The sequence below is a fragment of the Zingiber officinale genome, chromosome 9A, assembly GCF_018446385.1.
Source record: "Zingiber officinale cultivar Zhangliang chromosome 9A, Zo_v1.1, whole genome shotgun sequence".
Classification (NCBI taxonomy): domain Eukaryota; kingdom Viridiplantae; phylum Streptophyta; class Magnoliopsida; order Zingiberales; family Zingiberaceae; genus Zingiber; species Zingiber officinale.
Window position 1 is genome coordinate 56,216,648 of NC_056002.1, and position 72,089 is coordinate 56,288,736.

General features: G+C 40.0%; 1 protein-coding gene and 3 long non-coding RNA genes across 14 annotated transcripts; all 4 read left to right on the forward strand.

The window, feature by feature from the left end:
- Positions 1-23,051: 23,051 nt before the first annotated feature.
- LOC122020694 lies at positions 23,052-25,759 on the forward strand. 2 transcript variants are annotated; one of them, XR_006122287.1, is made up of 4 exons: positions 23,052-23,555; positions 23,642-23,782; positions 23,884-24,048; positions 25,698-25,759. It is a non-coding gene; the product is annotated as an uncharacterized LOC122020694 (long non-coding RNA). The 2 variants fall into 2 exon arrangements; XR_006122286.1 differs by lacking the exon at positions 25,698-25,759 and adding an exon at positions 24,445-24,590.
- Positions 25,760-31,487: 5,728 nt separating this feature from the next.
- Positions 31,488-34,110, forward strand: LOC122020695. Of its 2 annotated transcripts, none has more exons than XR_006122288.1 (4): positions 31,488-31,917; positions 32,004-32,144; positions 32,246-32,410; positions 34,049-34,110. It is a non-coding gene; the product is annotated as an uncharacterized LOC122020695 (long non-coding RNA). The 2 variants fall into 2 exon arrangements; XR_006122289.1 differs by lacking the exon at positions 34,049-34,110 and adding an exon at positions 32,807-32,867.
- A 5,941-nt stretch (positions 34,111-40,051) lies between these two features.
- Positions 40,052-42,512, forward strand: LOC122020696. Its single transcript, XR_006122290.1, has 4 exons — positions 40,052-40,319; positions 40,406-40,546; positions 40,648-40,812; positions 42,451-42,512. It is a non-coding gene; the product is annotated as an uncharacterized LOC122020696 (long non-coding RNA).
- A 9,149-nt stretch (positions 42,513-51,661) lies between these two features.
- On the forward strand, positions 51,662-54,279 carry LOC122018675. Of its 9 annotated transcripts, none has more exons than XR_006121863.1 (5): positions 51,663-51,921; positions 51,986-52,274; positions 52,375-52,463; positions 52,543-52,664; positions 52,929-52,988. XR_006121863.1 is itself a non-coding variant. In XM_042576070.1 (3 exons), exons 1-3 carry the CDS (start codon positions 51,760-51,762, stop codon positions 54,098-54,100), a joined length of 345 nt encoding a protein of 114 aa, XP_042432004.1. In that variant the 5' UTR covers positions 51,662-51,759; the 3' UTR covers positions 54,101-54,279. The 9 variants fall into 9 exon arrangements, 1 of the variants encoding a protein (XP_042432004.1); XR_006121862.1 differs by having other exon boundaries at positions 52,552-52,664; XR_006121865.1 differs by having other exon boundaries at positions 51,664-51,921; positions 51,986-52,122.
- The last annotated feature ends 17,810 nt before the right edge of the window (positions 54,280-72,089 follow it).

A 72,089-nucleotide genomic window follows, 5' to 3' on the forward strand; every position in this document is an offset into this window, starting at 1 on the left:
AATTAAGAGGGTCTAAGCATAGATGTATAGCAAACAACAAATAAGGCATGCTGCAGGTATCAAGTAGTAACATACCAAACAGAAACTAACATAACTATTACTGTAAGTTATAACCTACTAAGCATATCAGATGACAAAGTAAATGGATTGATTAATTGATATAAAGTTTGACTAGTTGCAAAAGGATATACCCAAATGGAGGGTATTATTTTTGAAGATAAGCTGAGTATATCTTAGGAGTGAAGATCATAAAGATCGATCAAAAATACTTTTGGATTTGTCTCCAGAGACTTATATCACTAAGATACTACAACACTTTAATATATCGGATTACAACATTGTATCCCAAGACTCTTGAAGAAATAGCCAAAATGAAGAAAAAAATCATATGCCAGTGTCATTGGTAGTTTAATGTACACTATGTTGTGTACTTGTTCTAATATAAGTTATGTTATTGGCTTAATTAGTCGTTTCCAATTAAACCCAAGATTGAGATACTAGAAAGCGGTGAAAAGGATATTTAAATATCTTAAAGGGACAACAGATTATTGTATCTATTTTCGATGAGAGATCTTGATGACAGAAAACCTACTACTTCTTACTAAATGGTGGCACCTTATGGGAATAGCAAGAAGCAGACTTATGTAGACTTGTCAACAATGAAAGTTGTGTGGCTTAGCTTATGCAGCCTTGTCGACAATAAAAGTTATATGACTAGGCTTGTGTAGCCTTGTCGATAATCGAAGTTGTGTGTCTCACGCAGTGGATGTGCAAGAAACTGTCTAGTTGAGAAGGTTCCTGAAGCATCTAAAGATTACTGATGACAATGGGAATCCTGTTACAGTATATTATGACAGTCAAGCTGCTATAGTTTTTCCAAAGATCTCAAATATCATAGCAAAGGTAAGTATATAGAAACTAAGTATAATTTTATAAGGGATATTGTTGATAAGAAAAATATAGTTTTTGAGTAGATCCCTACATGTAATATGTTTATAAATCCTTTTACTTAGTCATTGACTAAAGAGTAATTTCAAGGATATGGAAAATCTTTGTGACTTCATAAAATATAACATGTAAAATGTCATGATCTTCTATAACAACTCTCTAGGTATAATACAGTAAAAATAATAATTAAGTCTTATCCTACGGTCAATTATATGAATTCTTCTATGTCATTAGACTCTATCTTCTATTTTATTATTATCTATATTTAAATAATTTTTTTTTTGATTATTTATTAATCATCTAAATATATATTTGTACTATCTTAAATAATCAAAAAATTTTGATTATATAAAATTAAATTAAATTAAATTTATTTTATATTATAACAATAATGATTATAAATGTTATAACAATTATTTTATTTTTTATATAAAAAAATAATGGAGTTGGTGTTGTACGCAATAAAAGCACAACAGGCTGTTGCGGATTAATTGACACAAGAAATACGTATGGAACCTTTTTGTTCATACGTTACAACACACAATTAATTAATTAATGATAGAAAGAAAGGAAGAAAAACCTTATAAATGAAATGAAAAAGTGCTTGTTAGGGTTTATGGATCGAAATTGTTTATTGAAGATAATTTATTATAGCGACTGCTCACCTAAAATTTATGTGTATATGGTCCCAACCACGAAACTATAAAGCTCCAAACTGTGTGTATGTGAGATTGATGGCTGACTGAACGCAAGATCCCTCGAGTAACACATGCCAACCAACATTAAAGTTAGGGTTGCTGTATCGGACGAGACACCTCATAATTTACTTCCTTCCAAATTGCAGCATGGGACATTCCCACCTTTCACTATAACGGTGTATTATAAAGGGCGAAAATTTATCTCAGTTTTTTTTTAAAAAAAAAGCAATATTAGAAAAGCACCTCATATTTTAAAAATACTATTGTATAGTATTTGATAACTGTCATAGCTACAACTATTAAAAACAAGTTTGAATATTAACTTTTTTATACCAGATATTCAAATCTTATATCAATAGTTGAAATACAAAATTTATAACCCCTTCCTGATTAGATAAAAAAAGTTTCCGGACTACTGTCTCTTTCTATCCTGATTACCTACTTTTTTTTAGCATATTTTTTTTTCATAAAAAATTTAGTCATTCCTTCTCATCATCGACATCGGGCCCACGACTATATCCCAGGTAGACTATAAGATGACTTCACCCTTGAATCTTACACTCTAATTAATCTTAGTGTACACTATTTAGAGGGTGTTTGGCTGAGCTTATAAACTCTCTAAAACAGCTTATAAGTTGTTTTGGAGCTTATAAGCTCTTCAAATTTGTTTGATAAAATTTTTTTCAAACAGCTTATAAGCTGTCAAAATAAACTGTTTTGGAACTTATAAGCTGTTTTTAAAAAAGTATGGAAGACCCTACTTTTTTAAAAAAGATCTTATTTTAATAATTTTTTTCTCTAAAATATCCTTATATAATTTCATAAATTCCCATCTGATCCTCCATAAATTTTTATAAGCCTAAAATCTTTTTATCTCCGCCGACTTTTCTTCCAACGCTGTGTCATCTTCTCGGCCAATGCCTCTTTCCAATTTTCTCTCCCCGGTGCAAAAATTCGTCCAAACCCCTCTATTAATAAAAATCTCAAAATCCTCTATTAATAGTATTATACCCTTTTTGGTAATTTTATTAATAAAAAGATCTTATAATACCAAACACATCAATACCTTTATGTTGATTGTAATAAGTTCACCCAAACACTTTAACAACTTATTTTTAAAATAAAATCTAACAACTTATAAGTTCCTAAAACAACTTATAAGTTTTACGAACTTATAAGCTATTTTTAATAAGTTTAGCCAAACACCCTCTTAATATCGTATTCTGCTCACCAAACCAATCAAAGAAATGAGACTAGCGGTAGCTTGACTAACTATGGTAGTAAAAGGTGGAATCCGTCACCTCAATGGTTCCACACAATCGGGTCTACGATTATGTGAGGAGGTAAATCGAAAAACTGTAGTTGGTTAGTGTGAAGGAGGGTTTTTTTTCCTCGACTTTGTCGAGATTTGAACCCTTATCCTATGGTAGTAACTTTGCTCCGCACTAGTCAAGTCAACCTTATCCCAGGGGCAACTGTAGCTTGACTACCTAGCCCATTAGGATTTTGAACATTGCAGACAGATTTCGAACATTGCAGACGTCGATGAATAAATTGTTAAGGAATTGAACCATCAGCATTAAGATTCAACTGCCATATATCTAACCATCTTACCGTCCCCTAGGCAGCTTTGATTAATATATTTTTCTTTATAATCTAAGTATCTCATTCCTCGAACCAATTAATCTTGGAGGTAATCAGTTTTGCTCTATAAAAATTTTCTATTGATCATTACGATAAATTAAGAAGCACTCTTGGAGAACTATCCAAGCGACCCCACTAAAAAAAAATCCTTGTAATACATCATAACTATGATTTCATCCTTAAATATATGATTAATCATTTAAACAACTTAACAGCTGAACCATTATCTTCGGGATGATTTTGACTAAAATTGCTTCATGCAATGGGAGCTAAAATTATTTGAAATAGTTTTGGGCATTAATTGAGCAGAGCTGCTCTATAGAAATATTTTAATAGTTGGAATAAGTTTGAGCAAAACTATTTTAATTGAAACAACTTTAACTAAAAATATTCTAATATAGAACAGCTTTGAGCAAATTTGCCAACTGCTCTGCATTATACTAGTTTTGATCAAAATTATTTCATATTATAACAGTTTAAAACACTTTTTAACCATAATTATTCGCAATTTTGAGTACGTTGAAATAATTTTAGTCAAACTTCTCCAAAAACATAGGAACAAGTATATTTTCATAATAGAGGTTATGGTGCACAAGAGAGTACCAAATTATCATCGAGATATTCACAGTTCAATTTTCAATTATGAGATATTTATAGAAATTTTTTCTCTAAATAGAGTACACAACCACTCGATGATGAACTTCTCAGCTATCCATCATGAGCATTTCTCAATTTATCCTAACGACGGATGAGAGATTTTCGTGGGACTGGACTGATCATTCCAAATTCGATATTACCTGATTCAACCATATCTATATATAGAGAGATTAAAATGAGTTTTTGTTTTCATGATAATAGTACAATGATAAGACATCTTTTTAGTTTCTTAGACATCTAAGGAAACTGAGACATCTAAGGATTGAATCCTAATTTAATGAATTAATGGATACATTTTTGTTAATGGATGATTGATCTAAGAACGTTAAATTGATAAGCCATCCGTTATGAGTATTTTTCAATTTATCCTAATAGTCGATGAAAAATTTTTATGGAGCCAGATTAGTCATCTTTGAAATTAATTGATGTAAGATGGATATGTGGTGCCAATTAAATAAAAAATAAAAAAATATTTTTTATGATAATAAAACTAAAGAGGACTTTTAAAATTCTTTTTGCATATTATAAAATAACATATAGGAAAATAGCATTTGAAAAATTGACACTTGTTGAAGTGGGTTGATATTAGCTAATTGTAGATAATTGATTGGATTGAGTTGGAAGAATGTTGGGAGAGTTGTCCAGATCAACAGTTTTCATCCATTTAAATCATTGATGGATGGCTTTGGCTGCATGATCATCTAGTTAGTGTTCAACTAGATAAGACAAATTGAAAATACATGTTCCAAATAATTGAGGCAAAGCAATGGAGAACAAATAAATATTAATTAATTAATTGGTCCACAAGTTAACGATGAGAGTTTTTTTTTTATATATAAATCTAGATATTTGAATTTGGCCTGATTATCATGAAGATAGACGATGTCTTTCTAATTTGTCTATCAGGTGAATCTGAAACATAACTCATGCAAACTTAGAAGTATTTTTTTTTTACCACTGCACCACACCTGTATTTAAAAAAAAACAATCATTAATAGGTCTGAATAAATTTAAGAATAGTTTATTGAAGATTATTGAAGTAACTTTCGCTTAATTTATTTCAATCTAAAAGCTATAAGGTATATCAAGCATAAGCAATGGAGTTAATTAGGAGATTTATTATATCATAAAATACAGACTAGCTACAAATTATTTCAATTTGTGGCCTGATCAATATATATATAGACTTAGGGCGTTTGGAATTAATCACGACCATGAGTGAAATAGTCCATACGCCTGGAATTAATCCAGGTACCTGGACTCCTTTCAATATTTTTTTTTAAAATTTTTTTATTTTATTTTAGAATATATTATATATATCTAGGGTTTAAAATTTTAGGATTTAGTAATTGAGTTATAACGAGTTTGAGTCAATAAGATTTTCTCTCTACAGTTCAGATTTCCCTTTTAGGTTATAATATTCTAGATTAAAAATTTTAGATCCTCACGGTGTATATTATATGTATTTAGGATTAAGAATTTAGGGGTTAAGTTATAACAAATTTAAGCTAATAAAATTTTCCTTTAGAGTTCAGACTCCCTTTTGGATTATAATGTTCAAAATAAATAATTTAAGGTGCTTATGGGGTATTATATGTATATGAGATATTTTAAGGAATTTTCTAGTTTTAAAAATTAAAATGTGGATTGTTCCCTGCGGAAGAGTCCTTGATTCACTTTTTATTTTTTATTTTTTAAATTTTTGGTCGGAGTGCCTGGATTTAATTCACGTGCCTCGACTCTATTTTTTAATTTTTAAAAATAAAAATTCCTTAAAACATCTTAAATACATATATTATACCCGCGGGCACTTAAAATTATTTATCTTAAATACAATAACCCAAAAGGGAAGCCTGAATTCTAGAGGAAAATCTTATTAACTTAAATCCATTATAACTTAACTCCTAAATGTAGGATCGAAAAGAATTTAGATATCTCCACAATGACATGATATTGTCGACTTTGGGCCTAAGCCCTCATGGTTTTGCTCTTGGGCTCTACCCAAAAGGCCTCATGCGAGATATCTTTCTCTTATAAACTCATGATCTTTTCCATGTGTTTTCAATATGGGACTATGTTTGCAACCTTGCAACCCCAACAATCCCCCCCTCAAACAAAGGACCATGGGCTTCCTACGTCCGATCCTTGACCCACCAGGTCTTCCTGCCCCTCGGTCCACCCGACCTACTAGGACTTCCTTGCCTAGCCACAACTAGGACTTCCTGCCCCTCGGTCCACCCGACCTACTAGGACTTCCTGCCTGGTGTCTGGTCCTCTTGATCCGAACATAGGAGCCTCCATTTTCTTTGTTCGAGGTCAATATTGTACTCACATGGTTCAATCAGACCATAGCTCTTGTGCACAGTCGGCGGTTAAACCTTCTGGCAGTCCGGGCTCTGATACCAATTGTAGGATTGAAAAGAATTTAGATATCTCCACAATGACATGATATTGTCCACTTTGGGCCTAAGCCCTCATGGTTTTGCTCTTGGGCTCTACCCAAAAGGCCTCATGCCAATGGAGATATCTTTCTCTTATAAACCCATGATCTTTTCCATGTGTTTTCAATATGGGACTATATTTGCAACCTTGCAACCCCAATACTAAATTCTAAAATCTTAAACCCTAAATATATATAATATACCCTGTGAACATCTAAAATTTTTTAATCTAGAACACTATAATCCAAGAGGAAAGCCTGAATCCTAGAGAAAAAAATCTTATTGACTCAAACCCGTTATAACCCAATTCCTAAATCCTAAAATTTTGAATCCTAAATACATATAATATATCCCAAAATAAAATAAAATAAATTATTGAAGGAGCCTAGACGCCTAGACCAATTCACACACGGGTGCCTGGATTAATTTTAGGCGCCCCGAGTCCAGCCCAGACTATAGTCCACAACATATAAAATTTATTATTATGTTTTTAGGGTGATTTGATTTTTTTTTTTTTTGAGAAAAACTTGGTTAGGGTAAATGAATACTCTGTCTTGTCTTTTTCTTCTTTTTGTTTATTTTCCAAGGAACCTAACCTATTTAGGATCTCATTGTTTAACTGTTGCTCGTGCTTATGAGTAAGACTTTAGGTAAGATACCCTTCTTACTTAGCTCGCACAGATCTTATAGATTTTTTTTAGTCATTCCTAATACAATTACTGTTCACTTGTCGATTACTAAGACAAGGACTGAGAAAAAGAACTACGAAAAGATAGATAGAATAGGGTATAGTCTTCCTGACTAGGTCGGGGAGTGTTCGATTCATCATAAAAAAAAGAATGAATCTTATTAAATGGAGAATTTTTATAGGGAAATATAGACAGAAACTTAGAACTTTACATATTTACAACTCACAAAGAAAACTTACAAAAACACTTGAGCACACTGAAGAACACACTGGGAATTTGGACAATTGTGTTGGCAATAGGAGAAGTGGATGCCTGAAGAAAAGGAGTTTGAGGGATTTTTATTGGAAAGGGTGGAGAGTGTTTGCTTGGACAAGAAGGAAAGTAGCGAGAGAAGAGAAAAGAGGGGTCTGGAAAGAGGAGGCTCAGTGAAGGACAGATGGTTGTCCTTTTGTCTGAGTGGAAATACTATTGTGTAAGTGGAGAAAGACGTCATGGATGACGTTTAGATAAAGTTACTATGGGATATGTTACTGTCATTAGGGAGATGTTGTTATTAAGTCTCCAATAGGTTATCTAAATTATTGTCACTTGTAAGGACTAGAGAGGGAGTTTGTTAGCTTCCTACTCTAGGTCTGGATGCATGCTTCAGTGAAGTGTTGCCTTATATGCTCTGACAGAGAGAACGAAATTGAATAGTTGCTTTTGGCATAATTGTTCAATTTTTTGTTGATAATGTTGGAGCAAAGTTGTGTATTATGTTTTAAAGGAGAAAAAAAAATCTAGTGCCCATATCCTTTGGCCAATAGATTTTTTCGGTATAGGTTTCTCCTACTAGGAGGTAATTGTCGGGCCTGTCAATGTTCCCAAGCCCAATTGGTTCCTTGTGCTGATGCTTTCCAGTGTTTTAGTTGATCCCCCAAAGTAGGAGGAGCTTCCCAATCAAGATCTGGGTCAGAAAGATAGTCTTCAAGTTTGGTTTGAATACCTCCAACTTCATTGATGTCTAGTTTAACTAGATGTTTGGATGATTCAATATTAAGGTCAATCTATTCAGGAGGAGAGTTGTCAAAAGTATAGACTACAAAAATTTCTTCTTCTTCTAAGGCTAAAGAAATAATAGTACCAAGTTTTTTTATAAAAATCTTTGATAGAGTATAGATCATGTATCCAAACTTTATAAAGAAGTCTATAGTCCATCAAAATGAAAGAAGTAATGAGCCTTCCTTTATAAGAGGTTGCTTTATACTTTTCATAGTTCAGATTGACTTTGTGGAAGGAATATAAAAGTTGTCATGGATATCCATATTTAGCAGAGTCTTCACAGGTTGGATCAATCTTCTTATATTTGAGTTTTGTGACAAATTCTACTCTATATACAATAGTTATCCTTGTTGGATCGAGTCACATGTGAGAGGGGGGAGGGGGTGAATCATGTGGATTTGAAAAATTGGTCTTTTTCATTTTTAAGAACTCAGTACACAGTGGAAAACTACAAGAAAAGACGGAAATAGAAAAGCAAGTAAAAGAACACGTGTTTAGTTTTACTTGGTTCAGAGCTTTTGACGACTCCTACTCTAAGACACAGGTTCCGCGGACCTATCGATGGGTAATCCACTAAAATACCTTTTTTGATATCTCTAGAAAAGGGAATCGAGTACACAGAAAGAAGGAACAAGTGCAATACCCTGCATTTGTCATATTGCAAGTAATTTAGTACACAAATTACAGTTCGTGTAAAGCCCACCCTTCTCATATACTACTCTCTAAGGGTGACCGTTACTTAACTACTATAGATCCTTACTTAACTAGTATAGCAAACTGTACATTATTATTTTTTAAAAAGAAAACTTAAATTTCGGCAGAGTATATACAGTACAGCAGGACTAAAATACAATACAATACTGACAGTACATATAACTCATAATAGCAGAAAACATATGAAACTATATCTCAATGCAATCACACAAATATCTACTTACTAAACAGAACTCATCTTAGCATGCAATCTAAAATATGAATAATCTCAAATGACATGGTGTATAAGGTATAATCTCAAATGGTCTAAAATACAGAATATCTTAATCAATCCTTATGCTAAATCCCAAGGCCTCCATAGTCCAGGCATCACACATCCATCCGCACCTCTTTGTCGTCTTCCTTTGCTACAACTTTTCCTTTCCTTTATCTGCAATAAAAGGAAAATGCAACTATAAGCAAAAAATGCTTAGTAAGTGCTATCTATCTCACAAAAGCTCGAGTATGCATGTAAACTGAAAGAAAGCTAGAAACTGAATGCTCAAAAAGAAATACTACCTATGCTCATCTAATAGCAAAAGAAACGTAGCATGCTGAAATACTAAACATGTAAGCAAATCCATATAATCATGCTAGCACAAAGAAAACTAAACTTGCTGAATTTTTAAACCTATGTGAAGCTTATTTCACTTGTTTAAAAACTTATACTTTATTACTTCAAAATAATAATCAACTTTCTTCTTGGGCCCAGGCATAGTACCAAAGCGTGAAACTGGGGTAGCGACCCACCAGTCCTACGAGGGTAAAGACCTCGGTCTTACCAGGGCCAAGACCTCGGAATTGGTCACCTGGATTTGTTTAACGACAATCTCGGAAGTCGGGTACTAGCCTCTTAAAAAAGTAAAATACTTGTTATCTTTTATTACTTCTAACATTTAATGTCTCGGCATTTTAACAAACACCTTTTGTGCCAAAATCCCTAAAGTCTTGACTTTGGGATCTACTTAAGGCCTTGGCCTTTTTCTTTCTTTTCTTTATCTTTCTTATACTTTTATTAATACCTCTAATAAAAGAACGTCTCATACAAATCTGAACTCGAATGCTTTAACAAACTAAAATTGAATACTTAAACAAACTAAAATTGAATGCTTTAACAACTGAAACTGCTGTGCTTGAGAAGTTCTAAAACTGTAGTTTAAACAGAAATAAATCTGCATACTATCTTAACAAAATGATCTGCATACTAGGCTAATCAAAATTCTGCATATTGAGGCAACAAGAAAACTCAAATCTTTATGCTTGAAGTAAATGGTAGCAAGGAAGCATATCTAAACCCAAACCAAGTTAGGCTTACTGTTTTTTTTTCCAAAACCTACAAAAGACTTGTTCACAGCCTATGCTTTAATAGAGCAACAAAATCCCTCACACACTGTGCCACGACAATGAGGCTAAAAGAAAACTAAGGCTGTTCATCTCAAATGCTTAGCACAAACAAGAAACCTAAGACCTGCTGAAGTTAAAAACCCATGTAATCTAGTTCAGAACTTATACCTTACAGAACAATCGAAACCTTGTAGCATACTACAGCAGAAATGCAAACCTTTAGAGCAATAGGAAAACAAGTCTGCAGGTCTAATTACACTACTAAAAGATCTAACCGAGTGCTCCCAAAACACTAAGTCATCTACTATAAGTGAGGACATTTCATCCTTTAGTAAAGACAAGTCAGTTAGCTAAGCAAAATACTATCTGCTAAAAATTTCATTACTAAAAGAAAAGGATGCTGTTGCTATCAAAGAGTGAATACGTGCATATGATGACATACCAGAACATGCACTTAATAGACTTACAGTACCCCTTTGATTCCTTTAAAGAGCTTACACATTCTAAATTACTTCCAACAAAGCAAAGCATGTCTGTACCTATAAAGCAAGTTGTACCACTTCAATTGCCAACTAAAAATGAAGTAGGTTTTCTTGATAGACAAAAATTTGGAATCAGGTAAATCCTAAACCTCCTAAACTAGATAGTAGGTTTATTTCCTTGCTTTGAGATTAACGGCAGCACTTTAAACACAACAGCATGTTCCGAAACCAAAAGAAAAGAGAATCAAATTCGGAACTACTCTTACCGCAGGTGAGTAGCAACTTACAATGTTTTCTTGGACTTACAACCGAAGCAAAGGAGCTGTTAGGGTTCCGGAGATGTGCTTTCTCAACGATCTCCTTGTATCCACTTTCTCTTCTCGATGAGGGGATCACGAAGGTATAAAGACCTCACGGAGAAAGGTGCTCACCGGCCATCGGAGGCGAAACTAGGGCTTCATCTTGTTTTCGCTCGGGCAGAAATGACACACGCAAAAGGGAAGAGGGGAGAAGGAAATTAGGTCTCGGGTTAATACCTAAGTTCTCTTCTTATAACTAGGTATTCTGTTATCTACTCCCATATAAATATATTTCACTCCTTTATTTGATCAGTAGTGCCCGCATGGACACTTGGTCAGCCAGATTTGCTTAAGAGTTGGCTCGGCTGGAGGTCACCGGTTCGAATCTCGGCTTGGACATTATTTTTGTCGAAACTTCTTTCGTTTAGTAAAAATACCAAACGACCTCCAAAAATTACATAAAAATACTCTAAAAATTTCTAAAAATCTTTAGAATATTTCTATAGCATTTCTAAATATTTTTAAATACTATTAAGACTCGAAATGAGGAAATTTGGGTTGTTACAATTCCCCATACCTTATAAAAAGTTCATCCTCGAACTTAGAATAACTCTGGATATTTCTGTCCCATGCAGTCCTCACGCTCCCACGTAACTTCCTCGTGCTTCTGATTATACCAGATGACCTTCACTAGTGGTACTTCTTTGTTCCTTAGTCTCTTAACTTCTCTGTCCACTATCCGTGTAGGTCTGCTCTCATAGCTAAGATCCTCTTGGATCTGCACTGACTGAGGCTGAATCACTTGTCTAGGGTCGTGGAGACACTTCTTTAGCATGGACACATGAAATATGTTGTGTATTGCTGACATGTCTTGCGGTAAGTCCATCTTGTAAGCTACTTTCCCAATCCTCTCTAAGATCAGGTAGGGTCCTACGTAGCGAGGACTTAACTTGCCCTTCTTGCCAAATCTCATTACTCCCTTCATTGGAGCAACTTTGAGAAAGACTGAATCCCCTACTTGGAATTCAAGTGGCCTACGGCATGTATCGACATAACTTTTCTGTCTACTCTGGGTAGTCTCAATCCTCCGTCTGATTTTCTGGATAGCCTGTGTGGTTTCTTCTATCATCTCGGTCTGGATGCCCAGCTTTACTTCCATTTCTTTTCTTTCACATGCTTCTTGCCAGCAAATGGGTGATCTGCACTTCCTGCCATACAACGCCTCATATGGTGCCATTTTGATGGTGCCCTGATAGCTATTGTTGTAGGCAAACTCAGCTAAGCACAGATACTTGCACCAACTTCCCTTGAAATCTAGCGCACAAGCTCTGAGCATATCTTCTAAAATCTGATTTACTCGCTCTGTCTGTCCATCAGTCTGAGGATGGAAGGCTGTGCTGAACTTGAGTTTGGTACCTAGTGCATTCTGAACACATTCCCAAAAGTGAGAGGTGAAGCGCCCATCTCTATCAGACACAATAGATTTTGGAACTCCATGAAATCTGATCACTTCCTTAACATACAGTTGTGCCAACTGCTCTATAGAATGGGACACCTTGATGGCTAGAAAATGGGCAGACTTGGTCAATCTGTCAACTATTACCCATATCGCATCATATCCATTTGTAGTTCTTGGAAGACCTGTTATAAAGTCCATGGATATTTCTTCCCACTTCCACTCTGGTATTGGGAGAGGCTGCAGAACTCCTTCTGGTCTCTGGTGCTCTGCTTTGACCCTCTAACATGTCAGGCAGGTACTGACATATTTTGCAACATCTCTTTTGAGTCCAGACCACTAGAACCTCTGTTTCACATATTGGTACATCTTGGTGGAACCAGGATGCATGGAGTACGGTGTGCTATGAGCTTCCTCTAAAATCTTCCTTCTTAATTCCTCATCATTGGGGACACAAAGGCGGTTCCCCTCATAAAGAACTCCACTGTCTGATACCCGAAACTCTGTATCTTCTTCTTTTTGTATCCCTTGCTTGATCTTCTGGATATCTGGATCTTTACTTTGCTTTCTCTGTATATCCTCAAGCAAGGTAGACTCTAAGGTCAATGCAAAGAGTTACCCATAAATAACTTCAAGTCCGAAATCTAACAACTCCTTCTGTAGTGGCAAGGCTAATGATGACAAAGACATTAGGGATGCACTCGATTTTCTGCTTAGTGCATCTGCCACTTTGTTATCTTTGCCTGGGTGGTAGAGGATTTCACAGTCATAGTCTTTGACCAACTCTAGCCACCTGCGCTGTCTCATGTTTAAATCTTTCTGAGTAAAGAAATACTTTAAACTTTGATGGTATGTGAAGATTCTGCACTGGACTCCATACAAGTAGTGTCGCCAGAGTTTCAGTGCAAAGACCATAGCTGCCAGCTCAAGATCATGAGTGGGATAGTTCTTCTCGTAGTATTTGAGTTGCCTGGAAGCATAAGCTATAACTTTTCCTTCTTGCATGAGTACAACTCTTAGGCCCATCTTGGAAGCATCACTGTAGATGTCAAAACTCTTGTCACTCTCTAGAACTATCAAGATGGGAGCACTGGTCAGTCTCTTCTTTAGCTCTTGGAAGCTTTGCTCACATTTGTCTGACCATTCAAACTTCTTGTTCTTCCTAGTGAGGGCTGTTAGTGGAGAGGCTATCCTGGAAAAGTTCTCCACGAATTTCCTGTAGTACCCAGCTAAACCAAGAAAGCTTCTGATCTCCTTGGTATTCTTGGGTATACTCTAGTTATTGACCGCTTCTATTTTGGCTGGATCCACTTGGATGTCTTCTTTAGAAATGATGTGACCTAGAAACGCCACCTGATTTAACCAGAACTCACACTTCGAGAACTTGGCATAAAGCTGTTTCAGCTGTAGGGTATGCAGGACTATTCTCAAGTGCGTGTCATGCTCCTCTGAGGTTCTAGAATAGACTAGAATGTCATCGATGAACACGATGACAAATTTGTCAAGGTATTCTCTGAACACTCTATTCATCAAGTCCATGAAGACTGCAGGTGCATTAGTCACACCAAAAGGGATGACTACGAACTCATAGTGTCCGTATCTGGTCCTGAAAGCTATTCTAGGTATATCACTTTCCTTCACTTTCAACTGATGGTACCCAGAGCGCAGGTCTATCTTGGAGAAAACTGTTGCCCCTTTTAATTGATCAAATAAGTCGTCGATTCTGGGCAGTGGGTACTTGTTCTTGATTGTCACTTGATTCAGAGCCCTATAATCTATGCACATCCGCATAGATCCATCCTTCTTCTTGACAAACAACACAGGAGCTCCCCATGGTGAATGACTAGGGCAGATGAAGCCTTTGTCAAGCAGCTCCTGAAGTTGTTCTTGTAACTCTTTCAACTCTGCTGGAGACATGCGGTATGAAGCTGTGAGATCTCGGAAAATTTAATTAATAGGGTTATTTGATAAATAGCCTTATAGAATTTTTCCGGAATTTTTAGAAATTTTCTGGGAATTTTACGGAGCTCGTAAGACATGTTTTGAGGGGATCAATTTCGGGTTCGGATTAAACCTGTTTGGGATACCCGTTTAAGTGAGGAAATGTTTTTAATTATAAATTTCCTTTTTCTTTTTCCTCCCCACACGCTGAACCCAACCCGATCCCTCACTTCTTCCCCGACTTCTCCTCCTCCTCCCCGGATCTCCCCTCTGCTCGAAGCCGATCTCGCTTCCTTCTCTGTTCTCTCTCACGGACGATCGGCGCCGACGGGAGCAAGGCTTCAGCTCCGGCGATCACCCTCTGCTGACATCTTCCCGACTCCTCTCTGTTCCTCGCAAACAACTCGACGCCGACGGGGCTTGCAATCGTCTTCACCGCCTGAGGAGGAGGTCGCCGGAACCTTGCTAGAGGTCGAACAAGGAGGCGGATCCTCCTGATCTCATGTTCTCAGGTCTTCCCCGAGCCTTTCCTTCCCCGATCCTTCTGGGTTTTGCCGATCCTTTCTTCCCCGATTCGATCGCTGGCTTGAAGATGACCTAGGGTTTCGAAGGTAATCTATTAAACCTAGCTGTGGATATTAGAGCTTCGGTTTTCTTCTCTGTTTACCGATCCTCATCTTCTTGGCGGTGGAATTAGGTCACGGATTTGGAGAGGTTGGAATCAGGGAGGTGTTGTTGGATTAGGGGAAGGAATCGGATCAGACTCGTGCTAGGTTTTCCCTTGATCGGATCAGTGGACCTCCACCTCCTTGCTGTTGATTGAGGTCTCGAATTGAAGGTGAGTTCTTGTTGGAATTATGTGTTGCTTGATCAGAGATCATCATTTCATGTTGATATGTGATCTTTGTTTTGATTCCTTCTTGATCCTATTGATTCCAGTGAGGGGAGGTGAGGTTCCATTCTTGCTGTGGAATTGTGTTTGGTTCCGGCAGTAACAATCACCTCAATCCAGCATCAACAGTAGGTTCGATCTGCTCTGTTCTATTTGTGAACTTTCTGATTTCGGCAGTAAACCATCCAGCAACAACAACAACTGGATTTGAGGTAAGGAATAGGATAATTGATCTTGTTGTAGATCATGTTTCGGAGTTGAATTCTAGATGATCTTGTTCTAGATTGGAATTAGGGTTTTACTTAGTGGTTTATGTGGAGGGATTTTGATACATGTTGTAACTAGTTGTTAAATTGTGTAGATGTAATTGTGTAGAATAAATCCAATGAAATGGTTAGGGTTAGGGTAATTAACCCTAATCAACCGTTGGATTTCTAATCTAATTGGTGGTTAGGGATTAGGTAACTAACCCTAATCGACCATTAGATTTAAATTGGTAAGTTGTGATTGATGTGATTAGGGTTTTGCCCTAATTTAGTTTTAGAGATTTTATTTAGCTATTCATTTGATTTAGCTAAATAAAATATATACATTGTTTGTTGACACAGGACTCTGATTCGAGACGGGCGTCTCGACTTCGGATTAGGATTGGATTGTACCTTCTCTTTGAGGCGAGTACCCTTTGACTTATCTTTTAATACTGTCTTATGATATGTATAGTTTATATATAGTTGCTAGTGATAGGTGGTAGATTTATTTCTTCCCTGGTCTTAGCTAGTTGATACCTATCACATGCTTCATCTGTTAGTTGCCTTACTTCAGGATTGGATATTTACCTCTTGCCATGTATATATATGTTCATAGAGATGCATGTCTATAGTGCTCTACTCTACCGGATTAGTTGCTTTACATGTGGGATACATGCTCTTGGATTCATGATACTTACATCATTGTTATATGTGATATCTTTGAGTTTATGCTGTTTATATCATGGTTATATATATGCGTTTACCTTTTGGGCACCCGCATATATGGAGGAGGCTATGTTCAGGTATGACATACTGTAGCATCATGCACCATCCTGCATGATTGCATGCTGGGCGATTGACGACTCCATTATTGTTGAGCTCGTCCGCCGGCTACAGGCTTGCACACAACGTGACCACTGCATGGGTAGTGGCACGGCACCTGTGGTGTGTATGGCGCTTGCTCATGAGGCTCCTGGTCCGCCATGGGTAGTGTGGCTGCAGTGGCGGACAGGATCCCTCCCGTCATTGCATCGGGAGTTGAGGCGTTACGCTCCTCACTATGTTTGAGGTAGGAGGATAGGTGTACTCCGACAACATCCGTCCACTCGGTCACTCATCGGGGGTAGTGACAGAGTGCACGTGTCACAGCTCTACCTACTCGGTCTCGCCATCGCGTGTGAGACGGTGACTAGCGTCGGGGGTGACCATGTCATATCGCATCATATGCATGATTGCATTTATTGTGATTGTTGCATATTGGATGATGCACTTGGGTGATTGCATATGATTGACATGCATACAGGATACATGCGTATTTGTTCGACTATCTTTATCTGTATGTCCACAAACATTCGCCTAAGCTTCGCAGGTGAGTACAATTTATTTCAGTTATGCATTTCTTATTATTCTTGCAGTAAACTGTATTACATGCTTATCGTTACTTATTACAGTTTATTCAGCTATGCATACCTGTTATATTGTTAGGAGACTGTATTGTAGGTCCTATGGTTTAGGAGACTGTACCTTAGGATATTACTGGTAGTTATATGTTGTTGTACTCACCCCGTTGTTACTATTTTTCAGGTTGAGGCCGTCAGGAGAGATTCCAGTCGCTAGCCCCATTATCGCGAGGATTTCCTTTGTCGGATTATATTTTGCTTTTGCATCTTATATACTTGTATTGTGGGTTTGTATTGTGGACTTTACATTGCACATTCGGGTTTGCTACTTTTGTTTTCCGCTGCGGTTGTATTTCCATTACTTCGTGGATTTGTTTCTTCGTTGTAGTGGAGTAGGCTGTTTACATATATTTTCGAGGTTCTATATCGTCTTTCTTTATTAAACTGCGTGGATTGATCATATATTATATCTGTGTGGAATGTTGATATAAACTGCGTGGTTTGTTTCTTATTTGTATTGTATTATTCTGGCCGTGTGTGGCCGAGGTATAGAGATATATGTATACTGAGCTTCATATTGTCCGCCGTACAGGGGAGATGCTGCCGAAATTTCTTCGGACAGGGACTACCTGGGGCGTGACAATTTTTGGTATCAGAGCAGTTCTGATACTGGTTCTTACGAGTTTTGCGTGCGTATCTGGATATTTCGGTATTTCGGATTGTACGGATTTCCGTCGATTTTCTCGTTTCGGAATTCCGAGGCATTTTGACGAGGTTTTATTGGTTCTATTTGGGGCTAAGCAGCGACAGGATATCTCCAGACGGCAAATAGGTACATTAGGTAATTTTATAGTTTTCATACCTGTAGTGATATCTGTATAACATTTTTTACATATATGATACGTGTTCTAGTACTTAAACGTGGTCGCACATGTATGAGGGCGATCGATTCTCTAGAGACAGAGTCTCCAGAGAGTTCTGTTAGGGTTGAGCCTGTCCGTCAGGGATAGACTCCTCAGGGTATTGTGACCACGTTAGACTGTCAGATCCTGACGGTTCCGACTTCAGAGGTACTTACCTCGCCTGTACCGCCAGTAGTACCTACAGGGTACTCGGCACCTTCTCTAGCCATGCCTACTGCGTACTCGGTACCACCACAGACATCTGTGCTGGTTACTACAGACTCGGTACCTGCACCAGCAGTACCGGTTACTCCTTATCCGGTACCGCCCACCGTACCTCCAGTCGCCCCTACTTACGCCTACTCAGCAGTTCCACCAGCAGTACCCACTCCCGGTTATACGGCAGCACCAGTGGTACCTCTTCCGGCTTATCCCTCAGTACCACCCATAGGACCAGCTCCAGTGGTTCTACCTAGTTCCGCAGCGATTCCTACTGACCTAGTTGCGGCACGAGCACGGATCCCAGCTTTAGCAGAGTCGATGAAGAGTCGATTCACATTATTCCGCGGGGAGACTGATCCGAGCATAGCTCAGTCCTGGATTGAGACTATGGAGCAGACATTCTTTTACATGGCCTGCTCCGAGTGGGAGAAGGCCGAGCTAGCTGCTTACCACCTACGAGATGGGGCAGAGATCTAGTGGGACACGCAGCGCTCTATCATAGGCGACCAGCATATTACTTGGACGAGATTTAGGGAGGCATTCGAGAGTCAGTATTTTCCCCGAGCATATCAGATGGCTCTTCGGCAGATTTTCTTTGTCTTGACGGAATAACCGCTCGATGATGGATTATAATGCCGAATTTAATCGGTGGCCGGTCATCTGAGTTGATAGCGACAGATCTCGATGCTTGATTTGTCGAGGATCGGGGGCATCTTCAATGAAGATGTCGGTTTTAATTGTTCATCATACACCGAGACCTTTGGATAGAGCTCTCATGATTGAGTCTACTCATCGAGTGAACGCAGACAAGAAGAGGAAGCGGTGATCGGTGCGGGGCGGTCGGCGACCAGAGACTCTTGGGCCGACTCGCGGCCGGGTGAGCACTTCGGGTCATCGGCGACGCCTGGTCGAGCGATCAGGGCGTTCCGCTCCGCCGCGAAGCGATCCACGGTGACTCTTCTGCACGGATCACGGGCGAGATCACATCACCTCTGCGTGCGCCTTGGGACTGTCAGTTTGCTATAACTGCCTGGGCACTTGAGCCGAGATTGTCAACAAGGCTCAAGATGACATCTGGGATCTGCCCGGAGGACAGTTTGGTCATCGGGACTCATGAGGCGGGCAGCCAATCTTCACACGTCGGTGAGGCGGCTCCCCTGCGGCAATTGCATATGCATGCGGCCAGAGCATTCCATGTTCGATGGAGTCGTGGTTCTATTTACGGACCTCGATGTCGACTCGACCATCGGCGCGATATCGATTCTGACCTCGGCCACCCTGCTCAAGACATCTGCGCCCATATCGACTCGATATCAAGATGCTGGCTCGATGGCGACTCGACTCAAAGACCTTTGGCGAAGTACCGCCTCTACCACCGCCGACATCGGACGAGTTCACGCGGTCACCAGAGAGGACGCACAGCGGGCCGACGGATCCATTTTTCGCGGTACGGTTTTACTTTATGCATTTTCTGCTGATATGCTAATTGATACGGGTAGTTCACATTCTTTTATATCTGGTGCATTTATGAGAGAGATTGGTAGACTACCTTCTCATAGACCGCGACGACTGACCGTCTTCTTACCATCCGGTGATACTTTGGAGGTCACTCAGGAGGTCAGAGGTTGCCCGTTAGATTTTGGTAGCATTATACTCACGGTAGATTTGTTAGTATTGGAAATGGTCGAGTTCGATATTATCCTTGGCATGGATTGGTTGTCTGCATACCATGCCACAGTTGATTGCCAGAAGAGGGTGGTTACTTTTCGACCTCCGAACCAACCCTCTTGGGATTTCACTGGCATCAGAGACGATGGGATATCGACCATTTCTGCGATACAGGCGCAGAAACTGCTATCACATGGATGTCAGGGATTTCTATTATCGTTGATTACTACTGATGACATCAGTAGCCCTCAGCTCTCAGACGTTCCAGTGGTCCGAGAGTATCCAGACGTTTTCCCAGACGAGTTACCAGGTTTGCCTCCCCGAAGGCAAGTGGAGTTTGCTATTGAGCTGATTCCAGGGACTGCACCAACATCGAAAGCTCCTTATCGGATGGCACCGAAAGAGTTGGACGAATTAAAAGTCCAACTCCAGGATAGGGGATTTATTCGCCCTAGTGTATCTCCGTGGGGGTCTCCAGTACTATTCGTCAAGAAGAAGGATGGTACTCTGAGGTTGTGCATCGATTATAGGCAGCTGAATGCAGTGACTATCAGAAATAAGTACCCCTTGCCACGGATTGAGGATTTATTTGATCAGCTCAGAGATACATCAGTGTATTCTAAGATTGATCTGCGGTCAGGATATCATCAGCTGAGAGTTAGAGATTCTGATATTCAGAAGACAGCTTTCCGCACCAGATACGGACATTACGAGTTTTTGGTAATGCCATTTGGGCTTACCAATGCTCCTGCAGTATTTATGGATCTGATGAACCGTATCTTTCTGGAGTATCTAGATCAGTTTGTTATTGTGTTTATCGATGATATATTGATCTATTCGCGTTCCGAGGAGGAGCACGCGCAGCATCTTCGCATAGTCTTGGAGACTCTTCGACGACATCATCTGTATGCGAAGTTCAGCAAGTGTGCGTTTTGGCTTCCCTCAGTTGGTTTTCTAGGACACGTGGTGTCTAGCCGAGGTATTTCGTGGATCCTCTAAGATCGAGGCTATCACTAGCGGAGCACCAAGTCACCCGGAGATCCGTAGTTTCTTGGGCTTGGCTGGATATTACCGACGATTCGTTGAGGGTTTCTCCAGCATTGCTATGCCGCTGACACGTCTGACTAGGAAAGGCGTGAAGTTCACGTGGTCGAGGCTTGTGAGACCAGCTTCCAGTGCTGAAGCGGAGATTGGTATCAGCACCAGTTTTGGTTTTACCTTCGGTGATGACGGATTCGTACTTTACACAGACGCATCTCTTCGTGGCTTGGGCGCTGTTTTGATGAAGACGGTAGGGTAGTCTCCTATGCTTCTCGTCAGTTGAAGAAGCATGAGAAGAACTACCCAATACATGATTTAGAGCTAGCCGCTATTATCTTTGCTTTGAAGATTTGGCGACATCATCTTTATGGTATTACTTTTGAGATTCTTACTGATCATAAGAGTCTCAAATATATTTTCACCAGAAGGAACTCCAGATGGATGGAGTTCTTGAAGGATTATGATTGTACTATTAGCTACCATCCGGGTAAAGCTAATGTGGTTGCTGATGCACTGAGCAGGAAGTCCAGAGGGACTTTAGCTTGTCATCGAGTTACAGTCACGGACTTGATTCAGGGATTCGCCGAGTTGGGCCTTGAGGAGCAGGGACGGACAGAGCAGGGTATTCTTGTTACCATGGTTGCTCAGTCGTCGATCAGGATGAGGATTCGAGAGGCCCAGGCCGGAGATCAGCATTTACAGTTCATTAGCAGCCAGATAGCTTCCGGACAGCAGACCGAGTTTACACGAGATGACGAGGGTATTGTTTATTTCCGAGGTAGATTATGTGTACCTCAGACTCACCCGGTCATGGAGGAGTTACTTCAGGAGGCTCATCGCTCTAGATTTGCTATCCACCCAGGCGGGACCCGTATGTATCGGGATTTGAGGCGTTCCTATTGGTGGAACGGTATGAAAAAGGACATCGCGGAGTTTGTTGCTAGATGTCTTATCTGTCAGCAGGTGAAGGCTGAGCACCAGAGACCTGCTGGTTTACTACAGAGGATCCCTATTCCAGAGTGGAAGTGGGAGCATATTACTATGGACTTCGTGGTAGGATTGCCTAGGACTCGACGAGGCCATGATGCGATTTGGGTAATCGTTGACCGATTAACCAAATCACTTTTAGCGATCCGAAGGATTCTGGATCGATTAGCTGAGTTATACTGTCCGAGATTATCGGTTGCATGGAGTTCCGCTGAGCATTATATCGATAGAGACCCACGGTTCACGTCCCGATTAGTCGTGCAGCGGGCCTTGGGCACAGCCCGTTTGATGCGGCATTCCATCCATGCATACGGATGGGCGCACAGAGCGGACTATTCGACATTGGAGGACTTCTGAGGTCTTGTGTCATGGACTTGAGGCGCTTGGGAGGACCACCGCCATTAGTGGAGTTCGCCTACAACAATATCATTCGGCTATCCAGATGGCACCGCTTGAGGCGTTGTATGGTAGGCCTTGTCGGACAACCGCCCTCCTGGGAAGAGGTTGGGGAGGCTCACTTGGTAGGACCTCGAGAGCTCAGCGGGATCACAGTGGTTCGCACTATCGACGGAGGATGTCCGAGGCCCGGACCGCCGTCAAGAGTTATCTTGATCGAGACGGAGACCCACAGGTTCTCCATTGGTGATCACGTATTTCTTAGAGTTTCACCCACGAAAGGGGTGAAGAGATTTGGTCTTCGAGGTAAGCTAGCTCCCCGATATATTGGACCATTCCAGATCTTGGAGAGGATTGGAGCAGTAGCTTACCGTCTGGCGCTACCACCATCTCTAGCTGGCATTCACGATGTATTCCACGTATCTATGCTGAGGAGATACGTATCCGATCCGGCACATGTTCTGTCAGATATATCTGTTCCTATTCAGCCAGATGTTACTTACGAGGAGGTTCCGGTACAGATTCTGGACCTTAGAGAGCGTCAGCTGCGGAACAAGACTGTCCGACTGGTTAAAGTCGGATGGCAGCATCATTCTGACGAGGAGGCTACGTGGGAGCTGGAGGATACGATCCGAGCTCGATACCCCCATCTTTTTACGTGAGGTACGTGGGTTAGAGTTCCTTTCAGCATTTATACTGTTTGGTTATATTTTAGTGTTTGCTGTTAGTTATAGCGAAATTTGGGGACCAAATTTTTTATTAGTAGGGGAGGATGTGAGATCTCGGAAAATTTAATTAATAGGGTTATTTGATAAATAGCCTTATAGAATTTTTCCGGAATTTTTAAAAATTTTCTGGGAATTTTACGGAGCTCGTAAGACATGTTTTGAGGGGATCAATTTCGGGTTCGGATTAAACCTGTTTGGGATACCCGTTTAAGTGAGGAAATGTTTTTAATTATAAATTTCCTTTTTCTTTTTCCTCCCCACACGCTGAACCCAACCCGATCCCTCACTTCTTCCCCGACTTCTCCTCCTCCTCCCCGGATCTCCCCTCTGCTCGAAGCCGATCTCGCTTCCTTCTCTGTTCTCTCTCACGGACGATCGGCGCCGACGGGAGCAAGGCTTCAGCTCCGGCGATCACCCTCTGCTGACATCTCTTTCCCCGACCCTTTCCTCTCTCTGTTCCTCGCAAACAACTCGACGCCGACGGGGCTTGCAATCGTCTTCACCGCCTGAGGAGGAGGTCGCCGGAACCTTGCTAGAGGTCGAACAAGGAGGCGGATCCTCCTGATCTCATGTTCTCAGGTCTTCCCCGAGCCTTTCCTTCCCCGATCCTTCTGGGTTTTGCCGATCCTTTCTTCCCCGATTCGATCGCTGGCTTGAAGATGACCTAGGGTTTCGAAGGTAATCTATTAAACCTAGCTGTGGATATTAGAGCTTCGGTTTTCTTCTCTGTTTACCGATCCTCATCTTCTTGGCGGTGGAATTAGGTCACGGATTTGGAGAGGTTGGAATCAGGGAGGTGTTGTTGGATTAGGGGAAGGAATCGGATCAGACTCGTGCTAGGTTTTCCCTTGATCGGATCAGTGGACCTCCACCTCCTTGCTGTTGATTGAGGTCTCGAATTGAAGGTGAGTTCTTGTTGGAATTATGTGTTGCTTGATCAGAGATCATCATTTCATGTTGATATGTGATCTTTGTTTTGATTCCTTCTTGATCCTATTGATTCCAGTGAGGGGAGGTGAGGTTCCATTCTTGCTGTGGAATTGTGTTTGGTTCCGGCAGTAACAATCACCTCAATCCAGCATCAACAGTAGGTTCGATCTGCTCTGTTCTATTTGTGAACTTTCTGATTTCGGCAGTAAACCATCCAGCAACAACAACAACTGGATTTGAGGTAAGGAATAGGATAATTGATCTTGTTGTAGATCATGTTTCGGAGTTGAATTCTAGATGATCTTGTTCTAGATTGGAATTAGGGTTTTACTTAGTGGTTTATGTGGAGGGATTTTGATACATGTTGTAACTAGTTGTTAAATTGTGTAGATGTAATTGTGTAGAATAAATCCAATGAAATGGTTAGGGTTAGGGTAATTAACCCTAATCAACCGTTGGATTTCTAATCTAATTGGTGGTTAGGGATTAGGTAACTAACCCTAATCGACCATTAGATTTAAATTGGTAAGTTGTGATTGATGTGATTAGGGTTTTGCCCTAATTTAGTTTTAGAGATTTTATTTAGCTATTCATTTGATTTAGCTAAATAAAATATATACATTGTTTGTTGACACAGGACTCTGATTCGAGACGGGCGTCTCGACTTCGGATTAGGATTGGATTGTACCTTCTCTTTGAGGCGGGTACCCTTTGACTTATCTTTTGATACTGTCTTATGATATGTATAGTTTATATATAGTTGCTAGTGATAGGTGGTAGATTTATTTCTTCCCTGGTCTTAGCTAGTTGATACCTATCACATGCTTCATCTGTTAGTTGCCTTACTTCAGGATTGGATATTTACCTCTTGCCATGTATATATATGTTCATAGAGATGCATGTCTATAGTGCTCTACTCTACCGGATTAGTTGCTTTACATGTGGGATACATGCTCTTGGATTCATGATACTTACATCATTGTTATATGTGATATCTTTGAGTTTATGCTGTTTATATCATGGTTATATATATGCGTTTACCTTTTGGGCACCCGCATATATGGAGGAGGCTATGTTCAGGTATGACATACTGTAGCATCATGCACCATCCTGCATGATTGCATGCTGGGCGATTGACGACTCCATTATTGTTGAGCTCGTCGGCCGGCTACACGGGCCTGCACACAACGTGACCACTGCATGGGTAGTGGCACAGCACCCAGGTGTGTATGGCGGTTGCTTGGCGCTCCGTGGGTCCGCTCATGGGTAGTGTGTTGCGGCGTGGTAGGCGGATGGGATCCCTCCCGTCATTGCGTCGGGAGTTGAGGCGTTCGCTCCCTCACTATGTTTGAGGTAGGAGGATAGGTGTACTCAAGCGCATCCCGTCCACTCGGTCACTCATCGTGGTAGTGACGGCGAGTGCAGTGTCACCCCTACCTACTCGGTCTCGCCATCGCGTGTGAGACGGTGACTAGCAGGGGTGACCATGTCATATCGCATCATATGCACAGTTGCATTTATTGTGATTGTTGCATATTGGATGATGCACTTGGGTGATTGCGATATGATTGACATGCATGGGATACATGCGTATTTGTTACGACTATCTTTATACATGTATGTCCACATTCGCCCAAGCTTAGCGGTGAGTACAGTTTATTTCAGTTATGCATTTCTTATTATTCTTGTAAACTGTATTACATGCTTCTGGTTACTCATTACAGTTTATTCAGCTATGCATACCTGTTATATTGTTAGGAGACTGTACTGTAGGTCCTATGGTTTAGGAGACTGTACCTTAGGATATTACTGGTAGTTATATGTTGCTGTACATATCTATTGGATTACCTGCTGAGTTCTTTGAACTCACCCCGTTGTTACTATTTTCAGGTTGAGGCCGTCAGGAGAGATTCCAGTCGCTAGCCCCATTATCGCGAGGATTTCCTTTGTCGGATTATATTTTGCTTTTGCATCTTATATACTTGTATTGTGGGTTTGTATTGTGGACTTTACATTGCACATTCGGGTTTGCTACTTTTGTTTTCCGCTGCGGTTGTATTTCCATTACTTCGTGGATTTGTTTCTTCGTTGTAGTGGAGTAGGCTGTTTACATATATCTTCGAGGTTCTATATCGTCTTTCTTTATTAAACTGCGTGGATTGATCATATATTATGTCTGTGTGGAATGTTTATTAGCTATTTGGTTTTTTTATTTTATTTGATAGTAATTTATTTGGTATAGAGTATGTCACGAGACTTGCTTTGTATTCTGGATTGTCGGGATTTTATCTGATACCAATTTTTTGGTATCGAGCAGTTCGATACTGGTTCTTACGAGTTTTGCGTGCGTATCTGGATATTTCGGTATTTCGGATTATACGGAGTTTCATCAATTTTATCGTTTCGGAATTCCGAGGTATTTTGAAGAGGTTTTATTGGTTCTATGTGGGGCTAAGCAGTGACAGGATATCTCCAGACGGCAAATAGGTAATTTAGGTAAATTTTCAGTTCATACCTGTAGTGATATCTGTATAACATTTTTTTTACATATATGATACGTGTTCTAGTACTTAAACGTGGTCGCACATGTATGAGGGCGATCGATTCTCTAGAGACAGAGTCTCCAGAGAGTTCTGCTAGGGCTGCTGTCAGATCCTGACGGTTCCGACTTCAGAGGTACTTACCTCGCCTGTACCGCCAGTAGTACCTACAGGGTACTCGGCACCTTCTCTAGCCATGCCTACTGCGTACTCGGTACCACCACAGACATCTGTGCTGGTTACTACAGACTCGGTACCTGCACCAGCAGTACCGGTTACATCTTACCCGGTACCGCCCATCGTACCTTTAGTCGTCCCTACCTATGCCTACTCTGTAGTTCCACTAGTGGTTCCTACCCTGTTTATGTGGCAGCACCAGTGGTACCTCTTCCGGCCTATCCCTCAGTACCACCCATAGGACCAGCTCCAGTGGTTCTACCTAGTTCCGCAGCGATTCCTACTGACCTAGTTGCGGCACGAGCACGGATCCCAGCTTTAGCAGAGTCGATGAAGAGTCGATTCACATTATTCCGCGGGGAGACTGATCCGAGCATAGCTCAGTCCTGGATTGAGACTATAGAGCGGACATTCTTTTATATGGCACGCTCAGGGGGAGAAGGCAGAGCTAGCTACCACCTACGAGATGGGGCGGAGATGCGGTGGGACACGCTCTATCATAAGGCGACCGGCATATTACTTGGACGAGATTTGGGAGGCATTGAGTCGATATTTTCCCGAGCATATCGATGGCTCTTGGCGAGATTTTCTTTGTCTTGACGAATAACGCTCGATGATGGATTATAATGCGAATTTAATGGTGGCGGATCATCTGAGTTAGTTCGATGTAGATCTCGTATACTTGATTTGTCGAGGGGGGCGGGCATCTTCAGGTGAAGATGTCGGTTTTGTTGTTCATCATACACCGAGACATTGGATAGAGCTCTCATGATTGAGTCTACTCGTGAGTGAGCGAACAAGAAGAGAAGCGGTCGGTTGCGGGGCGGTTAATGACCACGAGACTCTTGGACAGCGGCGAGCGATCGCTTTTCGAGGCAGGTGAGCACTGGGTCATCGGCGGCGAAGTCGAAGCGTCGGGGCGTTCCGCTGCTCGGCGGAAGCGATCCGGTGACTCTTCTTGCACGGATGCGGGCGAGATCACATCACCTCTGCGTGCGCCTTGGGATTGTCGGTTTGCTATTATTGCAAGCCGCACAGGCGAGATTGTTATGAAGGCTCGGCATCTGACATCTGGGATCTACGCCGGGAGGGCGGTTTGGTCATCAGGGACTCCCGGGCAGCCAATCTTCACCGTCGGTAGGGCGGCTCCCCTGCGGCAGTACGCATGCATGCGGCGGGAGCATTCGATGTTACGATGGAGTCGAGGTTCTATTTACGGACCTCGATGTCGGCTCGACCATGGCGATGCCGATTCTGACCTCGACCACCGTTCGATACATCTGCGGCCCATAGCGGCTCGACTCGATTATCGATCTGGGCTCGATGGCGAGCTCGGACTCGGCCTGACCTTTGGCGATGCTACGCCTCTACCACCGTCGAATCTTGGGCGAGTTCACGCGGTCACGGAGAGGGCACGGTGAGCAGCCGGATCCGTTTTGTGATGCGGTTTTACTTTATGCATTTTCTGCTGATATGCTAATTGATACGGGTAGTTCACATTCTTTTATATCGTGCATTTATGAGAGAGATTGGTAGACTACCTTCTCATAGACCGCGACGACTGACCGTCTTCTTACCATCCGGTGATACTTTGGAGGTCACTCAGGAGGTCGAGGTTGCCCGTTAGATTTTGGTAGCATTATACTCACGGTAGATTTGTTAGTATTGGAAATGGTCGAGTTCGATATTATCCTTGGCATGGATTGGTTGTCCGCGTACCATGCCACATTCGATTGTAGAGCGAGGGTGGTTACTTTTCGACCTCCGAACCAACCCTCTTGGGATTTCACGCATCAGGGACGATGGGATATCGACCATTTCTGCGATCTGACGTGAAACGCTATCACATGGATGTCAGGGATTTCTATTATCGTTGATTACTACTGATGACATCAGTAGCCCTCGACTCTCAGACGTTCCGGTGGTCCGAGAGTATCCGGGCGTTTTCCCAGACGAGTTACCAGGTTTGCCTCCCCGAAGGCAAGTGGAGTTTGCTATTGAGCTGATTCCAGGGACTGCACCAACATCGAAAGCTCCTTATCGGATGGCACCGAAAGAGTTGGACGAATTAAAGGTCCAACTCCAGGAGTTATTGGATAGGGGATTTATTCGTCCTAGTGTATCTCCGTGGGGGTCTCCAGTACTATTCGTCAAGAAGAAGGATGGTACTCTGAGGTTGTGCATCGATTATAGGCAGCTGAATGCAGTGACTATCAGAAATAAGTACCCCTTGCCACGGATTGAGGATTTATTTGATCAGCTCAGAGATACATCAGTGTATTCTAAGATTGATCTGCGGTCTGGATATCATCAGCTGAGAGTTAGAGATTCTGATATTCAGAAGACAGCTTTCCGCACCAGATACGGACATTACGAGTTTTGGTAATGCCATTTGGGCTTACCAATGCTCCAGTAGATTTATGGATCGATGAACCGTATCTTTCTGGAGTACCTAGATCAGTTTGTTATTGTGTTTATCGATGATATATTGATCTATTCGCGTTGAGGAGGAGCACGCGCAGCATCTTTGCATAGTCTTGGAGACTCTTGACGACATCAAGTTCAGCAAATGTGCATTTTGGTTTCCCTCGGTTGGTTTTCTAGGACACGTGGTGTCTAGCCGAGGTATTTCTGGATCCTCGGAAGATCGAGGCTATCACTAACTGGGACGGTCCAGGAGATCCGTAGTTTCTTGGGCTTGGCTGGATATTACCGACGATTCGTTGAGGGTTTCTCCAGCATGCTATGCCGTTGACACGTCGACTAGGAAAGGCGTGAAGTTCACGTGGTCGAGGCTTGTGAGACCGACTTCCGGGGTGAGGCGGAGATTGGTATCGGCACAGTTTGGTTTTACCTTACGGTGATGACGGATTAAATACTACAGACGCATCTCTTGAGGCTTGGTATTTGTTTTGATCTGACGGTAGGGTAGTCTCCTATGCTTCTCGTCGGTTGAAGAAGCATGAGAAGAACTACCAATACATGATTTAGAGCTGCTATTATCTTTGCTTTGAAGATTTGGCGACATCATCTTTATGGTATTACTTTTGAGATTCTTACTATAAGAGTCTCAAATATATTTTCACCGGAAGGAACTCAATCTCCGACGGAGGAGATGGATGGAGTTCTGAAGGATTATGATTGTACTATTAGCTACCATCGGGTAAAGCTAATGTGGTTGTTGATACTTGGCAGGAAGTCCGGAGGGACTTTAGCTTGTCATAGAGTTCTGATCACGGACTTGATTCGAGGATTCTCGAGTTGGGCCTTGAGGCGAGGACGCAGGCGGTATTCTTGTTACTATGGTTGCTCGATCGTCGATCGGGATGAGGATCCGAGAGGCCAGTGGAGATCGGCATTCTGATTCATTAGCGACGGATAGCTTAGGACAGGTTTACGAGATGACGAGGTATTGTTTATTTCAGGTAGATTATGTACCTCGGACTCACCGGTCATGGAGGTTACTTGAGGCTCATCGCTCTAGATTTGCTATCCACCAAGCGGGACCCGTATGTATCGGGATTTGAGGCGTTCCTATTGGTGGAGCGGTAAAAAGGACATCGCGGAGTTTGTTGCTAGATGTCTTATCATCGGCGGTGAAGGTGAGCACGAGACTTCTTGGTTTACTCTGAGAGGATCCCTATTCCAGTGGAAGTGGGGCATATTACTATGGACTTCGTGGTAGGATTGCCTAGGACTCGGCGAGGCCATGATGCGATTGGGTAATCGTTGACCGATTAACCAAATCCGCACTAGCGATCGGAAGGCGGATTCTCGGATCGATTAGCTGAGTTATCTTGTCGAGATTATCAGTTGCATGGAGTTCCGTTGAGCATTATATCGATAGAGACCCACGGTTCACGTCCGATTCTGGCGGCGGGCCTTGGGCACACCCGTTTGATCGGCATTCCATCCCGAGACGGATGGGCGGAGGCGGACTATTCGGACATTGGAGGACTTGCGAGGTCTTGTGTCATGGACTTAGGCGGTTGGGAGGACCACCCGCCATTAGTGGAGTTCGCCTACAACAACGGCTATCATTCGGCTATCCGGATGGCACCGTTTGAGGCGTTGTATGGTAGGCCTTGTCGGACAACCGTCCTCAGGAAGAGGTTGGGGAGGCTCGGTTGGTAGGACCTCGAGAGCTCAGCGGGATGCGGTGGTTACTATCGACGGAGGATGTCGAGGCCGGGACCGTCGGAAGAGTTATCTTGATCGAGGCGGAGACCCACAGGTTCTCCATTGGTGATCACGTATTTCTTAGAGTTTCACCCACGAAGGGGTGAAGATTTGGTCTTGAGGTAAGCTAGCTCCCGATATATTGGACCATTCCGGATCTTGGAGAGGATTGGAGCGGTACTGTCTGGCGCTACCACCATCTCTAGGTGGCATTCACGATGTATTCCACGTATCTATCTGAGGAGATACGTATCCGATCCGGCACATGTTCCATCGGATATATCTGTTCCTATTCAGCCAGATGTTACTTACGAGGAGGTTCTGGTACAGATTCTGGACCGTAGAGAGCGTCAGCTGCGGAACAAGACTGTCCGACTGGTTAAAGTCGGATGGCAGCATCATTCTGACGAGGAGGCTACGTGGGAGCTGGAGGATACGATCCGAGCTCGATACCCCCATCTTTTTACGTGAAGTACGTGGGTTAGAGTTCCTTTCAGCATTTATACTGTTTGGTTATATTTTAGTGTTTGCTGTTAGTTATAGCGAAATTTGGGGACCAAATTTTTATTAGTAGGGGAGGATGTGAGATCTCGGAAAATTTAATTAATAGGGTTATTTGATAAATAGCCTTATAGAATTTTTCTGGAATTTTTAGTAATTTTCTGGGAATTTTACGGAGCTCGTAAGACATGTTTTGAGGGGATCAATTTCGGGTTCGGATTAAACCTGTTTGGGATACCCGTTTAAGTGAGGAAATGTTTTTAATTATAAACTTCCTTTTTCTTTTTCCTCCCCACACGCTGAACCCAACCCGATCCCTCACTTCTTCCCCGACTTCTCCTCCTCCTCCCCGGATCTCCCCTCTGCTCGAAGCCGATCTCGCTTCCTTCTCTGTTCTCTCTCACGGACGATCGGCGCCGACGGGAGCAAGGCTTCAGCTCCGGCGATCACCCTCTGCTGACATCTCTTTCCCCGACCCTTTCCTCTCTCTGTTCCTCGCAAACAACTCGACGCCGACGGGGCTTGCAATCGTCTTCACCGCCTGAGGAGGAGGTCGCCGGAACCTTGCTAGAGGTCGAACAAGGAGGCGGATCCTCCTGATCTCATGTTCTCAGGTCTTCCCCGAGCCTTTCCTTCCCCGATCCTTCTGGGTTTTGCCGATCCTTTCTTCCCCGATTCGATCGCTGGCTTGAAGATGACCTAGGGTTTCGAAGGTAATCTATTAAACCTAGCTGTGGATATTAGAGCTTCGGTTTTCTTCTCTGTTTACCGATCCTCATCTTCTTGGCGGTGGAATTAGGTCACGGATTTGGAGAGGTTGGAATCAGGGAGGTGTTGTTGGATTAGGGGAAGGAATCGGATCAGACTCGTGCTAGGTTTTCCCTTGATCGGATCAGTGGACCTCCACCTCCTTGCTGTTGATTGAGGTCTCGAATTGAAGGTGAGTTCTTGTTGGAATTATGTGTTGCTTGATCAGAGATCATCATTTCATGTTGATATGTGATCTTTGTTTTGATTCCTTCTTGATCCTATTGATTCCAGTGAGGGGAGGTGAGGTTCCATTCTTGCTGTGGAATTGTGTTTGGTTCCGGCAGTAACAATCACCTCAATCCAGCATCAACAGTAGGTTCGATCTGCTCTGTTCTATTTGTGAACTTTCTGATTTCGGCAGTAAACCATCCAGCAACAACAACAACTGGATTTGAGGTAAGGAATAGGATAATTGATCTTGTTGTAGATCATGTTTCGGAGTTGAATTCTAGATGATCTTGTTCTAGATTGGAATTAGGGTTTTACTTAGTGGTTTATGTGGAGGGATTTTGATACATGTTGTAACTAGTTGTTAAATTGTGTAGATGTAATTGTGTAGAATAAATCCAATGAAATGGTTAGGGTTAGGGTAATTAACCCTAATCAACCGTTGGATTTCTAATCTAATTGGTGGTTAGGGATTAGGTAACTAACCCTAATCGACCATTAGATTTAAATTGGTAAGTTGTGATTGATGTGATTAGGGTTTTGCCCTAATTTAGTTTTAGAGATTTTATTTAGCTATTCATTTGATTTAGCTAAATAAAATATATACATTGTTTGTTGACACAGGACTCTGATTCGAGACGGGCGTCTCGACTTCGGATTAGGATTGGATTGTACCTTCTCTTTGAGGCGGGTACCCTTTGACTTATCTTTTGATACTGTCTTATGATATGTATAGTTTATATATAGTTGCTAGTGATAGGTGGTAGATTTATTTCTTCCCTGGTCTTAGCTAGTTGATACCTATCACATGCTTCATCTGTTAGTTGCCTTACTTCAGGATTGGATATTTACCTCTTGCCATGTATATATATGTTCATAGAGATGCATGTCTATAGTGCTCTACTCTACCGGATTAGTTGCTTTACATGTGGGATACATGCTCTTGGATTCATGATACTTACATCATTGTTATATGTGATATCTTTGAGTTTATGCTGTTTATATCATGGTTATATATATGCGTTTACCTTTTGGGCACCCGCATATATGGAGGAGGCTATGTTCAGGTATGACATACTGTAGCATCATGCACCATCCTGCATGATTGCATGCTGGGCGATTGACGACTCCATTATTGTTGAGCTCGTCGGCCGGCTACACGGGCCTGCACACAACGTGACCACTGCATGGGTAGTGGCACAGCACCCAGGGTGTGTATGGCGGTTGCTCTGTGGCGCTCCTGGTCCGCTCATGGGTAGTGTGTTGCACGTGGTAGCACGAGGATCCCTCCCGTCATTGCGTACGGAGTTGAGGCGTTACGCTCCCTCACTATGTTTGAGGTAGGAGGATAGGTGTACTCAAACGGCATCCGTCCACTCGGTCACTCATCGGGGTAGTGACGGCGAGTGCAGTGTCACAGCCCCTACTCGGTCTCGCCGCCAGCGTGTGAGGCGGTGACTAGCGTCGGGGTGACCATGTCATATCGCATCATATGCAGATTGCATTTATTGTGATTGTTGCATATTGGATGATGCACTTGGGTATTGCATATGATTGACATGCATCGGGATACATCGTATTTGTTACGACTATCTTTATCATGTATGTCCGATCATTCGCTTAGCGGTGAGTCTGAGTTTATTTCGTTATGCATTTCTTATTATTCTTGCTGTAAACTGTATTACATGCTTTGGTTACTCAGTTTATTTATTTATGCATACCTGTTATATTGTTAGGAGACTGTATTGTAGGTCCTATGGTTTAGGAGGCTGTACCTTAGGATATTACTGGTAGTTATATGTTCTTGTACATATCTATTGGATTACTTGAGTTCTTTGAACTCACCCCGTTATTACTATTTTTCAGGTTGAGGCCGTCAGGAGAGATTCCAGTCGCTAGCCCCATTATCGCGAGGATTTCCTTTGTCGGATTATATTTTGCTTTTGCATCTTATATACTTGTATTGTGGGTTTGTATTGTGGACTTTACATTGCACATTCGGGTTTGCTACTTTTGTTTTCCGCTGCGGTTGTATTTCCATTACTTCGTGGATTTGTTTCTTCGTTGTAGTGGAGTAGGCTGTTTACATATATCTTCGAGGTTCTATATCGTCTTTCTTTATTAAACTGCGTGGATTGATCATATATTATATCTGTGTGGAATGTTGATATAAACTGCGTGGTTTGTTTCTTATTTGTATTGTATTATTCCGGCCGTGTGTGGCCGAGGTATAGATATATGTATCTTGAGCTTCATATTGTCCATACGGGGAGATCTTTCGAAATTTCTTGGACGGGGACTACACAGGCGTGACAATTTTAGTATCGAGCGATTACGTCTTGGTTCTTCTGAGTTTTGCGTGCGTGTCTGGATATTTGGTATTTGGTTATGCAGTTTAGTCGATTTTCTCGTTTGAATTGAGGCATTTTAACGAGGTTTTATTGGTTCTATTTGGGGCTAAGCAGGATATCTCCAGACGGCAAATAGGTACATTAGGTAATTTTATAGTTTTCATACTGTAGTGATATCTGATAACATTTTTACATATATGATCGTGTTCTAGTACTTAAGCGTGGTCGCATGTATGAGGCGATCGATTCTCTAGAGCGAGTCTCGAGGATTCTGTTGGGTTGAGCACGTCGAGTGGGATAGACTCCTCGGTGTGTGACCACGTTAGGCGCCGGATCCGGCGGTTCCGACTTGAGTACTTACCTGCTGTCTGCTTGATGGTACCTACAGGGTACTCGGCACCTTCTCTAGCCATGCCTACTGCGTACTCGGTACCACCACAGACATCTGTGCTGGTTACTACAGACTCGGTACCTGCACCAGCAGTACCGGTTACATCTTACCCGGTACCGCCCATCGTACCTTTAGTCGTCCCTACCTATGCCTACTCTGTAGTTCCACTAGTGGTTCCTACCCTGTTTATGTGGCAGCACCAGTGGTACCTCTTCCGGCCTATCCCTCAGTACCACCCATAGGACCAGCTCCAGTGGTTCTACCTAGTTCCGCAGCGATTCCTACTGACCTAGTTGCAGCACGAGCACGGATCCCAGCTTTAGCAGAGTCGATGAAGAGTCGATTCACATTATTCCGCGGGGAGACTGATCCGAGCATAGCTCAGTCCTGGATTGAGACTATAGAGCGGACATTCTTTTATATGGCCTGCTCCGAGTGGGAGAAGGCCGAGCTAGCTGCTTACCACCTACGAGATGGGGCAGAGATCTGGTGGGACACGCAGCGCTCTATCATAGGCGACCAGCATATTACTTGGACGAGATTTAGGGAGGCATTCGAGAGTCAGTATTTTCCCCGAGCATATCAGATGGCTCTTCGGCAGGATTTTCTTTGTCTTCGACAGAATAACCGCTCAGTGATGGATTATAATGCCGAATTTAATCGGTGGCGGTCATCTGAGTTAGTTCGATAGCGGATCTCGTATACTTGATTTGTCCGAGGGCTGGGCGGGCATCTTCAGTGAAGATGTCGGTTTTAGTTGTTCATCATACGAGACCTTTGGATAGAGCTCTCGATTGAGTCTACTCGCCAGTGAGCAGAACAAGAAGAGAAGCGGTGATCGGTTGCGGGGCGGTCATGACCACAGACTCTTTGGGCGGCGGGCGATCGCTCGAGGCGGGTGAGCACTGGGTCATCGGCGGCCTTGAAGTCGGGCGTCGGGGCGTTCCCGCTTTCGGCGGAAGCGATCCACGGTGACTCTTCTTGCACGGATGCGGGCAGAGATCACATCACCTCTGCGTGCGCCTTGGGCGTCGGTTGCTATTATTGCAATTGCACAGGCATGAGCTTGTTTGAAGGCTCGGCCACATCTGGGATCTCGCCGGGAGGCAGTTTGGTCGATCCGGGACTCCGGCGGGCAGCCAATCTTCACCGTCGGCCGAGGCGGCTCCCCTGCGGCAGTGCGCATATGCATGCGGCCGAGCATTCGGTGTTCGATGGAGTCGAGGTTCTATTTACGGACCTCGATATCGGCTCGACCATCGGCGCGATATCGATTCTGACCTCGGCCACCCGTTCGATACATCTGCGGCCCATGCGGCTCGACTCGTTATCGATCTGGCTTCGATGGCGACTCGGACTCGCACCTTTGGCGATGCTCGCCTCTACCGTCGAGATCTTGGGCGAGTTCACGCGGTCACGGAGAGGGCGCCACAGGTGAGCGGATCCGTTTTCCGCGATACGGTTTTACTTTATGCATTTTCTGCTGATATGCTAATTGATACAGGTAGTTCACATTCTTTTATATCTTGTGCATTTATGAGAGAGATTGGTAGACTACCTTCTCGTAGATCTCGACGGCTGACCGTCTCCTTACCATCTGGTGATACCTTGGATGTCACTCAGGAGGTCAGAGGTTGTCCGTTAGATTTTGGTAGCATTATACTCACGGTAGATTTGTTAGTATTGGAAATGGTCGAGTTCGATATTATCCTTGGCATGGATTGGTTGTCTGCATACCATGCCACAGTTGATTGCCAGAAGAGGGTGGTTACTTTTCGACCTCCGAACCAACCCTCTTGGGATTTCACTGGCATCAGAGGCGATGGGATATCGACCATTTCTGCGATACAGGCGCAGAAACTGCTATCACATGGATGTCAGGGATTTCTATTATCGTTGATTAATACTGACGACATCAGTGGCCCTCAGCTCTCAGACGTTCCGGTGGTCCGAGAGTATCCAGACTTATGAAGTTCCCAGAGTTGATTCTGAGGACTGCACCAACATCGAAAGCTCCTTATCGGATGGCACCGAAAGAGTTGGACGAATTAAAAGTCCAACTCCGGAGTTATTGGATAGGGGTTTATTCGTCCTAGTGTATCTCCGTGGGGGTCGCCAGTACTATTCGTCAAGAAGAAGGATGGTACTCTGAGGTTGTGCATCGATTATAGGCAGCTGAATGCAGTGACTATCAGAAATAAGTACCCCTTGCCACGGATTGAGGATTTATTTGATCAGCTCAGAGATACATCAGTGTATTCTAAGATTGATCTGCGGTCAGGATATCATCAGCTGAGAGTTAGAGATTCTGATATTCAGAAGACAGCTTTCCGCACCAGATACGGACATTACGAGTTTTTGGTAATGCCATTTGGGCTTACCAATGCTCCAGCAGTATTTATGGATCTGATGAACCGTATCTTTCTGGAGTACCTAGATCAGTTTGTTATTGTGTTTATCGATGATATATTGATCTATTCGCGTTCCGAGGAGGAGCACGCGCAGCATCTTCGCATAGTCTTGGAGACTCTTCGACGACATCATCTGTATGCGAAGTTCAGCAAGTGTGCGTTTTGGCTTCCCTCAGTTGGTTTTCTAGGACACGTGGTGTCTAGCCGAGGTATTTCTGTGGATCCTCAGAAGATCGAGGCTATCACTAGCTGGGAGAAGCCCAGGAGATCCGTAGTTTCTTGGGCTTGATGGATATTACACGATTCGTTGAGGTTTCTCGGCATTGCTATGTCGGTTGACACGTCGACTAGGAAAGGCGTGAAGTTCACGTGGTCGGAGGACCAGCTTCCAGAGCTGAAGCGGAGATTAGTATCGGCACGGTTTTGGTTTTACCTTACGGTGATGGATTAAATACTTTACAGACGCATCTCTTGGGGCTTGGTATTGTTTTGATGCGACACGGTAGGGTAGTCTCCTATGCTTCTCGTCAGTTGAAGAAGCATGAGAAGAATTACCCAGTACATGATTTAGAGCTAGCCGCTATTATCTTTGCTTTGAAGATTTGGCGACATCATCTTTATGGTATTACTTTTGAGATTCTTACTGATCATAAGAGTCTCAAATATATTTTCACCCAGAAGGAACTCAATCTCCGACAGAGGAGATGGATGGAGTTCCTGAAGGATTATGATTGTACTATTAGCTACCATCCGGGTAAAGCTAATGTGGTTGCTGATGCACTGAGCAGGAAGTCCAGAGGGACTTTAGCTTGTCATCGAGTTACAGTCACGGACTTGATTCAGGGATTCGCCGAGTTGGGCCTTGAGGAGCAGGGACAGACAGAGCAGGGTATTCTTGTTACTATGGTTGCTCAATCGTCGATCGGGATGAGGATTCGAGAGGCCCAGGCTCATTAGCAGCCAGATAGCTTCCGGACAGCAGACCGAGTTTACACGAGATGACGAGGGTATTGTTTATTTCCGAGGTAGATTATGTGTACCTCAGACTCACCCGGTCATGGAGGAGTTACTTCAGGAGGCTCATCGCTCTAGATTTGCTATCCACCCAGGCGGGACCCGTATGTATCGGGATTTGAGGCGTTCCTATTGGTGGAACGGTATGAAAAAGGACATCGCGGAGTTTGTTGCTAGATGTCTTATCTGTCAGCAGGTGAAGGCTGAGCACCAGAGACCTGCTGGTTTACTACAGAGGATCCCTATTCCAGAGTGGAAGTGGGAGCATATTACTATGGACTTCGTGGTAGGATTGCCTAGGACTGAGGCCATGATGCGATTTGGGTAATCGTTGACCGATTAACCAAATCCGCTAGCGATCCGGAAGACGGATTCTGGATCGATTAGTGAGTTATCTTGTCGAGATTATCGATTGCATGGAGTTCCGTTGAGCATTATATCGATAGAGACCCACGGTTCACGTCCGATTGGCGAGTGCGGCGGGCCTTGGGCACCGTTTGATGGCATTCCATCCAGACGGATGGGCGAGGCGGACTATTCGAGACATTGGAGGACTTGCGAGGTCTTGTGTCATGGACTTCGGAGGGGAGGACCACCGCCATTAGTGGAGTTCGCCTACAACAACGGCTATCATTCGGCTATCCAGATGGCACCGTTTGAGCGTTGTATGGTAGGCCTTGTCGGACAACCGTCCTCCGGGAAGAGGTTGGGGAGGCTCAGTTGGTAGGACCTCAGCAGGAGGCAGAGTTGGTTCGCACTATCAGACGGAGGATGTCGGAGGCCCGGGACCGTCGGAAGAGTTATGATGATCAGAGACGGAGACCCTGGAGTTCTCCATTGGTGATCACGTATTTCTTAGAGTTTCACCCACGAAAGGGTGAAGAGATTTGGTCTTGAGGTAAGCTAGCTCCCCGATATATTGGACCATTCCGGATCTTGGAGAGGATTGGAGCGGTAGCTTACCGCTACCACCATCTCTAGCTGGCATTCACGATATATTCCACGTATCTATGTTGAGGAGATACGTATCTGATCCGGCACATGTTCTGTCAGATGTATCTGTTCCTATTCAGCCTGATGTTACTTACGAGGAGGTTCCGGTGCGGATTCTGGACCATAGAGAGCGTCAGCTGCGGAACAAGATTGTCCGACTGGTTAAAGTCGGATGGCAGCATCATTCTGACGAGGAGGCTACGTAGGAGCTGGAGGATACGATCCGAGCTCGATAACCCCATCTTTTTACTTGAGATATGTGGGTTAGAGTATCTTTCAGCATTTATACTGTTTGGTTATATTATACTGTTGGCTGTTGGTTATAGCGAAATTTGGGGACCAAATTTTTATTAGTCGGGGAGGATGTGAGATCTCGGAAAATTTAATTAATAGGGTTATTTGAGAAATAGCCTTATAGAATTTTTCCGGAATTTTTAGGAATTTTCAGGGAATTTTTCGGAGCTCGTACGACGAGTTTTGAGGGGATCAATTTTGGGTTCGGATTAAACCTATTTGGGATACCCGTTTAATTGAGGAAATGTTTTATTTATAAAACATTTTCCTTTTTCCTCCCCACACGCTGAACCCAACCCGATCCCTCACTTCTTCCCCGACTTCTCCTCCTCCCCCGATCTCCCCTCTGCTCGGCCGATCTCCTTCATCCCTCTCTTCTTCTCGCACCCCTCTCACGGACGAATGGCGCCCGGCGATCACCCTCTGCTGACATCTCTTTCCCCGACCCTTTCCTCTCTCTGTTCCTCGCAAACAACTCGACGCCGACGGGGCTTGCAATCGTCTTCACCGCCTGAGGAGGAGGTCGCCGGAACCTTGCTAGAGGTCGAACAAGGAGGCGGATCCTCCTGATCTCATGTTCTCAGGTCTTCCCCGAGCCTTTCCTTCCCCGATCCTTCTGGGTTTTGCCGATCCTTTCTTCCCCGATTCGATCGCTGGCTTGAAGATGACCTAGGGTTTCGAAGGTAATCTATTAAACCTAGCTGTGGATATTAGAGCTTCGGTTTTCTTCTCTGTTTACCGATCCTCATCTTCTTGGCGGTGGAATTAGGTCACGGATTTGGAGAGGTTGGAATCAGGGAGGTGTTGTTGGATTAGGGGAAGGAATCGGATCAGACTCGTGCTAGGTTTTCCCTTGATCGGATCAGTGGACCTCCACCTCCTTGCTGTTGATTGAGGTCTCGAATTGAAGGTGAGTTCTTGTTGGAATTATGTGTTGCTTGATCAGAGATCATCATTTCATGTTGATATGTGATCTTTGTTTTGATTCCTTCTTGATCCTATTGATTCCAGTGAGGGGAGGTGAGGTTCCATTCTTGCTGTGGAATTGTGTTTGGTTCCGGCAGTAACAATCACCTCAATCCAGCATCAACAGTAGGTTCGATCTGCTCTGTTCTATTTGTGAACTTTCTGATTTCGGCAGTAAACCATCCAGCAACAACAACAACTGGATTTGAGGTAAGGAATAGGATAATTGATCTTGTTGTAGATCATGTTTCGGAGTTGAATTCTAGATGATCTTGTTCTAGATTGGAATTAGGGTTTTACTTAGTGGTTTATGTGGAGGGATTTTGATACATGTTGTAACTAGTTGTTAAATTGTGTAGATGTAATTGTGTAGAATAAATCCAATGAAATGGTTAGGGTTAGGGTAATTAACCCTAATCAACTGTTGATTTCTAATCTAATTGGTGGTTAGGGATTAGGTAACTAACCCTAATCGACCATTAGATTTAAATTGGTAAGTTGTGATTGATGTGATTAGGGTTTTGCCCTAATTTAGTTTTGAGATTTTATTTAGCTATTCATTTGATTTAGCTAAATAAAATATATATGTTGTTTGACACAGGACTGGCGTCTCAACTTCGGATTAGGATTGGATTGTACCTTCTCTTTGAGGCGGGTACCCTTTGACTTATCTTTTGATACTGTCTTATGATATGTATAGTTTATATATAGTTGCTAGTGATAGGTGGTAGATTTATTTCTTCCCTGGTCTTAGCTAGTTGATACCTATCACATGCTTCATCTGTTAGTTGCTTTACTTCAGGATTGGATATTTACCTCTTGCCATGTGTATATATGTTCATTGAGATGCATATCTATAGTGCTCTACTCTACTGGATTAGTTGCTTTACATGTGGGATACATGCTCTTGGATTCATGATACTTACATCATTGTTATATGTGATATCTTTGAGTTTATGCTGTTTATATCATGGTTATATATATGCGTTTACCTTTTGGGCACCCGCATATATGGAGGAGGCTATGTTCAGGTATGACATACTGTAGCATCATGCACCATCCTGCATGATTGCATGCTGGGCGATTGACGACTCCATTATTGTTGAGCTCGTCGGCCGGCTACACGGGCCTGCACACAACGTGACCACTGCATGGGTAGTGGCACAGCACCCAGGGTGTGTATGGCAGTTGCTCTGTAGTGCTCCGCTGGTCCGCTCATGGGTAGTGTGACTGCAGCGTGGTAGCGGACAGGGATCCCTCCCCGTCATTGTGTACCGGGAGTTGCCCTCACTATGTTTGAGGTAGGAGGATAGGTGTACTCCGACAGCATCCCGTCCACTCGGTCACTCATCAGGGGTAGTGACGACAGAGTGCACGGTGTCACAGCCCTACCTACTCGGTCTCGCCATCGCGTGTGAGACGGCTGACTAGCGTCAGGGGTGACCATGTCATATCGCATCATATGCACAGATTGCATTTATTGTGATTGTTGCATATTGGATGATGCACTTGGGTGACTGCATATGATTGACATGCATACAGGATACATGCGTATTTGTTCTGACTATCTTTATCTGTGTATGTCCACAAGCTTCGCCGGTGAGTACAGTTTATTTCAGTTATGCATTTCTTATTATTCTTGCTGTAAACTGTATTACATGCTTCTGGTTACTCATTACAGTTTATTCAGCTATGCATACCTGTTATATTGTTAGGAGACTGTACTGTAGGTCCTATGGTTTAGGAGACTGTACCTTAGGATATTACTGGTAGTTATATATTGCTGTACATATCTATTGGATTACCTGCTGAGTTCTTTGAACTCACCCCGTTGTTACTATTTTTCAGGTTGAGGCCGTCAGGAGAGATTCCAGTCGCTAGCCCCATTATCGCGAGGATTTCCTTTGTCGGATTATATTTTGCTTTTGCATCTTATATACTTGTATTGTGGGTTTGTATTGTGGACTTTACATTGCACATTCGGGTTTGCTACTTTTGTTTTCCGCTGCGGTTGTATTTCCATTACTTCGTGGATTTGTTTCTTCGTTGTAGTGGAGTAGGCTGTTTACATATATCTTCGAGGTTCTATATCGTCTTTCTTTATTAAACTGCGTGGATTGATCATATATTATATCTGTGTGGAATGTTGATATAAACTGCGTGGTTTGTTTCTTATTTGTATTGTATTATTCCGGCCGTGTGTGGCCGAGGTATAGAGATATATGTATACTGAGCTTCATATTGTCCGCCGTACAGGGGAGATGCTGCCGAAATTTCTTCGGACAGGGACTACCTGGGGCGTGACAGAAGCTTTTGAAATTGGACCAGTACCAGGAACCAACTCAATTTCAAACTCCACTTCTCTGTTGGGAGGTAGTTCAGGTAGCTCTTCTGGGAATACCTCTGGATACTCACAGACTACCCGAACATCTTCCTGCTTGGGTCTTTCTTGTTCTTCTGTATTCACAATGTACGCATGAAAACCAGCACACCCTTTAGCTAACATCTGGTGAGCTGTCAGAGAAGAGAGAAGCTTCTGGGTCCTCCTCCTTGGCACTCCTGTGAATTCAAAGGTTGGTTCACCCTCTGGACTAAAGATCACTTTCCTTCTGTGGTAGTCCACTAAAGCACTGTACTTGCTGAGGAAATCCATAGCTAAAATGATATCGAAATCCTGCATGGTGAGGACTACCAGATTAACATATAGCTCTCGGTCTGCAATTCTGACTGGTACAGCCCGAAGCCACTGGTTGGATTCCATGACTTCCCCAGAAGGTAGGGTCGTTAGGAACTTGGAGTTCATACTCTATGTAAGTACTTGTAATTCTTTGGTGAAGGGTACTGATACAAAAGAATGGGTCACCCCAGTATCAAATAGTGCAGTAGCTAAATGCTGAAAAATAACTACTTGACCTGTTATGACCGTGGAGGCACTAGCAGCTTCCTCTTTAGTGAGGGAGAATACTCTGGCACTGGCTGGAATTGGTGGGGCTTCCAACCTTCCTTGACTGAGTTGAGGTCCTTCCAGAATTGCAGGCATATAATGTAACTTAGGTTTACCTCCATATTGTATTGGCTGTGGCTGAGGTGCCTTGAGCTTGTTAGGGCATTCTTTAGCCATGTGTCCTTCCTGCCCACACGAATAACATCCCGTCTTACCCAAAAGACAGGCTCCTGGGTGTGTTCTCTCACATTTAGGACAGGAAGGGAACTTGGTCTGCTTGTTTGCTAGTCCTCCTTTCTGGTTACCTCCTGAGTTCCACTGCTTTCTCTTGTTATCTTTGCCCTTCCAGTGCTGCTTATTTGCCTGAGGTTTTTGACTCCCTGCTGTCTTGTCTTCAATCTTGATTGGCTTGTGTTGCGCTCATTGTGCCTTGATGCTGTCCAGATAGTGCTTAGCGACTAATGCTCTGCTGACCAGCTCTTCGCCAGTCTGGGGCTAGTGAGTTCCACTACTCACATTAAGTGCTATCACTGGCCTCGGCATCCTGAGCATCAGTCTGACTCGTTCCTTCTCCGTGCTTACTAGCTCTGGATAGAGACGAGCTAGCCTATTGAATCTTTTAACTGCTTCTTCCACTGACAGGTCACCTTGTCTGAATTCTATAAACTCTTCATAGTGTTTATTGGTGATCCGTTGGCGGAAGAATTCTTCATAAAACTCTGCTTCAAAGTTAGCCCAACTCATCTGATTGACTGCTCTCTTGCTTTTAACTCTCTCCCACCATATACGAGCATCTCCAGATAGGCAGAAAGAGGCACACTTGACCTTCTCGACTTCTGGCCAGTCAAGAAGATCCATGGTGCTCTCCAGTGTCTTGAACCAAGCCTGAGCATCCCAGGGCTCAGTCGTGCCTGAGAAACTCTCTGGCATCAACTTCAGCCACTGTATTAGGTATGCTTCTTGTCTTCTAGGTGCTGTGGCGACTTCCAGGGCGGCTGGTGGAACCTCAGTCACCACTGGAGTCTCCATATTGATAGTTGGAGGAGTGGGACGGACTGGCTGCTGATTCGCCATCAAATTGACGATCACTTGTTGCTGCTCTGCCACTTGTCTCTGGAGTTGAGTAATTACTTAAGAGAGATCAGTTCAGTTGTTCTGGGCTCTTCGTTCTCCAGTGCTCGATCTTCAGTATGAGCGGTACGGGGACGTCCTCTTCTTGACGTCTAGTTATGTAAAATGAGAAAAACTAAAACCGTCTCTATTCTTCCTAGACATATATATAAATAAAAGAGAAACAAGAACTTCTATCTTATTTAAGCACATATGAGTAGATACTCTATACTGCAAATAATAAGGGAAATCATAAAAGAAATAACTTAAGCACTTTCTTACTTGAAGACGACAAGGATGATGCTGATGTGTGTGTGATGCTGGAGATTGGAAACTGCTCTGATACCAACTGTAAAGCCCACCATTCTCATATACTACTCTCTAAGGGTGACCGTTACTTAACTACTATAGATCCTTACTTAACTAGTATAGCAAACTGTACATTATTATTTTTTAAAAAGAAAACTTAAAATTTTGACAGAGTATATGCAGTACAGCAGGACTAAAATACAATACAATACTGACAGTACATATAACTCATAATAGCAGAAAACATATGAAACTATATCTCAATGCAATCACACAAATATCTACTTACTAAACAGAACTCAACTTAGCATGCAATCTAAAATATGAATAATCTCAAATGACATGGTGTATAAGGTACAATCTCAAATGGTCTAAAATACAGAATAACTTAATCAATTCTTATGCTAAATCCCAAGGCCTCCATAGTACATGCATCACACATCCATCCGCACCTCCTTGTCATCTTCCTTTGCTACAACTTTTCCTTTCCTTTATCTGCATTAAAAGGAAAATGCAACTATAAGCAAAAATGCTTAGTAAGCACTATCTATCTCACAAAAGCTCGAGTATGCATGTAAGCTGAAAGAAAGCTATAAACTGAATGCTCAAAAAGAAATACTACCCATGCTCATCTAATAACAAAAGAAACGTAGAATACTGAAATACTAAACACGTAAGCAAATCCATACAATCATGCTAGCACAAAGAAAACTAAACTTGCTAAATTTTTAAACCTATGTGAAGCTTATTTCACTTGTTTAAAAACTTATACTTTAATACTTTAAAATAATAATCAACTTTCTTCTTGGGCCCAGGCATAGTATCAAAGCGCGTTCCCTAATAGAAACTGGGGTAGCGACCCACCAGTCCTACGAGGGTAAAGACCTCGGTCTTACCAGGGCCAAGACCTCGGAATTGGTCACCTGGATTTGTTTAACGACAACCTTGGAAGTCGGGTACTAGCCTCTTAAAAAAGTAAAATACTTATCTTTTATTACTTCTAACATTTAATGCCTCGACATTTTAACAAGCACCTTGTGTGCCAAAATCCCTAAAGTCTTGACTTTGGGATCTATTTAAGGCCTTGGCCTTTTTCTTTCTTTTCTTTATCTTTCTTATACTTTTATTAATACCTCTAATAAAAGAACGTCTCATACAAATCTGAACTCGAATGCTTTAACAAACTAAAATTGAATACTTAAACAAACTAAAATTGAATGCTTTAACAACTGAAACTGCTGTGCTTGAGAAGTTCTAAAACTGTAGTTTAAACAGAAATAAATCTGCATACTATCTTAACAAAATGATCTTCATACTAGGCTAATCAAAATTCTGCATATTGAGGCAACAAGAAAACTCAAATCTTTATGCTTGAAGTAAATGGTAGCAAGGAAGCATATCTAAACCCAAACCAAGTTAGGCTTACTGTTTTTTTTCCAAAACCTACATAAGGCTTGTTCACAGCCTATGCTTTAATAGAGCAACAATATCCCTCACACACTGTGCCATGGTAATGAGGCTAAAAGAAAACTAAGGCTGTTCATCTCAAATGCTTAGCACAAACAAGAAACCTAAGACCTGCCGAAGTTAAAAACCCATGTAATCTAGTTCAGAACTTATACCTTACAGAACAACCGAAACCTTGTAGCATACTACAACAGAAATGCAAACCTTTAGAGCAATAGGAAAACAAGTCTGCAGGTCTAATTACACTACTAAAAGATCTAACCGAGTGCTCCCAAAACACTAAGTCATCTACTATAAGTGAGGACATTTCATCCTTTAGTAAAGACAAGTCAGTTAGCTAAGCAAAATACTATCTGCTAAAAATTTCATTACTAAAAGAAAAAGATGCTGTTGCTATCAAAGAGTGAATACATGCATATGATGACATACCAGAACATGCACTTAATAGACTTACAGTACCCCTTTGATTCCTTTAAAGAGCTTACGCATTCTAAATTACTTCCAACAAAGCAAAGCATGTCTGTACCTATAAAGAAAGTTGTACCACTTCAATTGCCAACTAAAAACGAAGTAGGTTTTCTTGATAGACAAAAATTTGGAATCAGGTAAATCCTAAACCTCCTAAACTAGATAGTAGGTTTATTTCCTTGCTTTGAGGTTCACGACAACACTTCAAACACAACAGCATGTTCCGAAACCAAAAGAAAAGAGAATCAAATTCGGAACTACTCTTACCGCAGGTGAGTAGCAACTTACAATGGTTTCTTGGACTTACAACCGAAGCAAAGGAGCTGTTAGGGTTCCGGAGATGTGCTTCCTCAACGATCTCCTTGTATCCACTTGCTCTTCTTGACGAGGGGATCACGAAAGTATAAAGACCTCACGGAGAAAGGTGCTCGCCGGCTTCCAGAGACGAAGCTAGGGCTTTGTCTTATTTTCGCTTGGGCAGAAACGACACACGCAGAAGGGAAGAGGGGAGAAGGAAATTAGGTCTCGGGTTAATACCTAAGTTCTCTTCTTATAACTAGGTATTCTGTTATATACTCCCATATAAATATATTTCACTCCTTTATTTGATTAGCAGCGCCCGCTTGGACACTTGGTCAGCCGAATTCGCTTAAGAGTTGGCTCGTCCGGAGGTCGCCGGTTCGAATCTCGGCTTGGATATTATTTTTGTCGAAACTTCTTTCGTTTAGTAAAAATACCAAACGACCTCCAAAAATTACATAAAAATACTCTAAAAATTTCTAAAAATCTCTAGAATATTTCTATAGCATTTCTAAATATTTTAAAAATACTATTAAGACTCGAAATGAGGAAATTTGGGTTGTTACAGTTCGTTACCCAACACCTTCGAATATTGTCAGCTTAGGCTTGGTGTCAGTTGGTTTCTCGACAGTAGTTGGGTGCAACAACATCGTAGCAGAGTCACAACAGTAAGCCAGAGCAGTCAAAACCTCAATCGAACATGTAGAAGCTTGTATATGTGTTGTGTCTTGAATCATGCACAAACATTACTTATATAGGCTGTGAAAGGCGCATTCAACCTCCACCAAGGCACCTCCATAAACAAATATTATCCCTTATCTTTGATGATGATAAAATATGCAAATTGCAAGTTTTATCCTTTGGAAGGTGCCTTCAAAGCACTTCAAGGCGCCTTCAAAGCAAGCTCAAGGCGCCTTCCACTGCTTGAAGGCGCCTCCAACTACTAGTCTTATACAATAATCTTCCGAAAGCCATAACTTTTGATTCAAAACTTGGAATCAAGCTCTATCAGTTGCTATGCGTGTAGAATTTGAAGGTCTACATTTTTATCTATAACATAGAGTTAGGAAAATATATTCATGAATATTTTATAAAGATTTATGAGTTTGATTCTGTCTTTCTGAGACCAAAATCTAGTCAGAGTTTTAATTTAGGTTTCTGAAATGAACCCAAATTGGACCGATGCCTACTATCCCCTCAAATGAGATGTGTCCTTACTGAGCCACTCTCTTCTAGTGACTTACCTTGACTTACCGGTTTACCAGTTGTCCGGTCTGCAGACCCAACTGGACTTCTTTCCAGATATCCGGTCGGCCCGTCGACCTATCTGGACTTTGCACCAGCTATCCAGTCGACTCGTCGACTTATTTGGACTTTCTGCCAGATATCTGGTAGGCTCATCGACCTATTTAAACTTCTCACCAAATATCCAATCGACACGTCGACCTATTTGGTTAACTCCTACACACTTGGTAAAGTGGTTAGATCACAACAATACCTAATTTAACTTACTTTATCATTCATCAAAAAAATCTTAGTAAGACCGTTAGTGCAAACTGTACCAATAATCTCTCTCTTTTTGATGAAATGACAACCTGGGTTAAGTTAGGAAAAAATATACGCAAAATAAGTATAGAAAATGATTTTAAGAGAAGTAATAATTAAGACAATTGGTTTTATTCTCTTGATCATTTTTAGGGTTAAGTTATTTTATTTTATTTTATTTTTTAACTTAAACCCTAACCCTCCCCCTTTGACATTCATTAAAAAAATATAAGTAAATAAATGCTAAGTAAAAAGATGATGAATTTTTTTGGCAACAAAGAGATTTCAGGATTATCAAGTGAGTTTTCTAAGTAGAATAATTTAGAAAGATAACTTTTTGCAAGAATTTTATAATAGATTTTGAGAGCTAACTCTTGCAAAGATACTTTTCAAAATGTATTAACTGTTTAAAATACTTTAGATAGGAATTTTGAACTTAGAAAATATTTTTAAGATGCTTTAAACATGAAAAGTTTTAAGAAAAATTTAAAATAAGTTTTACAAGTTTTTCAAAATAGACTTTTTTTTTTCAAATGATGTATTTTCAAAACATTTTTCAAGGCAGTTGTTCAAAAATTTCTAAGTAAAGTTTTCAAAGTTTGAAGAGAATTTTTCTAAGAAAGATTGTCAAAATAATTTTAAAGAAAACATTTATAACTAAGATTTTCAAAGTAGTTTTTAAGGAAAAATTTTTAGGCGTACATTTTCCAACAAAAGATTAGTAAATGTTTTAAAAAGGATTTTAGGTAAGAAATATTTTTAAAAAGTATATGTATATATTTTGTTTTTATAGTATCGATTTAAAATAAGTTTTCAACTATTCAAAAATAGTCTGATTATTCAAAGACTTTCAAAATTGTGTATTTTTTTTAAAATAATTTTTGAAAGCATTCTTAAATTTGTCCAAGCAAATCCTCTCATTTAAGTTAACACTTTCTCTTAATTTAACACCCCCTTAAGTTAACACTCCCCTTTAATTTAACACTCTCCCTTAAGTTAACACTCCCCCTTAAATCATACTAGGGTTTGGGTAGTTAAATTTCATGGTAAATGTGGCAAAGTGAATAATGAACACATTCTAATTATCTTTGTTAGCTATAAGAAGTTCTACCTAAGTGTTTAGAGGATTTATTATTCCTAACACTAATGTTCATTAAATATATTATTTTACACCTTATTATTATTATTCACTTAAGTTTGATTAATCATTAATCAATTATTGTAAAAATAATTAACCTTAGGTGTATTAAGTTTAAGTTTTAGGTTAAATGAAATAATTTGTTACTAATTCAATAACAATTAATCATTACTAATAGTTTATTGATTATCTTTTACTCGACTCAATTCAATACTTATTTGATTAAAATAACTTACAACTTACATTTCATATTAACTGATTAAATTAGTTGACTAGTGCAAGCATTAATTTTAATTTTAAGTGTTGATTAAGTTTAACTTAAACAAATTATTGATTAAAGTTGAGTTAGGTTTAACTAAGTTGTAAATTCGAGTTAAATTTATTAAAGTTATTAAACAGAGTTAAGTAAAGTTAAGACTCAACTTGAGCCCATCTATAATAAATTATGATTTAATTAAAATAAGTTAAGATTTTGATTAACGTTGAAATTAAAGTTGATTAAGTTAAATTAAGGTAAAGTTTTAATTAACTTTGTAATGTAAAGTCAAATTTAAAGTGAATTAGAGTAAAGTTAATATTTTAATTAAAGTAAGTTAACTTTAGATTAATATTTTGAGTTTTTAATTCAATTAAAGTTTAATTAATTATTTAATTCAGTTTAAAGTGTAAGTTAATTAAATTTTAATTGATTTAATTATTTGTTAAATAAGATTTAAGTTTTAAATTATGTGTCTAAGATTTTTTTTTTAAAAAATTATTTTAAAATATTTTTAAAAATAATTTTTAAATAAAATTTAAAATATTTTAAACTAATTTTTATATGATTTAAAAATAAATTTTAAAATGATTTTAAAATAAATTTTAAAAGGATTTTTAAAATAATTTTTAAATAATTTTAAAATGATTTTTAAATAATTTTTAGAGGATTTTTTAACATGACTTTTAAAATGATTTTTAAAAGGATTTTTAAAACAATTTTTAAATAAATTTAAAATGATTTAAAAATATTTTTAGAGGATTTTTTAACATGACTTTTAAATTGATTTTTAAAAGGATTTTTTAAACTGATTTTAAAATAATTTTCAACATCATTTTTACATAATTTATAAAAGTATTTTTAAACTTATTTTAAAATAATTTTTAAAATATTTTTCAAAAGGATTTTTAAAATTATTTTAAAAAGATTTTTTAAAATATGTTTTGTATAAAAATAGTTCTTAAAAGTTTTTTTTTTAAATATTTTTTTTAAAAATTTTTTTGAAACCAATTTTTAAAATAATTTAATTTAATTTAATTTAAAATTAATATATTTTAATTGAATTTTAATTTGATTTGATTTGATTTAATTTAATTTAAATTAATTTAATTTTAATATAATTTAATTTTAATTTAATTTTAATTTAAATATTTAACCTTAGGCATCTCACTCATTTTATATTTTCAATCAGGAAATCCTATGATTTTGTGAGATTAATTAAGTTCAATTTCAGGGTTGGGTTTAACTTTATGTTAGATTCAAGTTTAGTTTTGACCTAAACTGTAAAATATGACACCCAAATAGTAATTAAATAATAAGGTTATTTAACAGATAATCTTAATTGATTTTTCAGGAATTTATAGGAATTTTCTGAGAATTTTTCAGAGCTCGTATGATGAGTTTAAGGGGATGAATTTGTGAGCTAAGTGAAAGCCTGCTTGGAATATCTCTTTTAGTTAGGAGTTGATTGAGGAATTTACTTAGATTTAATTTACTTAAACCTAAGTATTTAAGTGTTATTGAAAACCTAAGTTCCCTAATTTCCCCATCCGATTCTTTCTTCCCCTCTCGCTCGAACTGCCACAGAAACCATCTCCTCCTCACCTTCGATCGTCGAAGATGGATCTGCCGCCGAGCTCTCGGAGTTATCCTCCCTTGCACGGGCTACCTTCGACCAAGAGCAGGGAGGTATCATCCTCTCTCGTGCGGCACAACCTCGCGAGACCAATCGGCGACACAGGCGGCTGTCGCAAGAGCTGCAAAGCTCCCTTCATTGCCGAGGTAGTGCCTTAGATCCAATCCCCTTTCTTCTCGACTTCTCATAGTCATCGCCGATTCTGATCAGACGCCGTCCACATCCCTATGTCGGAGATGCCGGAAGGGAGGAGTGAACACCAGGGAGGACAGCAAGGCCACACACTTACGGATTTGGGCGGAGTCGCTACCATTAGAGGTCATCGGCTCCATCCCCTCTCTGCCACGGTACGCTGCAACCCATTTCATCATCGACACAGGTCTGTTGAGCTCTTGTTGTTCCATTTTCCATCATAGTGCCGAGTCATCTCTTCGTCGGAGCAGACCAACTGTTAGCGTCGTAGCTACCTAGGCCGGTGCACCACCTCTAGTGTTATGATGTTCGTCATCAATCTCTCTCGGATGGTCTTGCTTAGTGTTGAGTCCAACAACCAACTCATGAATCCCTGCTTTATTCCTCTGCCTATGCTGTGCCAACAGATCAAGTAATCGTTGCCCTAACCTTACCCTGGCTCACTGCCATCGCATCAACCAGATTTCTTTCTGAGGGATCTTGGATCTAGTGTAGTGTAAGTCTTGCTCGGTGTTGGATTGGTATATTTTGATTGCATATTTTGTTTGGGATGTGGAGATATGATGCTTGTCTAGATTTTGTAGCACTCAAGGATTATTCGCTGGTGATCCATAATTCCGGCGATCCTGTTTCGGTAGTGAATTCCTCTAGTCATGTTTCACCAGCGGTCACCTTGGACTTGGATGAGATTTTTGAGGTAAGCCATAGTCGTAAACTCTAATGTAATTAGGTACGTTGGATTCATGTTGAGTTGGCTTGTTGGTAAATCTATTGCTATATGGACTAATCAAGGAATTGATATTAGTTAGAATTAATCATTAACTAAGGTTAAACTAGTTTAACTCTAGTTTAAGTGGTTAATCAATAATCGGATTAGGGTTAAGGTAGCTAATTGGGTTATGATGGATTTAGCTAACTAGTTCCTATTTGACTAGTTATATTATACATATTGTGATCGCAGGACTTAGGTTCGGGACGAGCATCTCGACGTGAGATTACGTGTCGTGATATACATTTAAGGCGGGTACTTCTTGTCTTATCTCTTTAGTATATTGATCTTAGTGCATGAGTTATATTTTCGGATAGCTCCTGTATTTATCTTGACTCCACTCGTATTTTTCCCGTGTTTGATACTTCCACTCAATCTTTGAGCTACTCGTTTCTGTATCTATACAGTCTCTCGTTGTTATTCATGATATTTAGCAGATACCGGACACCAGATACTAGTTACAAGATACTGGATATATAGATACCAGATACCATGTTTACTTGATTAGACTGCTATTTATTCATGTTTCTTATTGAGCATGCTGGCTTCATGTAGCATACCTGTTTCTGTTTATATATATATGATGACTGCTGCATTGTTCGCATCATGTCATTGCATGCATTGCCAGCGACTTTGGCTCCCTTGTGGTTGAGACGGTCGTTGGCCTGGGCCGCACGCTCGGCTACCCATGGGTAGTGGTATCTGGAGCGTGCCGCTTGTCCTGTCATGCCCCCCACTTGCACACTCATGGGTAGTGATAGCTGGAGTCACGGGCAGCAGGGACCCCCGTCGTAGACGTAGCTATTCAGCTACTATGCACCTGTCCATCCGGTCACTCGAGAATAGTGGCGGCCTTTGGGTGGTACAGTTGTCATCGATCTGGCCTCTCGACCATACAGGGGTCATGGTGTAGAGAGGTGGGCGGGGTGACCATCCGTGCATATGATATTATTATTATATCCGTTGGTTGCTTGTTTATGCTGCTGTTATTTATGCTATTATTGCTAGTTTATGCTGTTGTTGTTTATGTTGTTATGCTTACATATGTTGAGATATACATCAGTTGTATGTGTTTAGACACTGACTCACTTATTGGTATTATGTATATACCTCACATGCTATCCTTGTAGTATGAGTAGTACGGTAGCAGATCTTTGCTACTTGTGACCTATTACTAGCCTAGGATATGGTTTCAGGTATGGACACTTATTATGATATCACTATAGTATCTGCTATTTCCATACGAGACTGTATACCTTTGCATCTCTAGTTCTTTACTATACTCATGCACTATCTGTCTATTACCCGCTGAGTCTTTATACTCACCACCCCGTATATTGATAATTTCGCCAGGTAGTAGGTAAAGGATTTATGGAGTCGCTTGGAGATCCTGTCTGCCAGTTCCATGTCACATTCGAGGACGATATTATGGTTTTGGTATACCGTACGTTAGTTGTGCTTTGGTTTTGTTTCTTGTTCTTGTGTTTGTGTATCTTGTATTTAGTTTGATTTTATTGTGTCAAGCCGAGCCGGCTCGCAGTTAGTTGCTTTGTGTTTTGTGATCGTTGTTGGTGATTTCCGCTGTGTTGATTTTAGTACAACCGTGTGGGCTGATTAAGATATTTATATAACTGCGTGGTTGTGTTTATCTCTGTTCCAGCCGAGTGGGCTGATTATATAACTGCGTGGTTGTGTATATATTCCAGCCGTATGTGGCTGATGTATTTTGTATGTATGTATGTCTCAGATTGTCACCCATACAGGGGAGATGTTGTCAAAATTTTTCGGTAAGGACTCCTCTGGGGGCGTGACATAAACAAATAGACATTTTTTGGATAAACTTTTGAACTATGGTGAGTCACTTGGAGGTCATTAGGGTAACCATGCCTTCGAGATTTTCCAAATAGTCTTATTCATTGAGCTTAGTACAAAATCTTGGGGTAATTAGTTAGGATCCGTAAGAGTAGCTTCAGTTAGTTTCATTAAGTCAAATGCACTAGTTCGAAGCCATATCTTCCTAGACATGCATAGACAAAGTTTATCTAATTTACTATCATCCAAAACTTTACTAGTACTATTGGTTAAGTTAAATTTTTGTGCCTTTTTAAACTAGTCCTAATTATCCTGTTGGGTAAGTTATTATTTTGGAGGTGTCAACTAGTTTGGTACCTCTCCTAAATTATTAAACTTTTGTTTTGTTTAATTAATGTTGATCAAATTTTTAGTTAAGGTTTAATTAATTGTAATGTACTTTAAGTTTTTAATTTTGAGTTAATTTAGTTGGTTAAATTATCCTTTTTTAAAGGAGTGTAATTAAGATTTATGTTTTCTTTTAATTTTAAATTTATTAAATTATTATCATTGTTTAAAATATTATATTTGATATTTAAGTTTTTATTAATTTTAATTTTCGAATTGATTAAATTATTTGAATTATATTTATTTAAAGGTTTATCTTTAATGTTTAACTCTTTATTAATTGTTAATTTTGAATTTTCTGGATTATCTTTGCTTAAGATATTATCTTTAATATTTAATTTTATGTTAATTAAATTATTTTGGTTTTGGATCGAATTTTTTAGATTGATATTGTCTAGATTATTAAATGATTTATTAAGGTATTTATTCATTTTATCTATTTTCTTATTTTTTAAATTCAAATTTATTTTAATGTTTGAATTAATTATTTTTGAATTGATTTAGTCAATGTTCTGTTTGACTAAGTCATGGTTGATGCCAGTTTGATCAAAGTATTGATTGACTTGATCAGAATCTAGATTATTATACACTATACTTGGGATAAGTTCATATTTATCTAAATTATCATGCAGATTTTTTAAACTGCTACTGACAAGGGTATTTTGGTAAATTATACCAAACTTAAGCACATCTCCTACTTCAGTAGGCTTCTCCATTGGATTGGACTCGAGTCTAGACTCACTTTTGATTTACTCCTCTAGCTTCAACGACTCCTCATGAAGCTTGGTCAGGCGGGTCCAAAACCTGTAGGCATCCTTGACATTTCCTATCCTACATGTAACTTTGTTAGGTAATAAGTCTAAAATTAATTTTATTACCTTTCTATTGGCTTTTTGTGTTTTGGGTTGATTGCCTCAGTGCCATGCCGCCATCGAAGTCATTTATAAGGATGAAATCTGCATCCTCCACAGATTGAATTTGTGCCTTTCGTACCTCTCATATGGTGGTGATTCGTAGATGCTCCGTCCTTCTTAATGAGACATTAATGTACGACCATTGGCGGTCGGCTAGAGGGAGGTGAATAGCCCTGACATATAAAAAGAACCCTTCTTGAATTTATGACTTAATTAATCTAACACTTGCATAAATAAAATAAATGATTGAAAGAAAAGAGGCACAAAATGTTACTTGATTACAATCGGGGAAGTTGTTAATTCAAGGAAGTTGGAGCTCAATAAACAATCTTCTTCAAGCAAAGAAGCCTCTTACAACAGTTGAAATATTCAATTACAGAACAAAACAAAACTAGAATGAATCACAAGTGTTGTTCTTAACCTCTTGGACCAGGGCTGTATTTATAGCCCTGGTCGGGGGCGCCTGGAAGGGTTCTAGGTGCCTGGAATGAGATAAAATTCTATCCCGACACAACGGTTAAACGCCACAATGATTTGGGTAAAGTTTGGATTTTGGGCGCTCGGATAGTCCGGGAGCCCTAACCAGGTCCGGGCGCTTCGACCTGGTCTGGGTGTCCGGATTAGGAAAGTCAACATAGTTGACTTTTTTCATTTGGTTCTTCCACTTCGGTTCCACTCATCTCGGTCTGGGTCTTCTACTCCGGCTCGGCTCGCTTGGGTGGTTTCGACCATCCGAAGTAGGGCTCACCTGAACCCAACTTCTGACCTTCTTGAGTAACCTTTGGCTCTGGCTTCTCGTCCCTCGAAAATGTCGGGCACCTCTTTCTCGTTCACCCGCGTACTCTTTCGCAGCACCTCATCCCTCAGACGTACTGAGTGTTGGTTGCTACTCGGAAAGCCTAGAGGTTCCACTGTACAAAAATTTTATACAAAGGTCTGAACCTTTTCCTAGCTACCATGTGTTCTTTTAAATTAAATTTTGGATCGCCTGCGGAACTTAACACGTTTGATCCAAAACTTAATCTATTTGTTCTTTTAGGTTTTGACTTGGATCTCCTGCGGAACTTAACACGTTCGACCCAAATCACCTTAAGTTATTAATTCCATTAAATATTAATTTCCATAATTGGTTCCCAGTACTGACGTGGCGAGGCACATGGCCTTCTTGGATATGGGAGCAACCACCACCGACTAGACAAAACCTTTTATGGAAAGCTAATATTTAATTTCCTAAAATAACTTTAGGTTAACCGAAAAGAACAATCAAATCACAAGGAAAAATAAAACAAAAGAACACATCATCGAAAAACATATCCGAAATACTAGAATCGTAAGCCTCTTGTATTTGATATTATTTCCAAAAATAACTAATATGATGCGGAAAGAAAAATGACTAGTTATACCTTTTAGAAAGACCTCTTGATCTTCTACCGTATTCCTCATCTAACCTCGGACGTTGTGTGGGCAACGATCTTCCGAGATGAGAACCACCAAGCACCTTCTTCTTCCTTACAAGTTTCGGCCATCAAAACTTTTCCTAGGATGAAGAGGTTCGGCCACCACCACCATGCTCCAAGGGATGCTAGAAAAGAGACTTCTTTTCTCTCCTTCTTCTCCTTCTTAGATCCGGCCACCAAAGCTATCTCCACCATGAGAAGGTTTCGGCCACACAAAGGAGAGAAGAGGAAAGAAAGGGCCGGCCACACCCAAGGAGAAAAGAGAGGAAAAATAGAATAGAGTCGTTAGCATTGAAGCCTCCTCTACCCCCTCTTTTATAATCCTTGATCTTGGCAAATAAGGAAAATTTAATAAAAACTTCCTTAATTCTTTTGCCATTGAAAAGGAAAATTTATTTAGTTAAAATAATTTTCTCTTTTAAAATTATAATGGCCGGCCACTCTTCTTCCCAAAACAAGGAGAGTTTTAATTAAAACAAAAATTAAAACTTCCTAATTTGTTTCTAGAAATTTATAAAAATTTCTCCAATAATTTTAATCCCTTCATGATTGGTTAATAAAAAGAAATTTTATAAATTAAAATCTTTCTTTTAAACATGTGGATAATTTCCAAAAAGGAAAGTTATCTCTAAAAATTAAAATCTCCTTTCAATCTACAAATAAGGAAAGATATTAAATCTTTTCTTAATCTTTTATAGAAACTAATAAAAGAGAATTTTTAATTTTTAAACTTTCTTTTAAATCATGAATATAATTAAAAGGAAAGTTTTTACCAAAATTAAAATCAACCTTTTAATCTACAAATAAGGAAAGAGATTTTAACTTTTCTCTTAATCTTTTGTAGAATATTATAAAAGGAAGGATTTAAATTTTTAAACTCTCTTTTAAATTATATTATCCACATAAGAAAAATTTTAAAATTAAAATTCCTTTTTATTTTAATAGGGCCGGCCACATGAATTCACCCATGAACATACCCATGGCCGGCCCTAGCTTGGTCTCCAAGCTAGCTTGGCCGACCCCTATAGGATGGGTAAGAAGGTGGGTATAGGTGGGTATAATACTCTATAATTAAGAGGCTACGATAGGGACCGAGAGGAGGAATTGGTTTTGGTCTCCCGATGAAATTAAGCATCCCGTGTTCACCCCGAACACACAACTTAATTTCATTAATAATAATTCATTCCACTAAAGAACTATTATTGAACTACCGCACCAATCCCAAATTACATTTTGGGCTCCTTCTTATTATGAGTGTGTTAGTCTCCCTGTGTTTAAGATAACAAATGTCCACTAATTAAGTAAGTTACTGACAACTCACTTAATTAATATCTAGCTCCAAGAGTAGTACCACTCAACTTCATCGTCATGTCGGACTAAGTCCACCTGCAGGGTTTAACATGACAATCCTTATGAGCTCCTCTTGGGGACATTCTCAACCTAGATCACTAGGACACAGTTTCTTTCTATAATCAACAACACACACTATAAGTGATATCATTTCCCAACTTATCGGGCTTATTGATTCATCGAACTAAATCTCACCCATTGATAAATTAAAGAAATAAATATCAAATATATGTGCTTGTTATTATATTAGGATTAAGAGCACACACTTTCATAATAACTGAGGTCTTTGTTCCTTCATAAAGTCAGTATAAAAGGAACGACCTCAAATGGTCCTACTCAATACACTCTAAGTGTACTAGTGTAATTATATAGTTAAGATAAACTAATACCTAATTACACTACGACCTTCCAATGGTTTGTTCCTTTCCATCTTGGTCGTGAGCTACTGTTTATAATTTATAAGGAACCGATAACATGATCTTCTGTGTGTGACACCACACACCATGTTATCTATAATATAAATTAATTGAACAACTACATTTATCATAAATGTAGACATTTGACCAATGTGATTCTTATTTCTAGATAAATGTTTATACCCAAAAGCTAGGCTTTTAGTATACATCCTAACAATCTCTCACTTATACTAAAAGACTAAGTTGCTATATCTGCTGCCATACATCTGATTTCTAATCCTTCAACATGCCCATCAAAAGCTCTTGCCTTAAGGACCTCAGTAAAAGGATCTATAGGTCATCATCTGATGCAATCTAGGCGGCAACAACTTCTCCTCGTTTATACGATTTCTCGTATTGGGTGGTACTTGCGCTCTATTGTGTTTACTTGCCTTATAGACTTATAGTTTCTTCGAGTTTGCTACTGCACCAACATTATTACAATAAATTGTAATAATCTTTGGACAAACCAGAAATCATATCTAAGTCTATCTTGAGGTTATTGAGTCTTTCAGCTTTTATAGCTACCTCAGAGGCTTGCCATATACTAAGCTTCTATGGTGGAGTCCAGAAAAACACCTATGCTTATCACTCTTCCATAGTTATGACTTTACCTCCTAAAGTAAACACAAAACCCCAAGGTTGACTTATTATTGTCCCTATCCGATTGGAAATCAAAATCCATGCAACCCACAAGGACCAAATTAACTGCCTTGTAAGCTAGCATATAATATCTAGTGCCTCTAAGGTACTTCAATATATGCTTTACTGCAATCCACTGTCCTTGTCCAGGGTTACTTTGATATCTGCTAACTATGCCCTTGGCAAAATAGATTTCTGATCTCGTGCATAGCATACATTAGGCTTCCAACAGCCGAAGCATAAAGAACTGCCTTTATTTCCTTTATCTCCTTTGATGTCTACAGAGACATATCTTTAGATAAAGTTACTCCATCCTGAAAAGGTAAGAAACCTTTCTTGGAGTTTTGCATGCTTAAAACGAGCAAGGATTTTTCTGATATATGAAGCTTGGGATAAATAAAATATTCTTTTCTTGCGATCACTTATTACTTTGATCTCAAGAATATATACATTCTCCCAAGTCATTTATATCGAATTGTTTGGACAACCATACCCTTACTTCTGACAACATTTTGATATTGTTTCCAACTACCAAAAATGTTATCTACGTATAGTACAAGAAATACCACCACGCTTCCATCACACCTTTTGTATACACAAGACTTATCCGGTTACTAAATCCATACATCTGGATTACTTTGATAAATCGGATGTTCCAAGACCTTGAAGCTTTGCCTCAGTCCATAGACTGATTGAGCTTGCACATAAGATGCTCTTAGCCCTTTGCAATGAACCCTTCTGGTTGCTTTATATGGATGCTTTCTTCAAGACTTCCATTAAGGAATGCTGTCTTGACATCCACTTGCCAAATAAATAAAAGAATCTGGATAGACTTAAGCATGACTACCAGTGAAAAAAGTTTCCTTTTTCATCAATCCTTACTTTGAAAGTTACTGCCTTCCTGTCTATCCCTCTTTTCCTATTATAGACCTTTTTACACCCAACGGCTTTTACACCATTTGGTGATTCTACAAGCTTCCAGATTTTATTAGAATACATATATTCTAATTCTGTTATTCATTACTCTTTGCCAAGATGTTGCATCTTTATCTTGGAGTGCTTCATCATATGACCAGAGATCAGGTTCATGTCCTCCATGGATCGAGTCCAAAAACTCTCCCAAAACATGAACCTATTTAGGTTGCCTAACAACCCTCCCACTACGACAAGGAACTTTCTGCAATTGTGTATTATTTGTGATACGTGTTGCAGTTTTCTTGTGGTATCTCATCTTGTATAGTTGGTACTAGGTTAGACATGTCCTTTATTATTTCCTTAAGAACAAATTTACTTATGAGCACGTGGTTCATTATATAGTCCTTTTCTAAAAATCGGTCATTGATGCTAACAATGACCTTCTGATTTTTAAGACTATAAACCTACTTTCATTTCTCTAGGATAACCCACAAACAAGTGAATTCCTGTCCAACTTATCATTGTCTCTCTTCAGCATATGTGCTGGACTACCCGAATCCGAATATGCTTCAAAATAGGCTTACGCCTATTCAACAATTCTATTTGAGTAGAGAGTTCTGACTTTGGAAGGTACTATGTTCACTTCCGTTTCCAGAGTATATCCTTAAAATGAATTTGGTAAAATAACTCATCATCAATCTACTTATTTCCATAAGAGTCCTATACTTTCTTTTTAATACACCATTCTGTAGAGGTGTACCAGGTGCAGTTAGTTTGGATTGAATCCCTATTTCTAATAAGTGACTCCTAAATTCTCCCAAGAGGTACTTGCCACTATGATCTCACCATAGTGTCATTTTACTTTGTCGTTTCTCCACATCAGCCTCGTACTCTTTGAACTAATCAAAGCACTTAGACTTGCGGTTCATTAAGTAAATTTATTTGTATCTTGAATAGTTGTCTATAAAATAGACGAAATATTCAATACTACCTCTTGTCTGGATAGGATCACACAAATCAGAATGAACCAATTTCAACATATCTTTGACTCCATACCCCTTAGACTTAAAAGCTTCTTGGTTATTTTTCCTTCCAAGTAAGACTCGCAGGTTGGAAAGATTTCCACTACTAATAAACCCAAAAGTTCATCAGCTACCAATGAATCCTACTCAAGTTAATATAACCTAGCCTTAGATGCCAAAGATATAATTGGTTTATTTCCGAAGGTTACTTTCTCTTAAAGTTAGAAGATGTGTTACTAATTTCCATTTGTTGCATCGTGAGAGTTATTGGATTTATAAATTGCCAACCAACGTACTAGAACAGATAACTTCCCTCTTTTTCTTAATAACAACTTTGTTATTAAAAGAGGCAGAATATTAAGTTCTTTGAATAGTTTAGAAACTGAAAACTAGTTCTTTCTAAACTTGGTGCGTAAAGACAATTACTCAAAAATCCATATTTTATTCTTATCAAAAGATAAACATCTCCTACTGCAACAGCTATCATTTTTATAATAGTGCCCATGTGGACGGTGTTTTAATTTTCATTTAGTTGCCGGGTTTCCTGGAACCTTGAAATGAATTGCGAACATGATTAATGGCATCTGTATCTATACTCCAGGTTCTGGTAGATAACACCACTAAACATGTTTCAACTAATGAATTAAATACACCTATGTTGTTCTTAGCTCTAAGAAGACAGTCTACCTTAATGTCCAAGTCCTATTCCAATCATTACAATTGGGACTACTAAGCCTTTTCTATAGTATGACTACTAGGGGATTGACAAATATTTAAATCCTAAGAATCACAAAAATATTTGGTCAAGATCAACTCCTTAAAAATCCCCATGAATTTTGTATGCCACGATAGTGTGGACGTATACAAAATTGAAGAGGAGATTTTATTCATTAATTTTATTATCTCGTCATCTTTACTTTATGACGAATAAAATTAATAGTTGATCTGTCTTTGATCAAATATTTGGTCAAAAACTTTTGAATTAAAAAAATATTGATTCCTCAAACAATATTATTTAAATTCACCAACACCTCAAAATACCGTGAATTTTGCATGCCACGTTAGTGTGGACGTATACAAATTCAACATTTGTAAAAGGAGGGTTTTAACCCATTAATTTTATTATCTTGTCAACCTAACTTTTTGACAAATAAAATTAATAGTTGGTATCATTTGGTCACACAAATAATAGCAGTGACTCCGATGGGGAGGATACTATTAGATGTGTCTAAGTGTATACCATTACTTGACACTAAGTCCATTAATAAGATTATGCCCCTTCCGTTGGGGAAGATCACACGCTCTTAATTAACTTCCTATAGTCATCCAAAAATGGAAGTCTGTTCTAGTGATCCACAAACAAGCTCATCCGTTATGGAGGAAGGCACTCAGAGCCAACGCGCAAGCTTGTTTGCATCACTTACAAACCAGTAATGGAGACCATGGGATTTACTTAAAAATCTCTCTCCCACTTAGTTATTTATAAATGAGAAATTTTAACTATGCTAGCCTACTAAATATGTAAACTATCATGCACACACAGCACAATATAAAAGCAATAAATAGAAAATCTAATTTTCAACTATTATGGCTTTTATCTCTTGTTGTCCTCCGTGTGTTGTCATCCCAAGTTGCTGCCATATTTGGCCACTGCCACCGGGTCTAGCTGTCGCATCCATCTTGCTCCTAGTTCCACTGCGCCTCTGGTCCTTAGAAGGTTCCACGCTTTGCAAGATTCGATCCGCGACATAAATAGAATTTTACATTTTGATCCTATATTCCTCGAAGGAATGTACATGTAAACTAGATCGAACATAAAATAAAATTTACATCCATCGATCCTATATTCCATAAAAGGAATGTACATGTAACTAGATCAAAAATAAAATCCTAATAAAACTAAATACAGCTCCTGCTGTATTTTATAATACAATCATGCACACACAATAAAATGCCCTTGACATGTCCAAGGGTCCAATCACACACATAATAACTATAAGCCATAATAGTTGGATCCTGCATCCACAAAGTTAGCACATCCTACTATTAACCTGCCTAAATTATGTATGACATGTGCATAATTAAACTAATACCATATACACAGAGGCAAAACCCTAGCTCTGATACCAATTGTTGGTTGCTACTCGGAAAGCCTAGAGGTTCCACTGTACAAAAATTTTGTACAAAGGTCTGAACCTTTTCCTAGCTACCATGTGTTCTTTTAAATTAAATTTTGGATCGCCTGCGGAACTTAACACGTTTGATTCAAAACTTAATCTATTTGTTCTTTTAGGTTTTGACTTGGATCTCCTGCGGAACTTAACACGTTCGACCCAAATCACCTTAAGTTATTAATTCCATTAAATATTAATTTCCATAATTGGTTCCCAGTACTGACGTGGCGAGGCACATGGCCTTCTTGGATATGGGAGCAACCACCACCGACTAGACAAAACCTTTTATGGAAAGCTAATATTTAATTTCCTAAAATAACTTTAGGTTAACCGAAAAGAACAATCAAATCACAAGGAAAAATAAAACAAAATAACACATCATCGAAAAACATATTCGAAATACTAGAATCGTAAGCCTCTTGTATTTGGTATTATTTCCAAAAATAACTAGTATGATGCGGAAAGAAAAATGACTAGTTATACCTTTTAGAAAGTCCTCTTGATCTTCTACCATATTCCTCTTCTAACCTCGGACGTTGTGTGGGCAACGATCTTCCGAGATGAGAACCACCAAGAACCTTCTTCTTCCTTACAAGTTTCAGCCATCAAAACTTCTCCTAGGATGAAGAGGTTCGGCCACCACCACCATGCTCCAAGGGAAGTTAGAAAAGAGGCTTCTTTTCTCTCCTTCTTCTCCTTCTTAGATCCAGCCACCAAAGCTATCTCCACCATAAGAAGGTTTCGGCCACACAAAGGAGAGGAGAGGAAAGAAAGGGCCGGCCACACCCAAGGAGAAAAGAGAGGAAAAATAGAATAGAGTCGTTAGCATTGAAGCCTCCTCTACCCCCTCTTTTATAATCCTTGTTCTTGGCAAATAAGGAAAATTTAATAAAAACTTCCTTAATTCTTTTGCCATTGAAAAGGAAAATTTATTTAATTAAAATAATTTTCTCTTTTAAAATTATAATGGCCGGCCACTCTTTTCCCCAAAACAAGGAGAGTTTTAATTAAAACAAAAATTAAAACTTCCTAATTTGTTTCTAGAAATTTATAAAAATTTCTCCAATAATTTTAATCCCTTCATGATTGGTTAATAAAAAGAAATTTTATAAATTAAAATATTTCTTTTAAACATGTGGATAATTTTCAAAAAGGAAAGTTATCTCTAAAAATTAAAATCTCCTTTCAATCTACAAATAAGGAAAGATATTAAATCTTTTCTTAATCTTTTGTAGAAACTAATAAAAGAGAATTTTTAATTTTTAAACTTTCTTTTAAATCATGAATATAATTAAAAGGAAAGTTTTTACCAAAATTAAAATCAACCTTTTAATCTACAAATAAGGAAAGAGATTTTAACTCTTCTCTTAATCTTTTGTAGAATCTTATAAAAGGAAGGATTTAAATTTTTAACTCTCTTTTAAATTATATTATCCACATAAGAAAAATTTTAAAATTAAAATTCCTTTTTATTTTAATAGGGCCGGCCACATGAATTCACCCATGAACATACCCATGGCCGGCCCTAGCTTGGTCTCCAAGCTAGCTTGGCCGGCCCCTATAGGATGGGTAAGAAGGTGGGTATAGGTGGGTATAGTACTATATAATTAAGAGGCTACGATAGGGACCGAGAGGAGGAATTGGTTTTGGTCTCCCGATGAAATTAAGCATCCCGTGTTCGCCCCGAACACACAACTTAATTTCATCAATAATAATTCATTCCACTAAAGAACTATTATTGAACTACCGCACCAATCCCAAATTACATTTTGGGCTCCTTCTTATAATTAGTGTGTTAGTCTCCATGTGTTTAAGATAACAAATGTCCACTAATTAAGTAAGTTACTGACAACTCACTTAATTAATATCTAGCTCCAAGAGTAGTACCACTCAACTTCATCGTCATGTCGGACTAAGTCCACCTGCAGGGTTTAACATGACAATCCTTATGAGCTCCTCTTAGGGACATTCTCAACCTAGATCACTAGGACACAGTTTCCTTCTATAATCAACAACACACACTATAAGTGATATCATTTCCCAACTTATCGGGCTTATTGATTCATCGAACTAAATCTCACCCATTGATAAATTAAAGAAATAAATATCAAATATATGTGCTTGTTATTATATTAGGATTAAGAGCACACACTTTCATAATAACTGAGGTCTTTGTTCCTTCATAAAGTCAGTATAAAAGGAACGACCTCAAATGGTCCTACTCAATACACTCTAAGTGTACTAGTGTAATTATATAGTTAAGATAAACTAATACCTAATTACACTACGACCTTCCAATGGTTTGTTCCTTTCCATCTTGGTCATGAGCTACTGTTTATAATTTATAAGGAACCGATAACATGATCTTCTGTGTGTGACACCACACACCATGTTTCTACAATATAAATTAATTGAACAACTACATTTATCATAAATGTAGACATTTGACCAATGTGATTCTTATTTCTAGATAAATGTTTATACCCAAAAGCTAGGCTTTTAGTATACATCCTAACACTGAGCCTGTCGACTCTCTCTTGTGTCGTTCTTCTCGCTAGTTGCGTTTTTTGCTCGACTTCTTGTGCTCCTAAGTTCCTGCACACTTAGACACAAGCTTAAACCCAACATGACTTAACCTAACTTGTTTGATCATATCAAAACTACCTTGGGGTTCCAACAATCTCACTCTTTTTGATGTGAGCAACCTAAGTTAAATTAGGGCAAACCAACATAAGATAAAAGTAATAAATTTGTTATTAAGTGCAAAAAGTAAAAAATTTAAGCTACCTCCCCTAGACTTAATTTTTCCTTCTCCCCCTTTGATCACATAAAAAAATGGGGTACCTCAAAAGTCTAAGGGAAATAAATTTTGAGTTGATAAAATTTTAAAAAACTTTAAGATAGATAACTTTTAAAAACTTTAAGTTTTGCAAAAAAAAAAAATTAAGTAAAAAAAAATATAAGGAAAGAATGTTTAAGTAATTTTGACAACTATTTAAAGCATTATTAATCACAAGTAAATGCTTTATCAGTTTAGTCAATTAAATATTTTATTTCATTAATTGACTTCTAGGCTGTGACGAGGCACTAGGCATTCTTGGTTATTGGAGTAACAACCACTTTCTAGACAAAGTCTCTTAAGAAAATTAAACATTTAATCTACTCTCTGAAAGCCCTAAATTTAAATATCTAATTCAAATATGATTTGGAACCCAATATAGATTTTTTCCAACTGGGTTAATCAGAAATTTCTTAGATACATATTTTCTTGATAATTTTCTAATTTTGCCCCTATGAAAGCTATGGTGTCAATTTAAATCATTATATCTTTTAATATGTGTGCATGTACAATTTTTCAGCATTCTATTTTTGTTTTCAATTTTTCATTTTCCAATTTCACTTTTTCAAAATCTTCTAATTGACAAGAAATAGTTAATGTTGATTTTAACTCTTTATTTCTACTTCTAATTTATGAGATATTTTAGTCAGAAACTTTATAAATTTAAATAGCTTATTAGGTGGTAAGGATCGTACCTGACTTACCTTATTGATTTCATCATCTGAGACTCCCCTTGTAGAGCTACTCTCTTCTGATGTTGCTCCCCCTTCATCAATGCTCTCGATGCTCATTGCGAAAGAACTTGCTTCGTCCTCTTTGTCTTGATGACTTGCCATTGGTGCAATTCCGGCGTAGGCCACATTTTTGATTCTGATGAGGTTTCGTCCCACATTGCTTTTAGGTTATTGTGCCTTTTTTGGGTTGGTCTCCTATTTGTGCTTGTGTCCTTATGCTTGTCCTTACTCTTCAGTTTTGGATAGTTGTCTTTTACGTGCCCTTCTTAATTGCAGTGGTAGCATTTTACCTTTCTTTTTCGTCTCTTACCCTGCACTTGATTAAACTTATTGGATTAAAATAATTTTTAAAATCTCCTTACCATTAAAGCCGTTTTGTCATTGTCAAGTGATGTCTCGGAATCTGGTTCATCCACTTTTGCTTTTAAAGAAACATTTTGCCTTGATTCTTTTTTTTAGACATGCACATCTTGACTCATGAATTTCAAAAGTTGAAAAACATTCTTCTAAGGTGCTTACCTCTAAATCCTTAAAGAGGAAATACGCATCTACAAAAGTTGACCATTCTAGAGTGCTAGGAAATACGTTAAGCACGTACCTTAGTGAATCTCGATTGGATACCTTTTCTCTGAGATTTGTGAGTCTGATGATTAGCTCCTTGATTCTTGTGTGGAGGTGTGTGACGATTTCGCCTTCTTCTAACCAAAGGTTGCTAATCTGATTCTGGAGCAGGTCCCGTCTTACTAGTTTTGCCTCTGAGGTCTCTTCATGTAGTTCTAGGAATTTCTCCCAGAGCTCTTTTTTTGACTCAGGCTCCGATACAGTTGACTTCTTGAGATGGTAAAACACTAAGCAGATAAAATTCTGCTTTGCCATTTTCCACGAAGTTGGCTTGCTCCTTCTTCGTCCACTGATATTCTTCTTTATCTTTCGAGGCTACGAAACCATATTTCATAATGATTAATAATTCAAAATCTTTTTTTAAAAAATACCTCCACGAAACATAGTTGACTTTTTTTCATCCGGGTCTTTCTCTTCGGTTTCGCTCGCCTCGGTCCGGGTCTTCCGCTCCGGCTTCATTTGCTTGGGTGATTTCGGCCATTCAAAGTAGGGCTCACTTGAACCCAACTTTCGGCTTTCTTGAGCAACCTTCCACTCCGGCTTCTCGTCCATTGGAAACGTCGTGCGCCTCCTTGTTTTCTCATGTACTCTTCCACAGCACCTCGTCCCTCAGACACACTGAGCTCATCGACTCTCTCCCATGCCGTCCTTCTCGCTAGCTGCGTCTTATGCTCGATTTCTTGTGCTCCTAAGTTCCTGCACACTAAGACACAAGGTTAAACCCAACAGAACCTAACCTAATTTATTTGATCACATCAAAACTACCTTGGGGTTCCAACAATTAGTATACTTACAGGAAAATATAGACAAGAAGCAATTTCCAAGACTTTGTTTTGGGGTAAGTAGTGTGGGAGATAAAGAAATGAAGGTGTTTCACCAATTTTGAATAAAATAATAATAAAATAATATTATGATAAATTTTGTCAAAAGCTTTATTTCAGTAATTCTGACTAATAGTCAAAAAATAAAAGTAAATTTTTCAAAAAAAAATTACATGGAAAAAAATGAAAGGCGTAGGAATAATTTTTAAACAGAAATGATATACAATTTGTCTTTTTTAAAAAATGACCCCCCTTTACTTGATTGGTGATTGCACCAATTCAGAGAGGTACCTACTTTAATACTGTCACGCCCCGGGGGAGACTCTGTCCGAAGAAATTTCGGCAGCACCTCCCCTGTACGGGTGACAATCTGAAACATTTCTACAGACATAATATACATCAGCCACAGGCGGCTGGAATATACACACAACCACACAGTTATATGTAAAGCAGCCCACTCGGTTGTACCAAAACCCAAAACACAACGAAAAATGACAGAAACCAAATACAAACCAAAACACAAAACTGCTAGCCGGCTAGGCTTACACAACCAACAACCAATACAAAATACCACATAACAACATCAACGCTCCAGAAGTAAAACCGGAGTACAGAGCTAAACACACTGATACATAAAACATATAAAACTTAATGGACACTATAGTCTTCTGTTGTGACGTGGGAACCGACAACCAGGATACTCCCAAGCGACCATAAAAATCTAGTACCTGAAAAATATAGTGTCAACGGGGGTGAGTTCAACAACTCAGCGAATACCAATAGACATGCCTAGTAAGATATATCTAACAACAATAAACATGGAATACAACTTCCTAATCATATATAGGAAAAAAAATGCAAAACTGAAAGGTAACTGAGGAAGCTGTACTCACTAGGAACTCTTATCCAGAACAAAAGGTCATCAAACCGAGAGTGTCATAAATACTGTATGCATGTCAAACAAATGCATCCAACCAAATGCAGCAAATAAATGCAGCAAACACAAGCAATAAATGCATCAATGCATATGATGCCAATGATATGTCCTGGTCACCCCTACTCTCCAGTCAACCGTGTCACACATGATGGTGAGACCGAGTGGGTAGGGCTGTGACAGCCGTGCACTCTGCCATCACTACTCCTGATGAGTGACCAAGTGGACGGGATGCTGTCGAAGTACACCTATCCTCCTTACCCCAAATCATAAATGGGGGAGCTCAATGCTCTCATCTCCCGGTACACGATGACGGGGAGAGATCCCTGTCTTGCTACAACGCTGCGTCACACTAACCCATGAGTGGACCAACGGAGCCCTTGACAGACCACCTGCTGCAACACACCCTGCCTGCATATACCATTAACCCATGAGTGGTCGTGTGTGGAGATACATGTAACTGACGATGTGCTCAACAATAATGGAGCCGACAATCACACAGCATGCAATCATGCGAATGGTGCATGACACTAAGCATGGCAATATCCTGTACCAATCCATATATATAAATGTCTACCCTAGAATAAATTGACCTAATCAATGGTCTAGGTACACAGGTCAGATAAGGAATAAAAAACCCTAGATCCTAAACATATCCATCTCCATAAAATGTGTACCATCAATATACATGGATCAAAGAAAAATGGTCTAGGCACACAGATCAGATATGATATAAAAATATAGGTACACATGCTAGATAATAAAAATTCAGAATCTAGTCCTAAACTCAGTAAAGTATGGTATGTCACTTACTCTAGGAACTAAGGTACTCACGGCAATAAACACGAGGTATAAACATGGATACATAACAAGCGACAAAACAGAACATGCTATGGGTATCAAACCGTGACATACTAAAGGTAAACATGATCATTGCTTGTAGCTATAAAATACTATGCATATCCAATTGACAATATCATAAAAGATAAGTCAAGAGGTACCCGCCTCCAATAGGAAGGTCCAATCCAGTCCAAATCCGACGTCGAGATGCCCGTCTCGCGTCAAAGTCCTGTAATACCTGGTATACAGATTTAGCTAATTAAATATAAATCAATTAACTAAATGAAATCCTCGAGAAGCTAACTTTAATACAAATCCAATTATAAACCCTAATTGGATCATCTAACTCCTCAATCATTTCTGTTTAATCCAAGACATGAATCAATAACCATGATCTATGTCTAAGATCAAAACCTACATTTAACTAATCAATCACACTAATCATGTATCAACTAGTAATCCAATTTATCCCTAATTTCATACCTCAATTTCACAGCCAAAAAGATTACTGCCGGAAGGATGTCCTGCCGAAACCAAGGTTAGCTGCTAGATCAAAGAGCAACCCACAACACACTATACCTCTACCTCACAACCCTCCACAACCAATGATCGTTGTTGCTGGAACAAGAACCGAGCCGCTGTTGCAAACCAAAAATGCTAATCAGCAATTTCCCTTCCAAACCAAGTACCTAAATCAAAACTTTACAGCAAGATTGATACTCAATCATCAATTAGGTGTAGGTCACTTACCTCCCAGGTCACTGCTATCGCTGTCACACGCTGCCCTTAACCAGATCTGTAGCTACGACAAACAGGGAGCGATGCGGTTGCTGGGAGAATGGATTCGGATGAACAGGGAGCAAAATTCTGGCTACTGGAAGAAAACCCCAAATCTAGTGGTTGTCACCAAGAAGTGCAGCCGAGGCAAGAAAAATCCGATTGCCGGAAGAATAGAAAGGGGGAGGTAGTCGGCGGTTTAGGGCAAAGTGAAAGGTTGTTGCCGGCGGAACAAAAGAGACCAAACCTACGCCGGTGACACCGAGCAGAGGAGATGAGGGTCGCATAGGGCAGAGAAAATCGCGGCCGATTCTAGGGCATAGGTGCGCCGGCGGTGGACCGACGCCGCTCCGTTCGCCTCAGGTGGTGGCGGCGCCTGGTGCGGCTCGGGAAAGGAGATGAAGAGGTCGGCGCTAGTGATGAGGAGGGAAATCGGCTCGGGGAGGAAGAATGGGAAGAGGAAGGGAGATCCTCGGCTGGATCGAGAGAAAACTGGAGAAGGGACGAGAAGAAAGAAGAGAGATCGGCGAGGGAGAAGTAGGGAACCACACGGTAGAGGAAACGGGGAAAAAGAAATAAAGAAAAAGAAAATAAAAATAATAAGGAAAATCAACATTTCCTCATTTAAATGGGGTAGCCTAAACAGACTTTTCCCGGGC

What these genes read in the sequence shown, in the direction of transcription:
- LOC122018675 (XM_042576070.1), top strand. Translation starts at nt 51,760, where the DNA reads ATGGATCTGCCGCCGAGCTCTCGGAGTTATCCTCCCTTGCACGGGCTA. An exon ending in CTCCCTTCATTGCCGAGGTA is followed by an intron (nt 51,925 to 51,985) that starts GTGCCTTAGATC and finishes GATTCTGATCAG; the next exon opens with ACGCCGTCCACATCCCTATG.